Here is a 72089-nt window from a genome sequence, read left to right as displayed (position 1 = left end):
ACTTTTAAAATTCTATTAAAATTTTGTATCTCCCACAAAGTGTTCTCTTTTATTTAAGAAAAAAATTGAGATCATTTGGTGCATTAATTTCCAAAGTCACATTAATTCACTAACTATAAAAACAATATTTTTATAATCACGTTTTTCAAGCCCAAGGTTATCCTATTCAAAGTCTCATAATTCTATCACTTTCACGATATTTTTAATAAAATTTGAAAGACATTCTTTAAACATCATATTTTCCTAGAAATTGTAAAAAATTGATTTTTTTACTCTTTTTGAAAATAAATTGGGCCTTTAATTCATAAATGATTGGTGGGACGCATCGAAAGAAGCGAATTTTCGTGCGTTTCACGCAGATCGATACTCGATCTCGGTCCTTGACAATTAGAATTCGAACGGACAGCGCGCAGATTGAGACAAAAACTCTGATTTATCAGGGGGTGGGAGGGAAGGGGAGGGCTAATGCGGCATCGTGACCTTCCGACAAAGTAAGAGGAGAGCGGTCCAGCCCGGCGGCGATGCAGATGCGCCGGATCCGCGGCTACCATCCGAAGAAACAACTCCGATCACGTTCGGTTCATCGAACGAATGAATGAATTCACGGGCGCTTATTAAGGGGATCCTTAAGGTCTGTTTTACCGATCAAAACGCGAATATTAAGTTAAAGTGCATAATCTTTTTGTTTATTATAAATATCGATAAATCCTTTTCCATAATTAAAATATATATAATAACGTACTCGGGTAGATATGATTTCATAAAAAAAGTGAAAAAAAATTACAAAATTACAGTTTAGTTATCGGCTTCTGCCGTCAACATTTATTTAATACAAAAAATTTGTAATCTTCACGTGCCTAATCAGTAACAATCCGACTTGGCATTTCATCAAAGAGTATCAGTGAACTTAGAGAAATGAGTTTAGAAGCTTTATTAAAAAAGTTAATGCAATCTAAAATTTTTGTGCATATGTGTGTGTGCGAGATCGAGTAAAACAGAGCAGTAGATTAGTTGCGTGATGTCGCGATAGACAGAGCTGCAATCTTACATGACAAAGACAGATATATTCATACTATCTTCGTCTCTTTCATGTGTGTAGAGCAAAATACATGTTTGCAGAGTATGTATACACTAACATTACTCCAGTTTCTTTATCTTTCTTTTTCAATCATACACTTTGTCTCTTTCTAATCGCTCGCTCACTACGTATCATTTCAAGCTTCTCGCATATTTACTTATACGCGCACTTGAGTTTCTCTCTCTCTCTCTCTCTCTCTCTCTCTCTCTCTCTCTTTCTCTGCTTGTTCTTTACTGTATTCATTTTATACTCATTATTATATTCTTTTATTTGTTTGAATTTTATTCTTTTTCTTTTTGTTTTTCTACAAGATAATAAATTAATTATTCTTTATTTTATAGAGTATAAATGAAATATTGTGTATTTTTAAATAAAAAAGTATTATATGTATGTATGTGTGTTTTTGTGTATATTATATGTACAAAAGCAGACCTAATCGTACTATCTTCGTCTCTTTTATGTGTGTAGAGCAAAATTCATATATGTAGAGTGCGCATACATTAACATTATTGCAGTTTCTCTATCTTTCTTTTTCAATCATACTCTGTCTCTTTCTAATCGCTCGCTCACTATGTACGTATCGTTTTATGCTTCTCGCATATTCACTTATACGTTCACTTACGTTCTCTCTCTCTCTCTCTCTCTCTCTCTCTCTCTCTCTTCTTTTGTTCATTTATTATTCTTTCATTCCCATTATTATACTTTTATATTTGTTCAACATTTATTCTTCTATTTTATTCTTATTTTTCTACACGTAAATAAATAAATAAATTTATGTATTTTTATTTTATACAACATAAATGAGATATACAATACAAGTTATTTTCTTTTTTTATTTTATTACTACTTGTTCTAAAGATAACGAGTGCTTTACAGCGCCGTTTCTCCTTGGGCTAATTAGTAAATAAGTATAACACGGTAACCTCGGTCAAATCACAAAATCGTCCTATTACGATTTATATATATTTATATTTGTATATATTATTATATTTGTATATTATATAATTCGTATATATATATATATATATATATATATATATATATATATATATATGCGCTTTTGCATTTATATCTGATATGAAAATTAAAGAATTTTTTTTTTTACACAAATTTCTTAACACGTATATCGCGCGCATGCGCGCATGCATTGACTATGTATAATTACAGGAGACATTGGGGGTACGAACATTTGGAGTTGGATCGACGGTTCCAGTTAGAATTCGACGTAGCGACAAAGATCGAGATCGCTGTGTAAGGCTTAAACTTAAAGTGTGATTGCAATGATATATACAAGTCAGACTCTCGAATCACACGCAAGGTAAGTAAAGATCTAAATCGGACTTAGAGTAAACGATATGAGATGTTACAGCTCTCCAAGATGGCATGCAATTGTGAGATTAGCTGACTTTGGTCCACGTGAAATTTGCTCTCTCACTCTCACTCTCTCTCTCTCTCTCTCTCTCTCTCTCTCTCTCTCTGTCTCTCTCTTTATTTTATACTGATGGAAAATTTGACTTAAATTTAAGTCAAATTTTCCATAATATATAACGCCATAATTTATTTAATATTATGTCGTATGCATATAAATAGCTAATGATCTGATATTATTTGTATTATATTATTTATTTATTTGCATATTATTTTTATTAAAATCAGTTGTGTATAAATGCAAGTAAATCGTGATTATTTTACACATTTTTCCAGATATCATGGAAAATATGCGTCTTTAAACAAAAAGTACCGAAGCAAAAGTTGTAGAAAATTAAATTATCTTTTAAATGAGATTAGAATGATTGTAGTACGTCCCATAAGTTTTGAGATAACCAGTTTCAAATGTAGAAAAAAATATTTTTTTTTGCTGTCGACATAGCTTTTTAAAGATACTCTCCATTTAAAAAATATTCTACAGTGCTATATTAATTTAAAAAGAAGAATTACTTTATTTTTGAAAGAAAAAGATTTTTGTTTTTTATTTTTATTGATTTTTCTCCAAGAAATTTATTAAGTTTCATCTTCTTTTTATTTTATTTCTCAAAACCTATAGAACGTACTACAATCATTTTGATCTCATTTAAAAGATAATTTAATTCTCTACAGCTTTTGTTTTGGCACTTTTTATTAAAAAACGCACACTTTCCCTGATATTTATAAAAATATAAAATAATCGTAATTTCAGAAGTTTTTGAGCTATAACTTCTTAAGAAAGCATTTTTCCATCCATGTTTATAGGAAATTTTTGGTTCAGAATTAAATTTCCTATAAGATCTCAAAGTTTGGCTGGATCGTTCGGGGCCATCCTGTATAACGCTAAAGATATGTTATACTTAATAAAAATTAAAAGAGCATATACATTATTAGAAAATTTAAATTTAATTTAATTTGATACATATCGCATGGTCCAAACAGTTCACACAAATTTTTGTGTTAATTTACCATAATATGGATATGTTAAATGATGATACTAATACCTATGTTAATATTTTAACACAAAATGAATGCAAACTTCACGGTAATTTGAAATAAATGTTGTGTGAAATCAATATATTTTTAATGATAAAATTAATTTTAAAAAATGTTATTGACGTACTACAGCTACTCTCACTCCTATTGTAGGATAAAATCAGCATTCTTTTCTGTAAATTAATTAAATTAATTTAAATTCTGTCACTAATAATATTATGTATTGTGTAAAATTAAAAATATGTACAAGTTGTGTAATTCTTAACATTTTTTTTTCAATTATTTTAATAATTAATTTAATTTGAGCTCAATTAATCTTACAGCAATATGTTAAATTAGCACACGAATGTGTTAAATACTTAACAAAGCAAATTGGGATACTTTTTAATAAGAAAATAAAATTTTTAGATTATTCAGTATTTATTTTTTTAGAAGAAACAAACACGTATCTAGAAAAATGTATTCAAAAATAAATTTATTACACAATCCTTAATAGCTGTGATTCATTCCATTCTTGTCATATTCAAATTTATTTTCATATTCTCTTCATCTTCAAATTGTTCTTTACATTAATGACGGCATTATTTAAGATTCTAGCATCAAAAGGATAGGATTTGATGGAATAAATCTAAACGAGAGATGTCATCTTATCAAATTATTACATATATACGTATATTTTTTGCATCAAATATTACATATTGACATATATACAGTCATCATCGTGCTACAAAGGTTTGACTACGTAGCTATAAATATCGTATAGGAGTGACAAACAATTATAGGATTGTTCATCATTTTTACTCGATCAACCCGTTCGATGAGCCAATCATGTTATCGCATGATAAGGACCAAACAGTTTAATGGATTATTTACGAAAATCAATCAGCAATGCAATTATAATTCGGAAAATGCACACAATTTAAATTTCTCTGTCAAAAAAAGAAGATTTAATTAATTATTATTTACATAATGTTATATTTTTTCCTCCTATAAGGATATTACATTGGGTTTTCAAGACGTTAATTAAAATACGAATAATTGAGATGTTTATATTTAAGTTTCTTTGTGAAGATTTTTGAAACGAAATAAAGCCTTTTCACAAAATAAGAAATTCTTTTAGGCACATTGAAAGATGTATTTATTAAAAAAGATAACGCGTTTTTTTCTTCTTTCATTTTAACAATACTACAATTGTTCGTTCGGATTTTTGAAGCGCTTGACGCTTTTTCTCTACTCGCTTTTTAATACTTAATTATAAATATAAGAAGAATGTCTGGAATTGAAAACTTAGCTTGTGAAAATCAATGTGTAACGTTATGCATGCATGTATGTATATGTGTATGTATATGTGTAGAAAATTGTCTGTATCCCTTAAGGACTACTTGTTCTAAAGATAACGAGTGCTTTACAGCGCCGTTTCTCCTTGGGCTAATTAGTAAATAAGTATAACACGGTAACCTCGGTCAAATCACAAAATCGTCCTATTACGATTTATATATATTTATATTTGTATATATTATTATATTTGTATATTATATAATTCGTATATATATATATATATATATATATATATATATATATGCGCTTTTGCATTTATATCTGATATGAAAATTAAAAAATGTTTTTTTTTTTACACAAATTTCTTAACACGTATATCGCGCGCATGCGCGCATGCATTGACTATGTACAATTACAGGAGACATTGGGGGTACGAACATTTGGAGTTGGATCGACGGTTCCAGTTAGAATTCGACGTAGCGACAAAGATCGAGATCGCTGTGTAAGGCTTAAACTTAAAGTGTGATTGCAATGACATACAAGTCAGACTCTCGAATCACACGCAAGGTAAGTAAAGATCTAAATCGGACTTAGAATAAACGATATGAGATGTTACAGCTCTCCAAGATGGCATGCAATTGTGAGATTAGCTGACTTTGGTCCACGTGAAATTTGCTCTCTCACTCTCTCTCTCTCTCTCTCTCTGTCTCTGTCTCTCCCTTTATTTTACACTGATGGAAAATTTGACTTAAATTTAAGTCAAATTTTCCATAATATATAACGCCATAATTTATTTAATATTATGTCGTATGCATATAAATAGCTAATGATCTGATATTATTTGTATTATATTATTTATTTATTTGCATATTATTTTTATTAAAATCAGTTGTGTATAAATGCAAGTAAATCGTGATTATTTTACACATTTTTCCAGATATCATGGAAAATATGCGTCTTTAAACAAAAAGTACCGAAGCAAAAGTTGTAGAAAATTAAATTATCTTTTAAATGAGATTAGAATGATTGTAGTACGTCCCATAAGTTTTGAGATAACCAGTTTCAACTGTAGAAAAAAATATTTTTTTTTGCTGTCGACATAGCTTTTTAAAGATACTCTCCATTTAAAAAATATTCTACAGTGCTATATTAATTTAAAAAGAAGAATTACTTTATTTTTATGAAAGAAAAAGATTTTTGTTTTTTATTTTTATTGATTTTTCTCCAAGAAATTTATTAAATTTCATCTTCTTTTTATTTTATTTTTCAAAACCTGTAGAACGTACTACAATCATTTTGTCTACAATCATGTACATAAATTTAACATATATTTTATGTTATGTATTATGTTATATATCAAACAATCTGCACAAATTTTTGTGTTAATTTGACACACTATGAATATGTTAAATGCTGTAATGCTGTGTTAATATTTCAACACAAAATTAATGCGAACTTCTTAATTTGTAAAATAAATTTTGTGTAAAATCAACATGTTTTTAATGATAAAATTAACTTGGAAATATATTATTGATTGTCTCTCACTCCTATTTTATTAGAAAATAAAATCAACATCTATTTTAACAGATGAATCCTGTCACTAATAATACGGAACGATTGTTTTAATAAATTAGCATTTGAGTTCAATTAATATAACATCAATAAATTAATACAATGTGTTAAATATTTAGCACGAAGAAATTTTGACATATTTTTTAACAAAAAAAAAAAAAACAAATTTTCCAACATCTCGTCGAAATGTGTGATTCGCGATCGAAAGGTAACGTAAGGCTCGCGTACGCTGAGCAGAGAATTTTGGGAAAGACTCTGCGATTTCTTCCAATGGTTATTTTTTTTTTTTTACAAGAATTCATTTGCGAAATGTTAGAGTTGAATAATCTGGGCTTCGTCATTGAAGTACACATCCTGTATCTAAATGTCAATGCAATTCGCTCAAAAATTCAGCAGTGATATTTTGCAGAGATAAATGTATACATATTTTCGATAAATTTCTGCTGTAATTAATTATCGAAAGACGAGGGTGTTAATCGTGTTTCGAAAATTAAATCTCCATTAAAGTGACGACGACGTATTCGCGTGTCATCGTCAATTAGACGCTCTCGTATAATCTAATAAGAAATTGGGATTAAGAGCGAATCTCTCTGCGCGGGATGCTGCGAGGAAAATGATTTCCAGACCTCGAGATTCTGATCGATACGATCTTACATTTCTCTGCCTCTTCTCTCTCTCTCTCTCTCTCTCGGTCTCTCTCGAGTTAAACTCATCGATCTACCACCTTTCTCTCTCTTCCGCCTTCGCGCTCGATTGTCGAGACTCTCGCTCGGGCTCTCATGGCTTCTTTATTGCGTTTCACTTTCGCGATAAGCTTACCCGTTCGATCGGGGCGTGGCAGAAGTGTAACGCAAGAGAGGTCCGAGGCCATCCGGGGCTGCGATCGCGCGCGCGCGTGTGAATGAGAAGAACAGAGTCCGCCAGGACTTCATCCGCGAGATCTGCATCGTGCGAGCTTAGTCAGCGCGCAAGGCCGTGTTACGAAACGCCAATAATGAGAGTAAAATGAGGAATTCGACGATGAGGCAAAAGTTTTCGAAAGGGACAAGTATATGCACATAGTTGAAAAATTTGGATTCCTTTCTTTTATCTCGATACTTAAAGATACGCCGGTAAACATTTTTCTATGTTATATATTCGACGTATTTATATCGATTTATCATGCTGTTGTGTTGATTGAATTCAAATTATTAAAACAATTAAAAAATATATATTTAATACAATGTGCACATATTTTTAATTTTACACAATAGATGTGGTTCATATTATTAGCCATAGGATTTATCTATTAAAATTTGTAGAGAGGAATGTTGATTTTATTCTTTAATAAAAGTGAAAGTGACGACAGACCGTCAATAAATCTTTTTTTTTTTTTTTTAAATTAATTTTATGATTAAAAATATGTCGATTTTAATTTTTTTGTGCTATATACGTTAAATTTAAGTTGAATTTTTCAACTGTATAAAAAAATACGAGACGCAAAGCTAATTATTATTTTATCTTTAGAAAAATGTGAGAATATTAAATATGAAATATTTCTTTACGTGACTTTTTTGTTGTAAAAAATATATAAAAATATATAAAAAAAAAAATTATCGCAATAATTCTTTTTTTATATATTTTTATATATTTTTTACAAGAAAAAAGTCACATAAAGAAATATTTCATATTTAATATTCTCACATTTTTCTAAAATTATTGCGATAATTTTTTTTTTTTAAATTGTTCGACCTCTATTAACCAACGAGATGAAGGCAAGACAAGTCACTAGTGCTCTTATCAGCGTTACGTACAAGCATTATCGCTTAGAAATAGCAATAATTCATCGTTTAAATTTTTTTATTTTGCACAATGATTCAGATGACTATCCGAGATATTTATTAAGTTTTGCTTCGGGGCAGCGCACTGTTAAAATGTTGCGAGTTTACAAATTATTGCCAGCTCGCTGCGATAATGATATTATTCCTGAATCAACGGACTGTATGGACTCGTAATTAATTAAACTTGTTCAAGAGATAACACTTTCAGTCACGAAGGCAACTCCAGCTGTTTGTTTTCCACCTCGATTGACGCGATATCTATTATAGAAAGCGCGGTAAACTCGCGCCCGCAGCCGGACCGGAGCCGAGAGAAGCGATTAGCCCGTTTTTAAGGACTCGTCGCGGTCGAGATTTTCAAGAGAGAACTCCGGAAAAATGAGCGCGCTAGTAATTGTAATATCGCGTGTCGCGGGATTATTCTAGCGATAAAAATATAATCCTTGCAACTGTAAATATGACGTTACTACACTTCAATAATCGGGACGCACACGAAAGAACGATCACAACGCATAATTGCCACCGGAAATCATCACGAGCAGTGTTCCGCTTAAATAATTTTGAAATCATCTAAATGAAGATAAAATTGTATACATATATATATATATATATATATATATATATATATATATATAATATAAATAAAATGGTTCAGTTTCAAATTTATTTAAATAAAATTATATATGTATGTATATATATATATATATATATATATATATATATATATATTTACTTAAATTATATACTCATATATACATAATAAAATATACATAATAAAAAAAGCTTCTAACGAACACACATTTGCGAATTTAATAAAACTTGACATATCTTTAGTGCTGGCATGAAAGAAAATATTTTCAAGATATTTTCTACATTTAAAAAAATCTAATTTTAATGTATAAAATGTAAATTAAAAGAATAAAGGATAGAAAGTATTAATTATATAATAAGTTAAGAAGCGTCTTTTATTTGTCAGAAAGAATTTGCAAAGATAATGTAAAATATAAATAAATATTTATTTTTTAAATATAAATAAATATTTTTTTAATTGGAGAATAGATAATTGAATTTAATTGATATAAGTATAGACGCTTCGGTTTTAATTTTAATTAGTTATAGTATATATAAGTATATATTATAAATTAACATTAACAATTAACATAAAATGTTTTAATAATTTAAAGAAATATAATAATTAATAAAATTAATTTTATTTTACATCACTTTTTCATAAATTTAATAAAAAAAGAAGAAAAAGAGTGGAAAACAAAAAAAAAGGAAAAGAATGAAAGAAAAAACGAGGTAATAAAATAATTTTCGTTAACTATTATGTTTTCTTTAAATCATTGAAATGTTATTTGTCAATTGTTAATGAGCTGAGTTTTATTTTGTTAATATAAGCATGTGAAAAACATGTTTCTATATAACAAAATAATTACTATAATAAAATAAAAATATAATTTGACAATGTAAAAATTAAAAAAATTAAAATAATTAAAATAATTAACTATATCACTATTTGAAATATATAATTTTATAAATCATTAATAAAATTATCTAATACGTACATAACGACAAGTATTTTTTTCAAATTATGCATGATTTTTATAACAAAACATTAACATAAGATTATATTAATATAAAATTTACTTATTTGTTTTATTTGTAAAATTTTGAAAAATTATTGCTAAGTATTTACATTCTCGAATGTAAAGTGTTCTTTATCCAAATCTTCATTTAATGCCTCTGTTTTTTAATTGTGTTCTGATTTATATACATATGTCAATAGATATGTCTATTGAGTTATTTCTTTGTTAATCAAGTCTTCCATAAGTTCAGTAAACCCAATATTTTTTAGAAAACAAGCTTCATATTTGTGTTTGTGCTTCTTGTATTAAAATAAAAAAAAAATGTTTATAAAGTGAAAAAAATAACTACAGTTATTTAGACTAATTGTATATTACAAGCATATCAATTTAGGAATAAACATGTTTAGGTCTTTTCCGTATTATGCAAAGAAAAATATATGATAGAAGAAATATTGTTAATAGATTGAACAATGTAAAACCAAAAAGAGATAAAATTATAAATGCAAGCACACGAGAATTAATAAGAAACGATGACTCTAAGGCGTCGGAATACATTAATCCACCGCCACCTAAGTCACGAATTTTCTAATTTAACACTATAATTTAGCGGAATCATACGCCTGTATCAATTCTCTACAATAAAATCTTCGCGTACACGATGGCGGTCTATGTGTAATATAGAATTTTCCAGAATTAAATTAACAAATAAGTAAATATAAGGAACCCCAAAACAAGCCAATTTTGGCAATTCGTGTCTGCAAATGAGCCGTTTTGGCATTAGAGAAAAATCAAAGATTAACAAGGGAACTTCGCAAACCTGAAAATTCCGATTTTGATGAAACTTTACACACATGTAGAAAGTCAAGAAATGAATTTAGAAGTTTTCAGTTGCGGTTTAAAAATGATTTTAAGGGATGAAATCACCCTTTATCTGTAAAGCCTTCATCTGCCTTTTTGCTTCTCTCGATATATCTCGAAAATTATTCAAGATATCAAGAAAGTTTTTATACAAAAGTTTGATGGTAAAAGTATTTTTATTTAACCACATTAACACAATTTTGGAAAAATAATTTTTTTCAAAAAGTTTTATCCTTGTTAATCTTTGATCCTCTAGTGCCAAAACTGTTCATTTGCAGATACGGGTTTATTGACAAAATTGGCTTATTTTGGTGTCCTACAACCACTTGAAGTTTGTCGGTCTAATTCTGGGACACCCTGTATATAAAGTTCTAAAGAGCATGCAAAATATTTATACACATCTTGCCTACATATTACTCTCCCTACGATACTTTGGACATGCGAGAATATATCCTCAAACATATGAGATCCTAGCTCACGTGAGATCCCAGGATTTGCACTCGCGCCAGGACTCTCCCACATGCAAAGTTCTCGCGCACGCGAGATAGATAATCATTTCCTTACTCTCCTTAACTCTTCTTACGCGCCCTTGACCCTTACATTACGCTCTCGATATTACGAGTTCAGTTTTTCGGGTTAATCTTCAGGGGTCAATGGATTCCTTCAAGGGAATTTGCACCTGCGATGCCAGAATGGTACGCTTTGCTAGAAAGTGCCGATAAATTTGCGCCTGACTTAAGGAGCGGAAGACGATTGCATATCGCTTCGCGTTAAGGTACGGTCTTCAATAACGATAGTCCGCAGGAAATAGCGGCGGGAGGAAAGGGGAGGAGGTGCGGGAGGGAGAAGGATATATCATCATCATCCGCAAACGGGAATGCCCGTTCACCAGGCACTTCGCTCGTTTATACTCGCCTCTTCTTCTTGCCGATCATCGCCGACAGGAAGCACGCGGCTTTTCCACGCTGCAGATTTCGCGTTTGGATTAAGAGACACCTTTCTTCGCTTCGCAAGCGGGATTCGATGGGAACCACGGTGAGATTTCGCATCGTTCATCGGAGTGATATTACCTATTCGCTGTACTTTTTGCTCGGATATCATTTCCGGACACGTTGCTTCGAGAGCGTCCATCAAACGGAGCTGATCTCTGTATACTGTATATTTATTCCGCTGAATAAACGCGGGCAAAAAAAAAAAATAGAAGATGCAATCCACGAGAGCCAACTGCGACCGGATATTACGCGCTTGATATACAAAGTTCTCTCCCGTGACTTCCTTCCAGGATTAATATGCTATGAGAGAAACACGTGTATACAAATAAGGCGAAAACTAATATCGATAAATCTCGCATTTTTATTTTAACATGAAGCTTGTTAAGCCTCCGATTTGGATCCCGCGGACAATCTCGCGCGCGCGCACGCGCGCTCGCATCATTATTTAACAGTAATTAATTCTCTTTCCTCTCTGGGTGTGCCTCCGCGGGATAATTACATATCGTGAGAAATGTAATATCGCGACTTCTTGTCTTGATACATGACTTTATCTTGAGAGACAGAGAGAGAAGCAGCTCTCTTTCAACTTTCCAGGATAGTGACGTCTCGCGATTGATTTTTGTAAAAAATTTCAATCAGAAAATATATAGATAATCACTTCGCTCTTTGCATTTAACAAATTTTAACTATAATAAATAAATATATAATATAAGCGTTCATGTAGATGTTCTATCCTGATTTTTTAACTATATTTTAATGATAAAATTAACTTGGACGTATTATTGACAGTCACTCTCATTTCTATTATAAAATAAAATCAATATTTTTTCTGTATATTTTAACAAATAAATTCTGTCACTAATAATACGGACCATATCTGTGTGTAAAATTAAAAATATGTGCACGTTGTATTACTTTTTACTTTCTTCAATTGTTTTAACATTCAATTAAATTCAATTAACAGCAATATCTTAAGTTAACACAAGAATGTGTTAAATATTTAACACAAAAATGCTCGCCGGCATATTTTTTAACAAGGAAACACAGATTTTCCAACAATATATATGTAGATTCGCACGCACGAACGATAAAATCGTATTACGAAGTACTCGAAAATGGACTTGCAAAGCAATACAGAATCTCGTCGGGCGAGAGGAATGCATCGTGAAAGGTGGAAAAGTGTAGGGACGATCGAAAGGATTGCAAGCGGCCTTAATTGCAACGCCGGCGCTTTTTTTCCCGCGCTATCCTTTCTTCTTTGCAAATTAGTCATGCATTATGCCATCGTAATTTAACGGGCGTGGTTTAACGTGGATTAAGAACAATGTTGTTTTTTCTTTTTTTTTCTTCGGGATTCTCTTACCATTTGCGAATAATACTGACCGTAAGCTGACGTAATTTATATTTTTGCCCGGTATCAATGCAAGATTAATAAGATAATATCATGGCGATTTGTGTAAAACGGTAATTAATTCGTGTTATATGATTCTCGATAAATAAATAGAGAAAGAAGGAAAGAGAGAGAGAGAGAGAGAGAGAGAGAGAGAGAGAGAGGGAGGGAGAAATTGCGAGTGTAAACAAATTGTGCCTAAGACATGCCATTGTGAAACGATACTACAATTGGGCAACGGAAAATAAAATGCTTCTTACAATTAATATTGAGCTTGAGAAATATAGAGAAAAAAATATGAATATATAAAGTAAAAAGAATTCGAAAGAAATGTCAATTTCTAATAATTTTTAATATCACTTTAGTGTCATTTCTTGTTTCAATAATATGTAGAATTTTGTGTAACACACAAGCATTCACATCTAGATATTTCAAGACGTAAACGTAATAGATGTAATTTGTGAAATCAGAGCACAAAATTTTGATAAATCTATAAAAATATATTCATGCTTTTCCTTCTAATTGAAAGTTTATTAGCTATTTTCTCTATCTTTTTCATCTTTATAAGTTTCTCTTCAAAGGATTATCGACTTTATCTGTCTCTCTATGACTTTCTGGCTCTCTCAAGCACGCGTTTAAGTCTAAAATTACTTACAATACGATATTATTTAGCGTAACTTTAATTATTCATTTAACTAACTTTAATATTAAGATTCTTTTTTATCGATCCAGTTGGACTGCATTATTTAGGATCGAGGACTGTATGTCCTACAAATTAGGCACATGTTTCTTTAAGGCACCATATTCTAATTCTTCTCTTAGTTTCTTCTCCGAATTTACCTTTAAATCGTTTAGTTGTGTTATACGGCAAAAAAAGTGTATATTTATATATTTTTAAATTCGTAATTATTGAAAAGTGTTATAAAAAGACTGATGTCGTTTGTCATTTTGAGCAAAAGATTCATCGCCGACTTTTCAAATAAGATTTACCTTCATCTTGTTTGTCTTCAAATTCCATCTTCATATTTCTCGGCTCGCAAGAATTTTTGTAAAGATTCATTTCATTCATTATTGTAGTTTTGGATTAATCTAATAGGGTTACCGCGAGGACGTAGCAGTTCTTGATAGAAGCGAATCTCTCGCGATTGAAAGTGCAATCTCTCCAAAACTTTCGTTCTTGTTCCAGTGGCTCGAATTTAGCCTTATTTTTGAACTGCAACCGCGAATCGATGACAGACATCTTTTAACTGTGAACTAATCGCAGTTGACAATCGGATTGTCATAATCGCGCACCAGGACTCAGGTATTATTGCCGGGCGAAAGTGGCGGCGAGTTCGCGTCCCTCTGTTCCTCCTGGACGCTCCCCGGCCTGCTGGCCGTGCTGCTCGACCTCGAGCTGAGATTGTCCCGGTCGCTAAAGTACGACGAGTCGCCCCGTTTCTCCTCCAGCTGGAGTTGCTGCTTGTCGTTTCTGAAGTCGTCGGTGGCGTGGCCCAACAGACCGGGGAAGTACGGTATGGCCTGTCGTTGCGAGGTGATCTTCCCCATAAAACTGCGAATCTCCTCGAAGTAGGAATCGTCGGTTCTGGGAAGCTGACCGTGATACCTCGATCTGACTTCGTCCAGTATCGTAGGACCGTCCGCGTCGTGCTTCTTCAAGTGCCGATCCAGATTGGTCTGCTGACCGAAGCATCTCTCGCAAAGAGGACACTTGAAGGGTTTCTCCTTGTTGTGGATGTTCCTGACGTGACGCTGGAGATTACTCGAGATGCTGAAACTTCTCTCGCAATACTTGCATTTGTACGGCTGCTCGCCGGTGTGCGTTCTAAGGTGTCTCGTTAAATTCGCCGATCTCGGAAAGACCTTGCCGCAGAATTTGCACGAGTATCTGTCCTTGGGCTTGAGACCGGCTTGCATACTGATCGAGTAGGGTGACAGACTGGAGCTCTGTTGTTGCGGCTGTTGCTGCTGTTGCTGCTGGTGCTGCTGCTGTTGTTGTTGCTGCGTATGATTCTGCTGTTGATGCTGTTGCTGATGTTGACTGCCAGCCGGACTGATGGCTCTTGCCGCCAATTGCGAGGAGGAAGGGGAGGAGTTGGTGGACGACGAGAATCTGTTGGGCGGCAGAGGTACCATCGTAGGCAGCGCTCTGACCTGGATCTTTGGCAGATCGGGCACCGGCGAGCCGTGATGATGCGACCTGTACATCGCCTCCAGAACCAACGGGTGTACCGCGTGATGCTGAGGAAATAGCACCGTGTGATAAGGCAGACTGCCGCCCGGACTGTTCTGATTCAACACCTCGATCTCGTTCTGATTCTCGTCTCTGAGGTGTTCCTTCTTGTGATCGACGCGAAGATCGAGCGGCTCGCAGTCGACATCGTCCTGATGATGGGGCTGGGGTGGTCTGGCCGCGGGACTCATGTGCGGCTGTTGCTGATTCGTCGGGCTCGACAGGCCACGGCCGTGACCGTGACTTAGATCGTACGGCAGCTCCTCGACATCCGGCACGCGGACGCTCAGGGGATAAATGCTGGCTTGCTTCGGGCTTATGTGGCCCGGCATCTTTCTCGGACTCGAGTCCTTCTCCCGCATGGCTGGAGGATACTTCGGGTCGTGCAGCAACGTCGGGGACAAGGTAATGCTATCGAGGTAACCGCTCATCACACTGCCTCTGTCACTCGGTCTTGCTCCTGCTCTCCACTTGGAATGATCTAAAATGTAAAATATTGCACGTTACCGTTAATAAAGTTTCAGAGAAACTATATTTTTAATCTTAAACTTGTTTACAAGTAATGTAAACATCATATCTTTCTGATATTAATATATATACAGAATATCTCCTAATATGACACAAGCGGAAAAATAATAATTTTACATGAAAAAATAAATCGCAAATGTATAATAAAATTTGTTCATAGAAGGTCTTTTTTACAAAGAAAAGAACTGACATTAAATAATGTAAAAATAATGTAAAAAATGAGTAACATATCTTTTTAAATTTAAATGACTTAAGATTCTATAATCTAACAAATAGCGGATCTTTGATAACTAATTAATGTGCGTGTGTGTGTGTGTGTGCAAAATATACAAATTATAAAATTATAGTATTAATATATAATTTCTATGCCTGATTTAAAAGCATGATAATATTATACGCTAAAAATAAAATGAGTTGAACCAATTTAAATTTAAAGCAATACTCCTTGGTTGAGCGATGATAAAATTCAGATTTGACAAGGCAACGGTAGGAAAAAAGAAATGAAAAATATATTGAGCAAACGTAGACGGTGTCAAACAAATTTTAAGGTCACGCCCGATTACGACATCCGAAACGTCAGTCAAAAGTTATTGAATATACCAATCTGTGGCATCGTCAGATAGACACAACCGATTATTAGAGATACGTATCGCGCGTAACATCGAGCGGTTGACAAGCGAGCCACGCCGCTTGTGCTTCATAAATCAAAAACCTATCGTGCGTGCTCACCTGGCTTTCTTTCTTACCGCTCGCGATAGATCAGATCACGAGCGAGGCGAGAGAGAAGAATAGAGGAGCATTATAGGGCCGCTAGAAAACGACGCGATTTGAAAACATTAGTGAAAGGATCTCTCTTTCTCTTTCTCTCCGTTTTTTCTTTCTTTTTTTTTCCTTTTTTTTCTTTTCCTTTCTCTATCGACATCGACATCATCGTTACTTGATCGCGGCGCGAAAGAAGCGGTGAGAGATAGTGAAAAAGAGAGGGGAATGTAACGGGACTCGATAAATCAAGGCATCAATCGCGTTTGTGATAAATGTGTCTTCGGCCCGAGGCAATACGGCAAGGATTTTAGAAGCCGAAGAAATCGATCTCCCGGGCAAATCAAACTGCTCGCATTTTTACCACTTGACGTCAGACACGTCGGGGCTTGAGAAGAAAAAAAAAAATATATATATATATATATAGATGGAGTAGGAACACCTGCCAGATACGCAAGATATGTCTATCAGATTTTTGCGATCGCACATATTATGGATCATTGAATCGAATCTCGTTTTCTATCTGTCTGTCTTTCTCTCTCTCTCTCTCTCTCTCTCTCTCTCTCTCTCTCTCTCTTGCATTCTATCTCTTCGTTTAAATGCTTCTCCATTTCTTTCCGGCACGTGCTTCGAACTCTGTAGCGCCCGCTAATTGACAGAATTTTATTAATGGATCACCATCATACGCGCAATTAATTCTATCCGAGATTTTCTCGTCAGCGAATAAAGTTCTCCGCAAGATCTTCCGCGATATGTAACAAAATAATGATATATGTGTAACAATCCAATCAATATATTTGTAACACGGGGATAATTGGGTTATTGTGCAAGTTATTTTGGTATACACATATTACATCTGTCAAATGGATAACACGCTTTAAGAAAGAGAAAGTAAAATCTGGAGTAGAACAAAGAGAGAATTTAGAAAGACAAAAAAAGGATAAAATCTAACATCTAATTCTTTTTCCTTGATTTTACGAAGACACAATAAATATTTTTTCAATTCTGCTCGTTTCTGTCATATATTCAATTGCTGCAAAATGCAAATACAAGAGAAATGATTCGTAAGATTTAAAACATCTGGTTACATGTAGATTTTAAGAACATAAGTACTTTTTTAACTCCTGTTTCTTCTGTTATTCGCCCACCTACAAGTATTAACACGTTCCAGCTCGAAATATTTAATTTACAGAAAAGTAAAAAAAAAAAAAACAAAAAATTTTTCACCGATTATGCGCTTCGAAGATCGCTATTAAAACTCGACTGACAATGACGCAGCTGCGTTGAGATCACCGCACGATCTTGCGAGCGTTGATGTCTCCATCTGCGCATGGCGGGAAGGCAAGTATATTTTATCTTCAATCGCCACGTGCCATCGAGTTAAATGTAGAAACGCAAGAGGCTTCTATTGCAAATCGCAGACATATCTCGCCATGATTACATATTGTTCGATTTTTTGAAAAGGAAGAGAGAAATAAAAGGAGAGAGAGAGAGTGTGTGTGCATATTTATAATAAAAATATAAAACATAATATAAAGTCACAAATTATCCTATTCAAAAAATTCTATTAAAAAAAAAATGAAGAATAAACTTTAAAATGCTTTTTTAATTTTGTCTACGATGATTTTTCGTCGATATTCGGTTTAAAAATAGCCCAATTTTTAGGGTATGAAAAGTGTTCTCTATTTTTATTTGAGTAGTGTATATTAATTTTTCAATAAATATTGATATAAAAATTATCATAATGATTAGAGAAAAGAGAAGAGAGTAAGAAAAAATTACATGTTATATAAATTGTTTTCTAAATATACTTTAATATAAATTATCAAATAATAAAATTTTTAATATCAAAATTCTTTAATATAAATTATTTAAAATATTTAAATAATAGTATAATAAATATATATAAAATTAATATGGTGTGTTACCATAAATGCGATATAATTCTATTAAAATAAAAGCTACGATATACAATTTATAGTGTAAGAGACACATATTATTCTCGATTCATGCTCATATAAATATTGATATGCATACACATGCGATAAAAAAAAATCTCTTAAGAGATGACGCAGATGTAAGCGATTAACGCAACAATTTAATAGTTTCTATTATCGAACCATAAACACGTCTGGATCTTGTAGATCACGATCATCGCTATTGATCGCCGGCACCGTCTGTTTTATGCTCGATCCAGTTTACAAACCAGAAACTAATCCTCACTCCTCGCCGCGGTTTGTGTCCACTTCGGCGAAAGAGAAACTCCGCTACGTGCGTTGTCAGAGCGGGCAGGTAAAGGCGGAAAAAGAGCGGCGACGCGTAAAAGGAGCGGACGCTCGCGCAAAAAGAGCACGCTTCGTTCAACTAAATAATAGTGAAAAGCGATAATTGTGGACGTCTCGCGACGACGGCGAGGATGCCATTTAACATGCAACTTAACCAGCGAACGAAGTCGAAAGTGTGTATTACCTGTTCGGCGCGGATGACGTCGATTTTTTCGCGCTGCAGAAAATGCGCCGCATTTTCGCGCGTCCCGAAGAAAGTGATAGTAGTAGAGCGTGTGTCGTCCGGCATGAGATCCGGTCGATTAAGCTCGATTTACATGTACTTTCCCTCGTGCGTTCGCTCGTGTAATAATAACTTTACCGTACCGGAGAGAAACTTTCGCGAGCGGACGCATCCTCGGGCGACGCCCTGTCAAATTCGGGAAGACGGAAATTACGGTGATAGGCGAGGGAATACGCTGGATCTCTCTTTTTCACTTTTTCACAACTTTTCTTATCGTAACGAATGAGTTAATTTTTGACAGAATATCTGCTCAAATCTTGTAAAAAAGATTTCTCGACTTTCCAGCTATTTTTGTTTAAAGTGACGAGTAAAGGGAATATAATATCACTAACAATTATAATTTTATCACTAAAAATTGCAATAAAAAATATTATATTTTATATTCAATATTTTGTTAAGACGTTGAATATAAACAAAGATATATATATATATATATATATATATATATATATATATATATATATATATATTTATAATATATTTTAAACACATAATTTTTTCACAACTTAGCTTATTTACTGTTTATAATATAAGAGCAAAGTTATCAAGAAAAGAATTTGTCCAAAAATTTTCCAAATTTCAATAAAAAGGAATTATTAGATTTTTTTTCTAGATGCAAAAAGAAAAAAAAATCGCTGAGAATTCCAAGTTTTGCATGTTTTTTTCAAGGAACAGATCAATATCGCTTTCCAATATAGTATCGACTATAATCAATGTATCGAATCAGCATTGAAGGAGCTCGTTTTCCGTTTTCTAAGAAAATCTTCGTCTGTCGGAATCTAAATGCTCAATTTATCTTTGACAGAGAAATATATGACGAAATGTAAAATCGAAAATAATCGAGAAATAGAATGTTGTCGGTTAGATGATTGATTCTTATCTAACGCAAACGCTTCTCGATCACCTTTTAATTAGGTTTGTTTTGTAAAAATATACATATTCTCCCTCTTTCTCTCGAATGTAGTTTCACCGAGAGTGAGTAATGTCCACGGGAAACGGCGGCCGGTTACGAGGAGAAAAATAAGAAGAGAGAGAAAGAGAGAGAGAGAGAGAGTGAGAGAGAGAGAGAGAGTGAAAAAGGGAACGCGCGGTCGGCGGAAAGACTGACGTTTGTTACGTGAATCGAGCTCGGGGGAGACTGACGTTTCTCGAGATCTGCCGAGATGCTGCGATCACGATCCAGTTTTCGGTTTCTAGAAAGTCGGGATGAGTCCGGGCGTGGTTTGTCTCTCTCTCTCTCTCTCTCTCTCTCTCTCTCTCTCTCTCTCTCTTCCCGCTCCCGATCCGTCTCCCTGTTTCTTCTCTCGCTACATCGTCCTTGCTGGTATGATTTCTCTGCCGACATTCACCTACGTGTAGTGCGATAAGTGCTTCTTCAGGGCCGCATGTACCGCAAGGTATTATATGCGATGTAATCCTTTATCGGATATCATTTGTTTTATTAAATAGAGAGAAGAATTATGTATGTCTCAAATATAAATCTAAATTCATCTAAAATTAAATGAATTTATATTTATACATAAGTGTACACGTATTTTTTATTTTTTATTATATTATATATATATATTCTCTCACTAACTTTCTTATTTTTTAAGAAATTATTGAAGATATTAAAATAAATTTTTTTTTTTTTTGCAAATTTCATCGAATAAAGAACTCTTACATATTAATGGAGAAAATTTTTAGAGAAAAGCAAAAAGAAGAAAGGTAACTGTAAAACTTTTAATGAAATGATGGTTAAAGTCTTATGTAATCTTAAAGCTTTAATTAATTTGGATACTTTTTACTCGAAACATTGACGTATTTGAATATTATATAAACGCGTGTTTATTTTATTGTCATTAAGAAATTACTGTCAATTGTTTTAAATATTTATTAAAATACATAAATAAATTACGCTTTTAAAATACAATAATTTTCTGATTAAAACAAAATTATTACGAGCGCTCCTGTAAGTGCACATAAGAGCTTTTAACTGCTGTTTTATTTAAAATTTTCTAACATTGCCGCTCTTCTTTTATCCTCTTTACAATAGAATTAAAATTTTTTTTTGTCAGATCGTTTCTTTGAGAATTTCAAGCGCGATGATTATTTTCACTTTAATTAATCCCCGCGTGTAACAGGATAAACGTCGGTCATGTAACGCACATTTATCCACTTGTTATCCAAACGAGGCACATCCCTGGGTCGCTTGTCGTGCACGAGAAAGATTTTAATCGGCCGCTTTTTTTTCTCGCATATGACGTAATTCCTCTTTCTTCAGTCGCGCGAAGAAAGAGAGTAGAAGAGTCGAGCCAAAAGAAGGAAGCAGCAATTTTCTTCTCGCGTACATATATTGTATATACAATAATAGACATTTCTTATGGCTGGAATTATTCTCTTATAATAATCCAAAAATTACTCGAATATTGCGCGACCTAAATTTCACCATTGCAACTGGTCGCTAATATTTTCTTTCCTTTCGAAAACTTAATATTCATGTCCTCTCATCATGACGTTATTATAAGAATTACCAATAATAATAATGCTTGCGAAAAATTTAAAATAATTTTCTGATATATTTAAGCGTAAATATACAGGGTGTAATTTCTTCAATGGAACCCCCATTTTTTATTGCATATTCTTATAGCTTATCTCGAGAGCTTTTCAAAACACTATAATATATTTTTTCATTAAGAATTTTTTGAGTTATTTTGCATCTTAATCTGACATATTTTAATATAAAATATAAAATATCTCAATGTCAGATTAAGATACAAAATAATTCAAAAAATTCTTAATGAAAAAATACTTTATTATAGTGTTTTGGAAAGCTCTCGACATAAGCTATAAGAATATGCAATAAAAATAGAGGATTCCATTAAAAAAATTAAAGGTGTCCTTGACTTGACCTTAACGATGCCATCCAAGGTCAAACCAATGACACCATCTTATGTTCCCCTCAAAACCATACAATTTTTTTCAAGATGTTTTTCTCTAAAATGCTTAGTTTTTGAAAGAAAAGGGGTGATCCACGACACCCTGTATAGTGTGTTTTTTTTGAAGCAATAAAATTTTCTTTTTTTTTCCCTCCCGAGTGGAGGTAAATGTGCATCGTCGTCGTTTCAATCGGCCATTTTTTTCTCCGACAATTTCCTCCTCCCGTGTCTTTCATTTGCATTCCAAAAACGGCGTGTGAGAAATTGAAGAAAGGGAGAAAATAAAGGAGCATATCGATCTGCGCGTATCCCTTTTTTCGCTCTGCGGATCCACGTATGGGGATCTTGATCGTTCCCATCGATAAGCCAGCCAAGAGGTGCCGGCATTTAATTACGACGCGCGCTCGCGCCGCTTTAAGGTACCGCCCTGTCGGGGAGATAAAGTGCGTCGCACGTCGCTAAATTGATATATTGCGCGATGCAAAAATATTACTTTCGAGTCTGCGAGAGACAATTGAAAGAAAAAAAATTCGTTGATCGAACGTGTATACGAATATATGCGGACACGTAATTATTTTGACAGCTTTTATAAATGAATATAAATGACTTAGAGTGTAGACATTTCTTTTTAATTCAATAATCTGTTCTTTCTTTTATTAAATTCAGAAATATATGTGTGCGTGTGTGTGTATGTGTGTGTTCTTTTTTTGTTTTTATTTCTCTTGGCGTTTTGAATGTAGTAAGACATCTTCTGTATTTTTTTTCTTTAAAATTGTTTAAATCGATTATAATAATTGAGAAAATATATTTTTTGAATTTTTATAAAAACTTTTTCAATTTCTATGGAAAAATTAAAAAGAAATTCTTTTTTAAATATAAGTTTCTCTGGAGAATATATAATGCAATTTTAACCGCATGTTCTTCTCGTAAGAAATCACAGGAGAGTGCAAGTGCATCATCTCTTGCACTCGCTGCTGATACTTCTACCATTATATGATACTAGACATCTTTCTTGTCCAATTACCTTATTACTGCGCGGCTCTTTATAAACTTGTGAAATACAGCGTGTAATGGGAAAAACTGACCACTCTAAAGAAATATATATTCATTATCTTGAAAGTGAGTAGATAGTTTTGCCTGCTTCATCTCTCGCGTCTCATTATCATTATCTCATTATCATTATCGTGTTACTGCCAGCAACGAGCACAGAAGATTTATCTTAAATTTAATATATATTATATAGCTTGTTCCAAACAGTCCACATAAATTTTTGAGTTAATTTAATATAATATGGATAAGTTAAATGATAACTTTAATACTACGTTAATATTTTAAATAACACAAAATAAATGTAAACTTCACAGTAATTTAAAATAAATTTTGTATAAAATCAGAATTTTTAATGATAAAATTAATTTGGAAAAATGTTATTGACGGTCTGTAGTCACTCTCACTTCTACTGTAGAATAAAATCAACATTTTCTGTATATTTTAACATAAAATAAAAATCCTGTCACTAATAATACAAAACATATCTATTGTATGAAAATTAAAAATATCTAAATATTTTTACCCTTTTTTTTTAGTTGTTTTAATAATTTAACATTTGAGTTCAATTAACGCAACAGCAATATGTTAAGTTAACAGATAAACATGTTAAATATATTTAACAAAAAACTTTGAAATTTTATTTTTTAACAAGAAAGCACAAATTTTCCAGCTACATATCCTATTAGTCTTTTAAAGAGACGACGTAGCACGATCACGTAACGCCCGAGTCTTTTTCGTAGTCGCAGAAGAAAGAAAACTCATTACGCGAAGCGCTTGAGTTTATCGGGCTCATTAGTCGCTATGATTCATCGGAACGCGTACGCGATGGGCCGTTCGGTGAAAGGATGTAAACAATGGATACAAAGGATATTCGCACACACGCGGATCGAATCATTTTACCGGCGATTAAAGCCAGGAGCACATAGATCTGCGTAGCACCTTTCCAGCGGACAATCGTGTGAAAATTTCAATTTAAATTCTCGGGAAATTTGCAGCGGCCATATAAATTCAAATCAATAGAGAGAAAATCTCAACAGTTTATTGAAAGCTTTAGAAAAATAAAGATTCAATATTTGAAAATATCTACTGGATAAAAAGGGACGATTGCTTACATAGCGTCACTTTAGTGATTTATTTTTTATTTCTTTATAGAAACATGGAAAAAAATAAATGAGCATAAAATATAATATATTCATACAATACTTAATATTTTTCAGAATTACTTAAATAAATAAATATATACATATATTACAAAAGAATTATATTAAAAATATAGAAAATATATTATAAATATATTATAAAAAGATTATATTAAAAATATAAAAATATATTATAAATGTATTATAAATTAAAAAATTTATTAATAATATTATTAATTAATAATATTAATAGTATTATAAATGAAAAATTAATTTAAAAATATAAATTAAATAATAATTAAAAAATTATTACGCTTTTAAAGAGACGACGTATACTATAAAAAAATTGTTATATTAAAATAAATCTAAATATTCGAACCGGAACTTGAATTATTTTCATTTTCAACGCCGATTAACGCCTTTCAACAGGTGACAAACAATTCGCGAAGGAAATGCGCGCGGTGAAAGGTCCTGTGGCTTTCAAAAGGCGTCACGCATATCGAGAGAAGTTGCGGAACGTTTCAACTTTTAAATGTTGCTCTCAGTTCGGCCGACATCGTTCATTATTATTCATGGATCTCGCGGCGCTGCGAGGCGCGGCGCGCGAATTAATTCGCCGACGATTGTATTGTGTGTCGGAAAGTGTACGCGCGTATGCATCGCCGATTATTATTTATGATTTCGCGGGTCGGTATAAAAGGCCCGAATGCGTGTGTCCTCCGGGGGGATACACGTGCGCGGTAGTAGTCCACGTGCGCGGCGCCCACGCGCGCGTGTCTCTCGCCTCGTTTCTTTATGTCATTGCAGCCGGTAGCCTTGCCAATAACGCGTGCAATTCGCATTGTATAGTCGCGCCCGCTCGTAAATACAGTTCCTCACCAGAGTGTTCGCTTCCTGGAAAAGCCCGAGATTTTCATTTCCTTTTCGCTAGAAGAACTCGGAAAATTCTCTTGGAATTTTGTCGGAACTCGAGAAATTAAAAAAAAAAAAAATTTTTCTTTCGTTAAATAATTTTACTCTTGCGTGCGAAAATTTTTTTTACATCAAATAAATATATTTTGTTGATTGATTGATTGATTGAGTCTCGAGTCAAGATTTACACGCAATCAATTTTCCGCACGATATAATTACTCCCCTCCCGTAGATAAGGCGGCAGGATAGATGGATATTTGCACGATAACACGATTATATAAGGAGTATCGTATTATTATAGTTTGAACAGAATCGCGCTTGTTTGAAAACGTGCGTACAGATCAAAGCAAGTTGTGTATATACGTCTCTCTCTCTCTCTCTCTCTCTCTCTCTCTCTCTGTAGATCAATATTTATTATTTTTAGCACGTGTTTTCCTTGACAGGAGGAAATTGAGCTAATAAATAAAAAATCCAATATATATATAAGTGTATCTTTGTGTCAAACTGACAAACATATTAATTCACTAGTGATTTATAATTCACCAGCGATTGCGTGCACATCCTTAAGCGTACTCTTCTTTGCGCTTCAACAGAGAAGAGGCCGTTTAAGAGGCAGTCTTTAAGAGATCGGTCTTGTATTTCTTCTTTATTTTTTTATTCGCACTCTCTCTCTCTCTCTCTCTCTCTCTCTCTCTCTCGATGTCTCGATGCGACGAGAGATTTGTGAATGTTTCGCGCGCGTCGGAATGAATTATGCGCGTGTCGCGCACAAACGTGTACGCATGTCAGGGCATTCTTTTTCCTACGAAAGTAAATTAATGGCTCTTTAATCTACCGGCGATGTTGCGCGTAAACCGACAGATGAAAGACGGTGCGTGACGATCGCAGTCAATCTATGTAAATCGACGGCCTGGCTTCTTGCAAGTGGAAACCGGCAGGCCTAGGACGGACTTATTCGGAAGAGTAACTTGCCTTTTACGCGCGAAGGATCTCGCGCTATATTTATCGGACGCATTTTTCTGCTCTCTCTCCTCTCGATGAAAAATAAAAATTTAACTCCATGTAACTCGATTAATTATATTAAAGACAAGCTTCTTTAATTGAATAGTCAAACGGCGAAGGTAAGTGATAAGATGATATGGCGATTAAAAGAAGAAGAAAAAAAAAGAGACACTTCAAATTTCATGATTCGTCACGTTTCATAGAGACCTCGCCGAACGATCATTAATCTTGGAGATCTGTCGTCTCATTTACTCGGAAGCACGCATGCGAAGCACATCAACGGCCTTATCGGCTACTATATTTTTTCTCTTTTTCGTGCTGAAACTGATTAAGGCTCATCCGGCTATTTTTACGTAGTCGGTGGCCTTAATAAGTGTCATGAAAGGAAACAGAATATTATCATTGGCGAACGAAATCCTGCTTTCAAGAGAATAGCGTATCATCCTTCAATCACATTTGGATTATTTTTTCTTATTCCATAAAAGTATCAAAGATAGTAAAAAAATGAATTATTAAAGCCTATGCCAAAAAACTATGACTTCTGGAAGTTATTAAAATTAATTTTTTTCTAGAAAAATAATTCCATAAAAAATAATTCAATAATATATGAGATTTTTAATAAGAATGTATTTTAATAACATGTTCAAATATAATTATTTTAAATAGATTTTCATAAAAAAAGTTAGTAATATTTTGGATATATTAGTTTTCAAAAAATATATTTTTATTAAACTACGAAAAATAAATATATAAATATATAAAATAAAAATATAAAAATAATATCAAACTAAAAATATAGTTATATAAAAATTTAAATATATTTATACATATGTAAAATTATATATATTTATATAAAAGAAAACAATATATATATAATCTTATCTGCCTTAATTGCTCGTAAGAGATGACTTTCGAGACACAATAAAATCATTTATACAAGAGCGCATTACGAAGAGAATTTATCATCGTCTCGCAAAAAAGAAGTGTCGAGGCTATTACGTAATAAAACTCCGTCGCTGTTATATCGCGAGATTGTCCGTTTCGGGATTGAGCAACGATGAGCGATCTCTGTCCGAGCGAAACCGACTTCCATCTCGCGAATTTTTTACGCGTTTTTCCAGCCGACTAAGTCCACCAAGATATTAAGGAGGAGGAAATCGGCATTTCGGATTCGCCGACGATTTTAATGGCGCGATTGCGATCGCTACAATTCGTCGATTAAGGATTTCCTTCTCACAATATGTAACAACGTATCCGCGGAATTTCAGGCGCGCGCGCGCGCGCGCCTGAACTGACATATCTCGATATCCAATTTTCTACATATTACAATTTTCTCCACCAATTTATTATGATTTAGTTACGAGTTTTCCTCCATGATGGCAAAGCGAGCCGATGCGGAATCCCGCATCTATGCTCCTAATCGTAAAGCAAAAAACAATTTCGTCGAATTCCGCGTTACTCTCATATGTGAAGCCTGTTATATAAAAAGATGAATGATTACTGTTAGTTGAAAAATTTGTTTCTTTTTTTTTTTTGTTGCAAAAAGTATGCCGGTTAAAATTTTTATGTTGAATATTTAACACATTTATGTATTAATTTAACATATTGCTGTTGGGTCGATTGAACTCAAATGTGAAATTATTAAAACAACTGAGAAAAGCCGTAAAAGTAAAAAAAGAAAATTTATTTCAAATTACTTTACATCTATTTTGTGTTGAATTATTAACATTGGTGAAATTAATGTCACCACTTAATATACTCATATTATGTTAAATTAACAAAAAGAGAGAGCAAGAGGGAGAGAGAGAAAAAGAGAGAGAGAAGGATGTAAATTTCTGATAAACTATTTTTATATGTGTGATTATAGATTTTTAAAATTTATTTTTTCTTTCTTTAAAGACTACTTACAATGTGATATTGCATTCAATATTGAAAATAAAGAGAACGTTCACGCACAATTTGCGTTGAAAGCGGAAAAGTTAAGGTTTCGGCCGTAATTTTCAGCCGCATTTTCGAGGTATTAACAAGCTCCTGCGCCACACTTAATTTTTTTTTTGCTTTCGTATTGCCTCGATTTTATCGAGAGGCATTCGCCGGGCTAATTAATTGGAAAATTCATTTTTAACATTTTTTTTTTTTCATTTATTTCACATATTGATAATTAACGTTTTCTCCACATTTCTCGTGCAATTTTTTTTATACAAATAGCCAAATAGAAATTGAGGAAGGACGAGAGGAGTGGTAGGAGTGTCTTAAATTATTTTCTAGAAAAAAAAAAAAAAAAAATCACAAAAATACAATCGCGTTAATTGTGCCGGAGAAACTGAATCTCTAAATTTATAAGTTCTAATCGGTTCGTACATCCGGATAAATTCCAAGCGTTATAACACCGAGGAACGTACACATGCGCGCGATAGAACATCTGTGTCCGGTCTTGCTTATAATATAGTTTCACATTTGGCAAAAAGTTGCCTGTGATAAAAATCGGCTGTGAAAGTATATTGATACAACCTGCGGCCGCGGATAGCAGGTAGGTGCAACATCAAGATCCATCGCAAATACCCCACGAGCCTTTCTCGCGAATTCTACAGCATCTTTCCGCTCGCTTTTTCGAGCCGCAATAATTCGTCGGGGAACTGCGGATTAGGATGACGATGGAGCGAAAGGGGGAAGAGAGGGGGGGGGAAGGGGGGAGGACGAGGAGAGGAGGTGGAGGAACGACGAAAGGATTCTGGCGTAACAGTGATATCGAACAATTGGTTCCGCCATTAGACATCGATCATCATCAAGGCACAACAATTTTCTTAGTTCTGTTAACCGCGCTGAAAATGATTTCTAACCCGCTGGCGGATATCCGAGTTTGCGAAACTCCGATCGTTGGTATTAATGGACCGATGGGATTCTGAAAAGTATGAGCGGGATAAAAGTTTCCTGATGACATTCACAGTGGAAAATTTGTGTTCCCTTGTTAAAATATATTCGATAAATATATTAAAACTTTTATCTTTAAATATTCAATATTTATTTGTTAATTTAGGATTTAACATTTATTTAATTTAATATTTAACATTTGTGTGTTAATTTTTGAAGATATTGCTGTTGCGTTAATTGTACTCAAACGTTAAATTATTACGACTGGAAAAAAAAAATGCAAAAATGTACATCTATTTTTAATTTTACACAATAGATTATATTAAATATTATTAGTGATATTTATCTGTTAAAATTTACGGAAAAAATGTTGATTTTATTTTAATAAGCGCGAGAGTGACATTATCTGTTAAATTTAGCATAAATTTTTCAACTGTGTTGTGATTTATAGAAACCCGATTAAAAAATATATTTCTTGCAAGATACTTCTCATATAAATTTCTAATTAAAAAAAAAAAAGAAAAAGAAAAAGGTTAGAGAGTTGTCATTCAAATCTGAACAATTTTAATTGCTAATTTTGAATAATTCGACACACTTTATGTAATAATTATCTGTACAATTGTTATATTTCGAAAAGAAGGCTTTTCGACATTATTAAAAAATGACAATATTTATAACAAACATGTGTATAAATCACTAAAGTAATATACTATTTTGAGAAGGCGATATATTAATTCGAACGAATGTCAACTCGAATTTTGCTTCAAGCTTGAGCGATTATTCAAAATATAAATAACATTTCGTTAACAAGCGATTGTGATTTAAAAGGAGTGAAATCGACTGAGAAAACAAGAAGCGCGAGAGTGTAGAAAATAAACAGGGAAACGCCCGTGAGTGATGGCACATCAAGAGCGATGGACTGAACATATATAATTTAATTGGACGCTCTAGAAAGTGCCTTCCTAATTAATCGATTAGCCCATTATTAGTTTCCGTTAGCGAAACAGTGCAAATCGAGAAGTGCTGAGTATAAACATTTTTTTTTCCGTATGTATTGCTTTCCGTTATAATTAAAACAGACAAATATATAGTATCTATTAATATCCTATAAACTTTAACGATTTATATATATATATATATATATAAATTATTTCATTTAGAAAGAGGTCGATTTAAAATCGCACAAGTATGATTGAATTGCTGCGCTCTAATTAGAAAATTAATGATATTAAGAAATTAATAAAATGAATAAAAAAATAATTAATAAATATGATAGAATTATCAATATCATTTCTTATCGACAAAAAATGTTGAAGGGTCTACTTTAAAAAGTCAAAAAATTATTTTTCTTTTTACATTTTTTGAAAATATATCTAAAGAATATATTAAAATTTTATTGAAAAAATTTTATTGAAAAATTCGCAAAATTCACGGAGACTTATAAGACTTTAAATAGAATAGTCTGCGGGTTTTGAATTGGCGTGCAAAAATTTTAATGTGTTTTTTTGAAAACGCTGTTTCAAAAAATTCGATTGTGACGGATATTTTGGAAACCAAATAATCTCATATTTTTTTTTTAAAGAGGACATTTTTTGGGATATGTTAAATCTAAACAGAATTTAAAAAATTAATAGTTAATATTTTTCTAAGCTTGGAGAAATAAATTTCAACAAATTTCAAGTTTTTAATTTAAAAATTACACTAATTTGTTATTCTTCAATTTTCTTTAATAAAATTAGGTATTCAGTATTTTACAAATATCCCCTATGAAATAAAACTAAAATAAAACTAGATCAATTTTGTTCATTTCAGACAATTACACGAGAAACAATATGTCAACATTTTCGAACGCGCAGAGACTGGTGACGAAAAAGAGCAAAATATCTTTAAATTAAAAAATATTGATGCATTGTTTAAACATCAATAAAAATACATGTGAATGCAAAACAAAAAGAGTTTAGTTTCTATTATTTTTCAAATAAAAATATTATAATTTTTTTCATATTGCCAAAGTAGATTATAAAGTCCTTAAATAAGCGATTAAAATATTTTATCTCCAAGAATACACAAGCTTAACTCGTCTTTTGCACAAAATAAAGCAGAATCGTCCTCGAATTTATGCGTCATTAATTTATCATATCGGTCGGGGCATGCAACTTTTACGAGTACATATACATTTTACGAGGGATCTCTTCGTTCAGGCAAATCACACACGAACTCAGAGGAATTTTATACACACGAACTCTCTCCCATATCGCGCATAAATATATACAGCGATCGGCCACGAAATCAGGAATAGATTTTCATGAATTTTCCTTCGGTCGGTTATTGCCCAGCCGTTGTGGCCTGATTCCCTTTCTTTAATCCCCTCCCTCTTCTTTCACCCATCCTTGCTTGCCGCCCATCCTCTTCCGCGATTGTCCCGTTCCTTCTTTTCATCTCTCTCTCTTTCTCTCTCTTTCTTTTTTTGTCTCTCTTTCTCTTCGTAAAAACACGTCTTTCTCATCTCCTCTCTCCACGCTCGATCCGTTCGGTCGCGATATTTTCGCCCAACTTTTACGCGACATCTCCGACTCCGTTTCCTCATGAAATATTGAACGTACGTACGACGAAATCATCGTTTGTTAGTCAACGCTATCTCTTCCGTCTCTCTTTTGACCCATCTTCTCTCTCTCGCGCCGGGCCCGCGACTATCTCCCGGCATTGTCATCCTCATTCTGTGGCCCATTTCTTTCCGACGACCTCACGTTTTTTTTTTTTTTCCTCGCAGTGCTTTCGCGAATAAAATACGTACGTAAAATATATCGAGGTATTTTTTTATGATCGAGATTACATTGTCATTTTTTTCGAAGGAATAATGCGTGATAAAATGTGATCGCTTTTGATTTATGAGCGAAATTAATTTTGAAGCGCATCTTTAAATATCTTACGTGTTTCTTATATTCATGGAAAATAAATATAAAAATTAAATAAAAAAATAAATAGAAAAATGGATAAAATAAAATAGAAAAATGCACAATTATGAAATTATTAAAAAAATTGTGCAAAATATTATTACAAGAAATGCCGCTGGCAGGGAAGTAAATAATAACGACGTAATTATTTTTCTTAATTAATTGAGATTTTAAGTTAGTGTATAGAATATTAGAAAAAAAATTGAGATCTATGAAATTGTTTAAAAGTTCATAAATTCACGGAGCAAAAAAGTTCTTTGTGTTCTCGTACATAAATTTTGCCATCGCTCTCGATAAATTAGATGCAAATTATTGTCGAATACATTTGATTTGCATTTACATTCGATGCATGAGTCCACGATCGTTTCGTTCGAAAGGTCGAACACAGCGAAAGATGTTGAAGATCAAAATTTTATCGCAGAAATAAAAAGAAAAGAAAAATAATAATAAATATCATTTTTTTTGTATTACGTAAAATCTAAATACTTTCAAATATTTCCTCCCCCTCCCCTTCCCTCCCTCTTGCCTATTAACACACAAAATTAATTATTAATTTTCGTAGAACTTGCCAAAAGTCTCCGCGAAATAGCTTTTGTAAGATATTAAAACCTATTACGATACGCTTAAAGAGAAAGAGGTCTAATCAATGTCTAAATTACAGGTGCCCCGGCAACCTTGGGGCGAAATGATACTCGGAGATATCATTTACAAGGCCGTCGCCTAATGACACACGAAACGAAAATTGGTGAAAGGATGCGTGGGATAATCTGGATCTCTCTCTCTCTCTCTCTCTCTCTCTCTCTCTCTCTCTCTCTCTCTCTTTCTCCGCCGGGCCTTTGCAAAGATTTTTTGCAATTTTAATGAGCAGGTAGATCGTTAATAGACCGCATCGATCGTGAGAAACATTTCCGTTTTCAGTTTGACAAATCGCGTGCAATATCCACTATCCCTCTATGTATGTATTCTCTGTGATAAATTGGAATAGATCATAGTATGTTTAGACAGCAAATAGATATTTTCGCGATATAATTAGATCCTCTTTCGCTTTCAACGCGCTAAATTGCGCAAGTTTCGAAACAAATTTTTCTCTTACTTTCTCTCACTTCATTTTCAATCTAACATCAGTTGATCAGTTTTGGCACTTTGATTACCCTCTTTCGAAACTATTTAATTATAGCTTTCTCCAAAGTTTTTCCTTTAAACCTCTAGGTCGAAAATCGTTTGTTTTCTATTTATTTTAGATAAAAATAGAGAGAGAGAGAGAGAGAGAGAGAGAGAGAGAGGGAAAGAGAGAGAAAGGGGAGGAGGCCTCTGTACAAACTTTCATATAAATTAAATTTATTGGAATCTTTTCAAATTTCTAAATAGGAGCACAATTTTGACTCGAGAATGATTAAAAAAATGATTAATGAGAGTAAGCAACAGAAATCATAGCGCACACATGATACCTATACACACTAATATCTCCTTCAATTTGTCGGATGACTGACCGCCTTAAGATGCTGGTTTCGATTTCAATTCATGATTATGTCCGCGTGTAACAATGCCAAGACAGGAGGCGGCTTGTCTCACAATGACGAGCAAGAAGTAACAAGTGTGTGCAAAGCATCCAACGATGATGGAGAGCTGATTAAGCAAATCAGAAACGCATCAGATGCGCACGCGATAAATTCTCATCCTTACCTTGCATTGTCAGAGAGAAGAAATTTTCAGTAGCGTCAGTTCGTCTCAATTTTCATATTTTTCTACAAAAACTCATATAATTTTTTTTTATTTATTTTTTATTTATTTTTTATTTATTTCTTATTTATTTTTTATTTATTGTTTTGCATCCTTTTTTACAATGTATATTTTAATTAAATTAAATTTGAGGATTTGGAGAATTGTTTTGTAAATTCATATTTATTGCAATCTTGATTTCTTTTTATTTTTGCTAAATTTTTGCGCATTAAATTTTTATTTAAAAGATTTAATAATATTAAACATTTTTGATTTCAAAAATAATCAACATAATGTAGATAGCTAAAAAAGTCATAAGTTCGTTTTTTACATTAATTTGGGCACCTACATTTTTTTTTATTAAATTAAATATTGCTGAATATTTATCCAGATGTACATTTAAAATAATATTCGATTAAGTAACGTAAAGCGAGGAGGTGAATCGCGAGATGAAATAAGAGGATCAACGTTTGTGTACGGGATGTAAAGCACGTATATATGCACACACACACACACACACACACATGTGGAATAATGACACATGTAGGTTCTGCCCAGCCCTTTTTTACGTCTTCGTTCACCATCACCTTACGCGATGTTATCGTCGTTCTTACATCACGAATGTAGGTTGTAGCCTCAAATTTAAATTTCCATCGAGGCGCTACAATTATCTCTCCGCGCTAGCAAGGTCGCCGGATTGTCCATTCGCAGCCGATGCAGTTTCGCCAAGGCTGACATTGTCGCGTTCATTACAATTAAATAACGAACGATGCTTCTTGTAACGTGGTTACCATATAGTCCCGCGTAAAAATGGACGAAAAGTTCATTATATAAAATTACCCGTTACACTTTCACAAGGTAAGAATGAGATTGCCTGTGCCTGACTGGATTTTCGCATTTCTTGCTTTGAGTAATTAATAAATATATAATTTTCTTAAAAAAAGAAATGCCTCGTCCTTATATGACGGTTTTACTTTGATGCAGATTATAAATGAAGATGGGGATAAAAAGGTATATACAAGTTCGACAATATAAACATTAACTTGGTCATGAAAGTGTCATATTTGCTTCGATCTCTCGTTGGGTGGATATTTTCGTTAGGATATAATAAAATTTCCCGCGTTTTTGCGTAATATTTTTCCCTCCAAACCAGTCTATAAAACGTCACGTCTGTGCACATTTTGAGGACCTAATTAATAATAATGAAGTCCGGAGAGAGAGCAACAAACGTCTTTTATAACCGATAGTTTTGGCGTGATGCGACATTACTGATGGCGGATTATATCTACAATTTCATGCAATAAACCGGTTTGCGCGCATATTTTCTCCGCAAATCGAGGAACAGTATTAAGTTGCAACTACTTATCGTTATCGATTCATGAATGCCGTTATCAACGAGATACACGGATAACATATTCAAAGCGTCTTATCGTAATTGCTCATTACATACAGTTGGAAAATTTATTTCTTCTTGTTAAAAAATATGTTGGTTAAAATTTTTGTGTTAAATATTTAACACATTTATGTGTTAATTTAACAAATTGTTGTATTAGTTAAACTTAAATATTAAATTATTAAAATAACTGAAAAAGGATGTGTAAAATTAACCCAATACACATATACATATTTTTAATTTTACAGATACGTTCTGTATTACGTGACAGGATTTATCTTTAAAATTTGCAGAGAAAAATATTGATTTTATTCTGTAATAAAACTGAGAGTGACTACAGACCGTCAATAATATTTTTCCAAGCTAATTTTATTATTAAATATATACGTTGATTTTACACAAGATTTATTTGAAATATTAGCATACTATTAATGTCATTATTAACATATTCATATTACGTTAGATTAACACAAAAATTTCTATGGATCGTTTCATATATATTAAATTGAATCCAAATTTGGCAACAGTTCGCAAAGTCGCATCCGACACTCCGCGAAAATCGTAAATTCCGAGACTCTTTCGAGATCCACGCGGATCCGTATTACATTAATCGTCTATCTGACAGGAGACGGAGTCTCTTAAACGGCAATGAATTAAACACAATGGCATTGCGATACTCGTCGAATTTAATTTAAAGGCAGCGAGCCCATTGTACGCGCGAGAATGTATAAATAGACGCGAAACCCACGCACCGCAGCTTTATACGCTACCGAAGATCTTGTCGTGAGACGAATTTACATTTACGGCTACAGGTATCCCCGTGAAAAGACTATTGAAATTGTTTCAATTCCCTCTCCCCTCCCTCCCACCCTTCCGCCCTTCTTAAGCAGCGTCTTATGTAAACACCTTTTCCGGGTGCGGTACAATTTGTATCACGCAGAGCGAATCCGTTTGTATGGCCAAAAAAATTCCCCTCTTCCTTTAGTTTAATAAATTTAAAAATTTTTTTGCGGATTTCGTTGACGGCTGACCCTACATATATAAATATAATAAAATATTAAATTAAACTATTAATAATATATAAACTATTTATAATCTTTTAAGAGACTTTTTTAAATTTTTTATAAAATTTAAGAAAACTAAAAAATTAAAGAATTTAAAGAAATAAAAGAAAGAAGTTTTTTTCTAAAAATGTTACGTATAAATAATATAATAAAAAAAGCGAACCCTTAAAATTGGGAATCTATTATTTTCTTTAAGAGTTAAGTTTTTACGTGAAAAAAATATTTTGTGAAATTATAGTTTAAAAAAAAAAGTACTATAAAAACAAAATTAAAAAAAGGGGAATAAAAATAAGTTTGTTTTCTGGAATCAAGTGTAATTTGCATTATAAAATGAATCCGTTTATGTCACAAAAAAAAGTACGCTTATTTAAATAATTTGTTTACAAGCATATGAATGGTGTTAAAAAATAAAATAATAAATAAAACCGTTACAGTCTTTCGATATTTAAAATGTCTTTGTTTCATTTTTTATAATTGAAGAAACCTTAAAAGTACAACATATAAAGATATAATGAACGAAAATAAGACTAATATTTATATCTAAAATCTTTTTAAAAGAAAGTTTTCGTGAAAAATACATTTCGTAAAGATATAATTTTTAAAAGAGAGAGAGAGAGAGAGAGAGAGAGAGAGAGAGAGAGAGACATTCTCTCTGTGAACAAGATTTACAAAGAAGGTATAAAGAAGAAGTAAGTTAAGGGGAGACTAAGGACTGCGAACATTTCTCATTGACTTTCTATCTTTCGATTTATGGAATTGTAACAATGAGCAATTTAATCGCAGATCATGGAAGACGCCGGTTGGTAGGAGATCACTGCGACAGAGAGATACTTAATGACCGGTACTCCGGCGACCCTATTGTCGTTCGGTGCCCGTTTTATTGCCGTTTGCGCCAATCCAGAAAGGTGAGGACATTGTTCGAACGTCTGGGAATCTCTCATGATTGTCGCGCTCTCTATATTCTCGTAATAGCCGCCGTATTCAAATACCGATCTGCCAACGCAGCTTGTATACATTTGCCCGGTTTGTTGAGCAACGTAAAAAAAAAAGAAAAAAAGAGAGATAGGAGGTCCCGATGTCGTTCGTGTAATATCGCTTGACACTGCCACATACTATTCGGTTTTGCAAGAATTGAATTGAAGGAATAAATGTACCGGGTATGGTGTCATTATACTTTTTTTAAGTTACATATTTAGCTCTATATATGATTTGATTCGCTTATATAGTGGCGGTATAATATAGTGGCTTTTTTATATTTTTATTATTAAATTATATACTTTATTATATATTTTATATATTTTATTTTTATATTATTTATTTATTTTATTATATATATATATATATATATATATATATATATATATTTATATATAAATTAAAAATTTTTTAATTTTTTAAAGCTAAATCATTAAATTAAATTTGAAATTATATTACTAATATTTTTTGCCATCCATAATTATATATTTATTTCCGTATCGCAATAAAATCTTGAGTTCATAAATTATTTTTTAATTTTTTAAAAATGTTATCTGTAAACGAGCATACCGAGTTTAATATTAAAGGAACAGTAAATATTAAAGTTTAATATTAAAGGAACAGCGCTGCTGATTTTATTCGACAGAGCCAATTTCGAAATACTTGACCCAATCAAAATATCTCAAAATATAATTTATTATTCATAAGCTCTCTATCTTCAAGTAGTTTCACACATATCCTCTCACACACCCACATATCTATATGATGATATAAAACTGCTGATAACCCAAAGAAAATTTCTAACAATTAAGCAAACTACAGTTTAATATTGTCAATAAAAGAAAGCTCAAAAGAAACTCATGCCAATTCACCTTCTTAAATTTTCACTAGATTTATTGATATAGGAGTTCCCGGATCATCCACAATTACTTTCACGCGAGATTCGCGTCCGACGTAATTTGTTGATTTATCACATTTGGACGGTCGGTGGGTGCGTCGAGACCGTTTTCTAACAAATTGCCGATAGCGAGACAGAGATGGATCAGGCGAAAACAGCGAGAGGAAGAAATAATGGAACGAGAAAGTCTTTGGTCACATCAGTTTCACGGTGTTGTTGTTAACAACGGTGACAAAAATCATGGTGTCCCGACTTACCTGTTATCAATTAACTGTTAAACCATCGTCGATTTACGGTAGCGTGTCTATTGCGTACTCGATGAATAATGCATCGTTGATATCTCGTTTATTCGAACATTCTGTGATCCATATCTCTCTTTATTCTTATGGAGAGTGTAATTTCAATACAGATAAAATTATAGGAATTTGATCTTAATTTTAACTATCTAAATAATGAATAATAATTCTATTTTTCTGATTTTTCATGTAGATACAAATTTTTGCATGTCAATTAATTAATATAAAATGTTTTAAATCCATTCTCTTTATACGGTCCATAATTCGAAGGAAAATTCAAGGGAGAATTCTATTTACAATTTTTTTTTAATTTTACTCAATAGAATCCTTATTCTGAATTTTGTCGCAAATTATAAACTGGTTTAAATTTTGGATAAATTTAGTTTAAACTTGGCACGTTTATGAAAATAAAACTTAATGTATGAATTTTCGAATAATTCAGTGGCACACAGCATAGACATCTTTGTATTTATATCATCTTAATGCAACATGTAATATTTTCATTGTTTTAATACAAATATATTTATATCAAGATCCCCTGCTTGTCTCGTGCATCGGGCAGTCTCACGTGTTCTCGAATGGGCGCAGTCGAGGCGTACGCCTGGGGGCACGTAAATTTATGAACGAGGAAACAGCAGAAACGCGGCGGAGCTGCGAACGCTAGCTTTTGCAACGTCTGCTTTCCGGCAGAACGAATCGTGATGTAAGGGACGTAAGAGCGTGGGCGAACTTTGCTTTTGCTCGACAAGAATTGCAAGCGCAGCTTCGAAACTGGTTTCGAACAAGTTTAGATGTTGTCCGATGTCCGTTTTTCGCGCGAGATGTCAAGACGCGAACTGTCACTGATCCCCCGTGACAGTGCCCCGTGGCGATCAATTCAATTCTGCACTTGCGTAAGAACTTTTTCAAGCTGCGTTCTCATGAGAAAATTCGCGCGATCTATAATTTCGCGAATATTTTATTATAAAATTGAAAGGAAACCTATCAGTTCCTTTATTTCTCAACTTGAAAACGTCCCAAGTTACTAATACATTATGCCCCCGGATATCCGAAATAATATATTCACAGCATAAATAAATTTATCGACGCCAAGCGCTTGGAAATTTCTGATACCGTAAATTGCGCGTCATTAAGGATAATGCAGCAGATAATGTTTACATTCTACACACTAATCAGCTCTAGTTACCGTCGTATTACCATATTTTCTCCGCGCGAGGTGAGCATACACGTCAGATGTAACACGGACGAGCCGTTAAGCGCGAGGTAACTTCCGTAATCACACTCTCGACTATGCGTGCACGTTCGATTGTCTTTATTCAAATGAAAGTCTCTTTCTCCGTATTCGCTTACTCGATGTTCCCGTTCGCAGATTATCGTGCCCGCGACACCTCGGATCCGCATTTCAAATGGGAGCTCCGTAATTTTACCGGGAGCGCGAGACGCCTGCGCTAAAAGGAGTATGAATCGAAATTTCGTCGACGACGAGCCGCAGCATCAACGAGAAAATTGCCCGGCGACACTCAATTAAGGGAGAAATATTATAATTTCAATATGATATAGAGATTAGAATCTTGAAACAATCGCGTCAATTGTCGTGGTAATTTTCATCCTGCAATTTTACTTACAAAGAGAAAGCAGGAATATGTACGAGATATTATATTTTTAACTAGTACAATTTTAGCTGCGTAATATAATGGATCAGATAAACTACAATATATATTTATGTTTCGAATTTTATCCATCTTATGAATTTTATTTTATTCATGTAAACTCCATCAACAGTTTTTCCAACAATGTCTGAATCTGTTCCACAATATTTCTGTGTATTTTGTTTCATGTTTTCACTATTTTATCAGCTTTATTAGCGATTTGATGTTGAATTAAAGCTATTAGTCCCAAAATTAAATTTAGATATTCTCCCTTGGATTCGTTGATGAATATCGAAAGTGATTTTCATAAATATTCAGAAACTCTACTTGGGATGTGGCGAAGAAAACGGGAAAAAAGAGAAAGAGAGTAAATCGTAAGTTGCATTACCTCTTATATGTCATTTCACAATCATAGTGCCGAAGGTGATAGCACTTCCTTTGATTCGTGACACTTTTCCATTTTTGCCCTGCTCACAACGCGGGCCCAAGATAGAGATAAGAAGGAAAAAGAGAGAAAGAAAGAGAGAAAGAGTCAGACAACACTAGGGAAAAGAGGAATGAAACCAGACGGCGGGGGATGGTGACAGAAGACCACTCGTTTGGCAACAACACACTATCCTCACACTCGAGATCACTCTTCCCTTCCTTCTTCTTCCTCGATCTTTCCACGTGCACGAGTTCTCCAAGTCGGCTCCTCTATGAGGATAAGGGATATCGAAACGTCCGCACGAACATTCCGTCAACTTTCGGATCGATCCTCAGTGATACACCCAACCGGAAGATCCTCGTTTCTGCTACACTTGGCGCGACCACGTGTTCGGATAACGGTGTCTCGATCGTTCCCGTTCAGGCACATACACGAGCGACCTATTGTCCCTTTTTCGATACCACACACACTACACACCTTGTAGACAACTTGTCGTTTCGCGAGGGAGGTAACTCTGTTTTTATTCTTTCTGACTAGAAGTCCCTTAATCGCGCTAAACAATGATCGATGATCCAAACGTCACCCAAACAGTTCTCTCGCGCAGCGAGAATCCGAGGGATTCACGGCACCGAATCCCAATTCGAACCTGATGTATTAGTGTCGCGCGTCAACAGGACGTGGGACGTTCTAACCTGTCAACGTTTCTCTTTCTCTCTTTCTTCGGGAATGACTCGGAAGGAGCTAACCACCGTTGCTCACCACCGTCCGGCGATCGTTTGGCGCCCGTGCTCCGTTGTCCAGGTCCTCTCTCACGAGGCGTGTGATATCCTCTCCCCTCTCACTCGCTTTCCCGTCGTGGAATATCAGCAAGAGCAGCTCTCGCGGAGGAGATTCGTGAGACGCGACGAGAGCGGAGTGGTCCCCAAGGCACGGTGGTGAGTAAGCCGTGTGTAAAGCGGGGCGATGCCGCTTGGTACGCACACAGGTATACACGGACACGTGGATACATATACCGTCGCGGGTACCGTCGATTGGGCGGGGAGACTGAATCCGTAGGCTGGCGGGTAGGTTAGTAAGTAGGTAGGTAGGTAGGTAGGTAGGTAGGTAGGTGAGCCACAAACACAGAGGAAAAACACACCGTGAAGACGTATCCGTGTATCGAATCGTACGGTGTGGCCACGCGATGCATGTTGGTATGAGTGCTCGCTGCGACTTGTCTGTATGCGTGGTAACTGTCGTGCATGTATATGTGTGTTGATGAGCGTGATCTGCGGAGGATAGCGAAGGAGAGCTCCCCTGCGTGTTAACCGTGAGAGACGTCAGTAAAGTGAGGTAAGTGCTCTCCTCTCTTTCAGCCACAAAGTAGCACCACGCCGGGCACGCGACCTGCCTTCCCCTCTCCTTCTGCAACTCCCTCCCCTCACTCTTGCTCTCTTCTACACGCTCCTCTTCGTGCTCCTTTTCCTATTCCTCGTTGTCGAAGGACGTTTCTCCCTCTAACCAACGTTTCTTCCTCTCCGCTAGGTTCCTCCGGTACTCTTCTTGATTGTCCTTCCCACTCTCCGTGAGGGAGAGTAGGTGGATGGTGTTGGTGCACCACTCCCTCCCGATGGTCACCGACACACCGGAATCCTCCCAGTCAAGTCGACGCGCTCTCGCGGAAGCGAAAAAAGAGAGAGAGAGAGAGAGAGAGGAAGCGGTGGAGGGGGAAAAGGGACAGGAGATGAGGAGAGTATCGAACAGTCACTATCTCTTCTCTATCGTTACTCGCTGCGTAACCTACCAAGCAACTAATTCACCTTTGCAACTGTATCGAGACTCTGACCGCTCCACGAGTATATTCGTACCTGCCTCGCTTCCTCTTTCATCTCTTTCTTCTTCTTCTTTTTCTTTGTTTGCCTGTTTGGAATGTTCGGAATTTACAAGAGACTCAAACAAAAGAGAAAATACATACAAAAATAAGATTAAATAATGAATAATTCAGTTTTCCCTACAAAAAATTTCACATCCTTTTATTTAGGATTAAAGATTTTAGATCACCTAAATATATGAAGTTTCAAAAAATAATTTATATAAATTTACATTATAATAAAAATCGAATTAATGTCAATGACAACTTTTGTCATAATTTCATATATATATATATATATATATATATATATATATATATATATATATATATATATCCTACATTCATCAATCACATATTTCTTTGTTTGAATTTTATTCAAATGATATTGAGGGATCAAATCTAGAGAGAGACTTTAATTTGCAAAATATTTACTATTAATTCAATGAACAGCGAGCCGCTATTAAAGTTTCCTTGAGATAAAATCAGCATCAAATTCATTGAAGAGTCTTTGAAAAGATATTCGAGATTCTCTCTCTCTCTCTCTCTCGGTCTCGTGTAACAATTGACTTTCGAGTTACATATCTTTGGTTACGTGCTCAACTTGGTTATCCATCGACTTCCTCCCGTTCAATCCGATCCGTTTCGATTTCGATATTGACGCAATTGTACCAGGAGAGTGGGTCAATGTACTCATCACCGTCAAAGATCGAAACTGTTTCTCACTGGCGTTCATCATCGTGATATCCCTTCTGTTTCGCCTCCCGGCCGCGCTAATTCACCTCTGCAACTGTATTGTCCCATCCCCACCCATGCGATACTCTGCTCCGGTTTCTCTCCACGATGACGATCCGGTTGTCCTAGGACCGGACCAGCTCGTTGTTACCGTTTTGTGCTCTGCTGGCAGCTAGACGCCTTTCAACTCGTTCTCTCTCTCTCTCTCTCTCTCTCTCTCTCTCTCTCTTTGATCAATCTCATAATTATATCTTTAGCATATATAATGGATATCAAAAATGTATAAAGAAATAATGTGTAATTACTTTATCACTTGTCATAATTGAAATTGAATCTACAGAGTGGAACATTTAGAAATTGACACAATTAATATAATACGTAGAGAAAAATGCTAAAATAATAAAACAATTTTAGTATATATTATTTAAGTGAAAATTTTAATTTTACAAAATTGATCTTCTCTATCCTTGAATGAGATAGATGTCGATCACGCGATTTTCCGCGGATTACTCATCTTCGCGGCGGCGTGTTTGGCGGAAACTTTACCCAAGTCGCGAGTTTCTGGGTCAATCTCTCTAGTTAGCTTCTTAGCTTCAGATTACCCGGCGAGGCCTAAGCACGACGAGTAAATCGAGGAGGCGAGGCGTATACGCCCCGCGAGACCTTAGATCATCATCGGTACCTCCGTGGATCTCCCCGCCTTGTTACGTAATCGTAATCTCGGTGATCATTGGCGGTCCTGACACAGTTACCTGGTCAGGACAGTTACGGTCCGGGATTGAGAGAGGAATAAAGAAAACCGATGATAATGATAATAATAATAATAATAAAAAGACAGACGAAGAACGGGAGAAACGCGAGCTTCTCTCGCACGAGAAGAGAGGCCCTTCCCTGGTTTCACGGTTTGATGACTTTTTTTTGCGATGTCTTGTCGCGTCGGACAAAAAGACGCGCTCTCTGATCTCTTTCTCTCTCTTGCCGCGGCTCTTCTCCAATAAATGCGTGTCGTGTTGTATTTCGATTTGGAAATTCTGACTTTCAGGCTCCGGCACGCGGTCGCCGTCATATCATTGATGTTAAAAAAACCATCGCGAGCGGCCATACAATATCCGATGACGCTCCGGAACAACGGAATTGCCAACAAAGGATCTCTTTAAGAGATTCTGCGTAGTCATAAAATTACGTCGCATTTTCATATATATATATATATATATATCGAAAAATAAATAAATAATCATTTATCAGAATCTTTTGCGAATCATCGCACACGCATTGCCGAGATTCTCTTTAATCCTTTCTTCTTCTTTGTGTTCGAAATCGCGATCCGATATTGCCCAGCGAGAGATCATCGAGAGTGCCGGATGAACGGTGACAGTTGGCTCCAAGTGTCGGTGTCACTTCAGGGTCGTCAATCGTGATATTTGAGGCTTATGGAGGCGGGTTAGGAATTCGCGACCGACAGATTCTCTCTTCCCTTCCTCTTTCCCTTCCCCATGTGCGCTTCGCGCATTCTATTCTCATACGATAACGCGCGGGGTTGACACGCGTATGTATACACGTCGGGCACGTCCGTCGCGGAACCCGTCATTAGACGCCTACGCGAACGGAGCGTGCCTATATCGGCGGCGAGGACGGCATGACATGATGTCGCTGTGGTGTCATTGTGTCGACAAAGCGGGCCGCACGCGGAATCGCGTCGCCCTGGTAAGAACGTCGTTGACAATGGCGCGCGCGCGCGCGCACCGGAAGCCTCGCGTTCACCGTCGCGTCGCCCGGTGAAAGTCAAATCATCCTAAACGCTCCTCTCTCGGAGATTAGAGCCGAGGATAGTCCCGGGGATCAGCCTAGGCAGAGATCGCTTTAATTTAGCGTCTCTTGTTACAACTGACACTCGGAGAATATTCCCGAGTCGCGATTTTGCGACTCCCACTTTCAATTATCTCTCTCATATTTGTAGGTCCTATAAGATTTCGCGCTTATCAGACTTGATTTATGTATGGGATATCATTGAGCTTTTCTACTTTGTGTTTCAAAATAAGCACTAAAGGAGAATAATTTTTCACTTAGAGATTTTTAGATTCCTTTTAAGAAGAATTTTGAAAAATTCTTCTGAAAATTACAAATTAAATAGTTTCAAAGTAAAGTGATCTGATTGCTTTAAATATTAAATATTTAAGTAGATATTATATTGAAAATTAAGATCAAAAAGTAGAAAAATTTTGTTTCGAGTTATATTAATTAATAAAAATTAAAAATTTTTAATTGATTGTATACAAGGTGTTCCAAAATTATTATTGAATATTTCAATAGCAAATTTTATGATTAATTTAAACAATCAACAAGTTTTTTATAGCATAAATGTTAGAATATCAGCAATTTTTGAGTTATTAGCGATTGAAAAAAAAAAAATTTGCAAATTAAACGGAATTAAAAGGTTAAACAAATAAATTATATTTTTGAAATAATTTAAGGTAGAATTTATTTGAATAGAGTTTTAATTAAAAGCTTGATTATACATCAAGATATATGATTGAAAAAATTAGAAATATTGCAAAAAATGATGATCTCCATTTTTCATTAAAACTCAACTTTTAAAAAATCAAACTCTAAATCTTTTAAAAAAATATTTAATAATTTCAGGACACTATGTATAATATAATAAAAATGGAGAGAAACAATTACATGCAATAAAAATTAAATGAAAAGTCATTAAAGAATTATGATTTTCCGATTAAAAACAAAAATTACTGAAAAATCATTGAGAGACAGATGACACACTCATTTAATATTTCTTAAGTTTTATTTTACTTCTTATTAAAGACAAAAGTAAATATCATATATAGCTGTCATGTAATAAAAATTCTAAAAATTCTAAAAATATAAAAACGTATAGATGATTCTCTTGTACAATATGGATTTGTAGCTCTATTGCATAGCAGCAAGTCTTGAAATCTCGATGTGCTAATAGAGATATTGTAACACCTCGACTTCCATCGACTATAGGTTACCCGGACGGTTGCAAACTCGTATTTATTGTCGATCTCCGGATCCTCGTTCATTGCAATTTTCGCGGCGTCCTATGAGCGCAACGTTGACCGACTTGCTTTAAATCTTGCCATAACGATGCGTCCGAGATAAGCCGTGTATAAAGATCTCGCTTGACCCGAAGATTACCGATAGAGCCTTCCACTTGCACAATTTTCGAGACCTAAATTCTACCAATACTTCGAGAATAATTACGTAAGGGTGTATGAAGGTGATATGAAGATAAAGTGGAGCTTATTAATGCTTGCAACAATATATGCATGCAAATCTCAAGCTGAGAATGATATCTCAGTATTAATCATGGAAACAATTATATCCTGTTTATATTTTTAATCGTATTTATATTTTTTACAACTTTATATTTTATTATTATATTATTATATTATATTATTATTTTATTTTTTTTTATTTTATTTTATATTTTATTTTTTAATTTTACATATTATTTATGAATTTTTATTAATTTTTAATTTTTTTTTTATTATTTGCGAATGACGCAATATTGTGTATGATTACTTCCGTAACTGCTACGCTGGTGGAACATTTTTTGTTGCGAAATCAAGTTTGCAATAAGAGTGTGCAAATTAGCGTCTCTAAACCGGCGAGACTGGCAGCGCAGGATTCGTTCGAGAGCAACATTTATTATTATATACAGCGAGAGACGCGGAAGAGGTAACGCGTTTTTCCTGTTCTCTCGTTGGATTGGTCATCGCACACCGTCGCGTTTTTCAGTGGGAGGAGCGGCGAATGCGTACATCAGGCGCTTTTACGCGGCCGCGCGTAGCGAAAACGCATGCCTACGTAACTGTCAGAACGACGCGAGCATCCATCGGGCGGCTTCGTTACACATAGCGTTACGCGGCACGCAATCACATTTCTTTGTGTACTCTCCTGGCGGCCGGATGATAAATCACGAGGCATATCCGATTAGATAAGGATCTCGAGACGGACCGTAATGATCCGCGAAATGCCTGCCGTTACGTGTTTTGCCTTCACTATTATCGCGAAAGAACACACTACGCCTTCTTTGCGAGAGCAAGTTTATTGGGCGTTGACATCACGTGTGTTTATGAATATTACTAATTATGAACGCTGATATATTTATGCTGAACGATATTGCGCATAAAATAAGTCGCAAAATTGGAAAATGAGAATGAAAAATATATATTAAATGTAGAGGAAAAAGCTTTTACTCCATATAATAATTATTATTTGTACGTTTACATTATTGAAAAATTTCTGTTTAATTTGTAGAATTTTTAAGAAATATGCCAGTTAAAATTTTTGTGTTAAATATTTAATATTCTTGTGTTAATTTATATATTGCTGTTGTGTTAATTGAACTCAAATGTTAAATTATTAAAGCAATTGAAAAGTATCAAAATAACACAGTGTGCACATATTTTTAATTTCACACAATCGATATGTTCCGTATTCTTAGTGGCAGGATTTATCAGTTCAAATTTATAGGAAAAAATGTTGATTTTATTTTACGAATAAAAATAAAAATTACTAAAATTACTGTCAAAAACATTTTTCCAAGTTAATTTTATCATTAAAAATATGTTGATTTTACACAAAAAATTTTTTTTAAATTGCTATGAAGCTTGCATCCATTTTATGTTGAAATATTAATATAGCATTAGTGTCACCACTTAATACTTAATATAGTATTAGTGTCACCACTTAATACTTAACATAGTATTGATGTCATTACTTAACTCTTAACATAGTATTAGTGTCACCATTTAACACTTAATACAGCATTAGTATCAGCACTTAACACTTAACATAGTACTAGCGTCAGCACTTAGCACTTAACATAGTATCAGTGTAATCACTTAACATATCCATATTATGTTAAATTAATACAAAAATTTGTGTGGATTGTTCGGGACATGCAATATACATACATTTAATTTAAGTTAAATGTTCTTTATACAAGACGCCATCGCGTTTCTTCATCGAACAATCGATTATGCTAGACTAATTGATATAATAAGGTTAGGATTATTTTAATTATCATTATCCGCGAGACTGTCTCTTGAAAATAATTTACTACGAGTCGCGTGTGTTTCCAAGCTCCCTGCTGTCGACCGTGATGAGAAATCGGTTGAGGTTCTCCGCGCGAGGTCACGACGACCATTTAATAATCTCGCGAGACACGCATCAACACCCAATGATGTTAATACGGTTCCCTTGGATCTGTCCAACGAGCACAGTGAGATTCCGACCGGTGAATCATTAAAGAACGCTCACCGCATTTCGCTGACGGACGTTTGTCACCAGGTGTGCAAAGATACTTTTGGACTTGGTACAAACCTCGACTTTGAACATTGCACTGTCGTCTGCTAATTGCTAACTTTTTCTTCGATGCACAAAAGGTATTTATCACAAGAAACGCGCAAAGAAAGAGAAAGACGACATTCTGCCAATTCACATACAAAACTTATTATGTGAACCTTCACGTCAGTGTAATGGAGCAAATCTTTTGAAGAAGATCTTCTCTTATTTTTATATAAGATGACATTACAATATGTTATCTGTAATTATATTTTAATATAATTATTTTTTTTACTTGTATGTATTTAATATAATTATTTTTTATGTTACTTTAATATAATTATTTTTTTACTGAGATAAAAATAAATTATCATAATCATATATTTTTTTTTTATATAGATTGATCTTTGTGCATCTCGTGGTTCATATATAGAAATTTCGATATTTAATTAAATAATAAAACTGCTGCCTGTCACTAAAACAACCGTCCAGTAATTGCAAACTATGACACATATCATTCAGATCACTCGGCATCTCCGATGGTCAGCCCGGAGGGGTCCTTGAAAATCTCCAGAATGACGCAATTGAAACCAGCTGGTTGCTTTCGATATAGTCAGCTACTTCATGCACACCTAATCTACCGATCTCGCTCAGTAATTATCTTTTTTTTTTTTCATTCTCTCGTCTCCTGCCTCTCATGGCCATAATTGCGTTGATGGCGAGCTCATTTTTCGCTCTCTCTCTCTCTCTCTCTCTCTCTCTCTCTCTCTCTCTTTCTTTCTTGATGTTTAAATAGTAAACGACATTATGTTTGATCTTTAAATTTAGCACGTCGTGAGCGTATTGATTGATCGATATTAACAACGCACGAAATAATCTATTCTTTCTGATATAACGAGAATAATTATGAAAGAATCGTGTTTGTGTGTAAAAAAAAAATAATTATAGCTTTTAAAATAAATGACGGTCAATAATCTTTTTATGTTAATGAGCTGTTCAAATATGTATTATTACTTGGAACGATACCTATAATATTTATTTTTTGCACGTGTTCTGTTGTGATAATTCAATAAATTATTAATGAGAACGAATAACATAATATATCCGTTTGATTATGAAATCCGAAAACAATGCTACAATCGAGTTACAGCTACTGTCATCTACTTTTCATTCTAATCCAAACGGGATAATGGCTGGATTTCTCTCCTCCTCGACAATATCCTCTTTGTTCGGCGTGTCTCGATACTCCATGACGATTACGAATCGATCGTAATTATTGCGATATCTGGCTTGCAGGCAATTCAGTATTTAGGATGACGTCAGCTCGGTTCTAATGCCGATTTCGATCGAGCAATCTGTATCAAACGCGCCGTACGCCTTTCCATCACTAACTGTCTCTCCCTTAACAAATAATATCTAGAAAGTTACAAATATTTTACCAATAATAAAAAGAAAAAGTTGTACTATTTTTTTTATGACAGAAATACAAATTACTAATTTGATATGAAGCTAATAAATATTGCAAATAGTGTGTAGTGAAATAAAATGCAAGCTCCCCTTCACGTTCGAAAACTCGTATAATCACATGACGAAGGCTATTTAGATATTAATTGCTTATACGACATTTCACGTATGCAAATGCACGAATAATTGCTCCCCATAATTATCTGCCAAATCGCGCATTGTTCTTCTCTTTGACAGAATCGCGCACACCACCCAACTGGCAGATCGTGGGCTTGTGTGTGTTATTATCTATCGAGATGCGCGTGGCCGTTTAACTACGTTTCAGCAGGTTGCATTCCCAAGCAAACCAGCATAATCATCTGACTATTCTTATGTACTTTAGCATATTTCAACACGTCTATCGATGTCGATATTATTAGAGATGAAAATATATTAGAGATTAAAATATAAAATAAATAACTAATATGAAATTATATTATCACCTTTCTTGAATATTTTAGATTTATTCACAGATTTATTTTACAGATTTAACAAAATTGCTGCTTGCAAATTTATCTTTTATCGCCATCTTAAGCAATTATATGTTTATTAATAATATATCAATAATTAAATTTTTTTTGACAGTTCAACAAAAAATAATTGTTTTTTTTAGTACAATAAAAAAGAAAATAATTATTTATCCTAGCCTTTTTGACATTGAGTACCGGATTTCCGGTTTCAAATTGCTTCATTATGTCACGATTTTCAAAAATGTGATTAAAACTTAAAAAAAGATTATTTTAATATTTTTTTATCATGCTGCAGCATGATAACAGAATAAAGAAGAAATCGTGTAACATTTTCTTCTATTATGAGGATGCACGACGAGCCATGATAATTAGCCTTGCCCGATTTGCAATTTAATCAAATTGAAATTACGACTGCAAATAGCTTCATTAGGGCAAGTTGAAACGACATTCTCATTAAATATGTATGTCTATCGTGAATAAATGATCGTCATCATATCCGTAATTATTATACTAATGTGTATCATATAGAGTATAGAGTTTAAGGATTAAAAATCATGCATTTTCTCGCACAATTGATTATAATATTAAAATTAATGATATTAGGAACAAATGTTGAGAATCGATTTTAAAATTTCGTTAAGGTAAGCAGGTAAAACTATTAGAAATAATCTTTTCACGAAACTCTTGTCATAATCGTGACATTATATAATTATCGATTATTAATTATCGACATTGTAGCATACGCGTAAACAGTAATCTTACCTTTATCTGGGGCTACCGAGCCGATGATTATCTGATTTCGAAATACTTGATTAGTCAATTTACAAAGCGCGCGCTTGTAGGAGCGAGAAGAACGAGAGTGTGTTTGCGCGACCAATCTAGCCGGGAGGTTGCAAGGGGTTAATGCGGCGAGCGGAGAGATCCCCATTTACGAGGATAGAGGCGGTAATTCGCGGCGTTTTGTTCCCGGTGATTATGCGCTTATACGCCCGCCGGAGCGCATCCGTGCTTACCTCCGTGTGTATCCCGCACGTAAGTACATACGTACGAATGCGCGTGCGATCACCGTGCATTACACGGACCCGCGTCATGCTGTGTGCTGCTCCATTCCATTCGCGATATTCCACATTCTTCCCACACGTGTGTAGTAAGGTAACACACCGCGCCGGTGCGCCCGAGATGCCTGACGCTGATAGCGCGGGTCTCTCGCCGTCACTACCGCGCCATTTATGGGATTGGGCCGGGAGGGGACCGAGAGAGCATCGGGGAACCGTTTACGGGGCACACCCCGATCGGGAGAATCCTCGCTGATTCTTCGTGCCTGGGAAATAAGTCCTGGTCGGAACATCAGAAGCGGAATGATCGATAATCTTAAAATGTTTTATTGAACCCTTGTCTACAGGAAGAGAGATCAATATCTTCTGGGAGGTGATGAGATGGATCATTTTAAGCAAAAATGTTCATATAAATGAGTATCCTATTTCGAACGGTTTCCGGTATAGAACTGTTTGAAAATTACTGATAAAGAAGAAATACTACGTACTGTTTCTAATTTATTATTTAAGTGACACATTTTTACAATTTATAATAAATTCTCAAAAATTTGACTGTCAACATCAATGCATTTATCAGCTCAGAATGTCGGAATAGGATACTCGTTCATGCCAACATTTTTGCTTAAAATACCATTACTTCCCAAAATATTGACCTTTCCTTTTGGGACACCTTATATATGTAATTCTAAGATAAATCAAAAAGTAAGGTTTTATTACGACTCTTACATTTATGCACTTAAATTAAATTGTGTTAAAATAGAAGCTAATGATTCCTTTTCAATATAACATCTTTCCTCGAGAAGATTGATGCACTTGTCCCATTTTAGCTTGAGTTTAAAGATTCCCTCTCTTAAAAAATCCAACTCATGATGTTTAAACCATTCTGTAGTATTGCATCATCTGAAAATCGTCTTTCTCTAAGACATTTCTTCAGCGGCCCAAACAAATGAATATCGGAAGAAGTCCGATGCTCCATAATGTTCAAATCAAATGATTACAAATGTTCCTGAGTTTGATGAACAGAGTGAGACATTATCGTGAGTAAAATTCACAAGAAAGAGAAGCTTCTTTGGCCTTCTCTCCTTCTTTGAATTATCTTCTCGATGATGCATACATTACAGAATGCTGTACAAGAATAACTTAAACATCTTAAGCCAGATTTTTACCGAGAAGAAATCTTTAAACTCGTGCCAAGTGCATCAATCTTCTTGAAAACTATATTGAAAAGTGATCATTAGCTTCTACTTTAACACAATAAGTCCAATTTAGGTATATAAATAGTAAACAAAACTCGTAATAAAACAGGGCATTTTACTTTTTGATCCATTCTACTATATTGGAATGATAATATTGAGTCTCTCGAAGGGGCACGAAATTGTTCGTGGGCCACAATTTGATATTGTGTGTAGGAAAAATCTCGACGAGTTTTCTCACAAATTTCAGTAAGCGAAGTACATAGTATGTAACACACATTACATAGAGAGAACAATTGCAAAAGACGGTCGGCTCTGGGAATGGCACAGAGGGAAGAGGCTTGTGCAATGTCAAGGCAGAACTCGAGTCTACAAATAAGGCTGGCAGGAATTTGGGAAGGACGGGGAGATCACGTCTGCAAGTGCATAGAGGTTAAGGAGGTACGAGTGTATTTCGAGAATTCGCGGTCGTCCAAGAGTCAACAGAATTGCAACAGCTGGAGATTGAAAACGGGGAAGGCGCAAATATATACGCTGTTGGAAAGTTTAACTTAAAATTTAATGTTATATCCCATGTCCCAAATGATCCCAAACAGTCTACACAAGCTTATGTATTAATTTAACATAATATGGATATGTTAAATGATGACAATAAAATATTAATAATTCAATGAAATGAATGTAAATTTCATAGTAATTTGAAATAAATTTTGTGCAAAATAAACATATTTTTAATTATAAAACTAATTTGGAAAAATGTTATTGGCGGTTTGTAGTTATACGAAGAACATATCTATTATGTAAAATTAAAAATATGTGCACTTTGTATTATTTTTACACTTTTGATTCCTCATAGAGGAAGCTTTGTTTTCGTGACAATTTTTTTTTTTTGAGTTTTCAATGCGTAGAACGTTCCAAAACATCGAAAAATAATATTTAAAAAAAATATGTGTATGTCCATATATATGTATATACAATATGTATGTGTATTTTAACTTCCGCAATTTTTTAGACATCCATAAATTTTTTAAAATGGATAAAGTATCATTAAAGGATGGTTAGTATTGAATTTGGTGAGGATCGATGAAAGGACTTTTTATAAAATTTTGAATTTTTGAGGAAATGTCTATACAAGCTTTTATAAATTTTGAGTTATCTTCCTCTGTGAAGAAGAAAATTAAGAAACTCGCTTGCTTTAAGAAACTTAAGCTTTATGAGTGAAACAAAATGATGAGGAAGATGAGCAATGTGCAAGTTTCTAATTTGCACAATTTCCATCTTTCCATAATTTGAGTCCAATCAACACAACAGTAATATAAATTACCGTCTAACTGTGTTAAATATTTAGCAGAAAAATTTTAACCGCTATATTTTTTTCAGAAGAAAACACAAATTTTCCAACAGTGTACTTCTTACTCACGTGCGTTTCTCAGTGAACAGTAACTGCAGCACCAAACAAGCGGGAGGATGGGATCGTGATGGGATTGTGGGTGGTGGGAGATACACGTACGAGATACATTTAATGTTCTCATAGTGTTCCCTGGTACATCTCATCTCCTTTCCTCTCCTCTCTTTCCTCTTCTCTCGTTATGAGGGCGCAGAAAAAGAGTTTATCGTCGTTTTACAATGCACGACGAACCGCGATAATTAACCTCGCCCGATTTGCAACTGAATCAAATTGAATCTACGACTGTAAATAGCTTCATTAGGGCCAACCGAGATGACGTTCCCATCAAATATATACGTTTGTTGCATCGTGAACAAATGATCGTCATTATGCCATGTAATTATTATATTAATGCATATAAAAATGATGCATTTTCTCGTATACTTGATTGTAATATTAAAATTAAATAAAAAGATATTACATTTTAGAGACAAATGTTGAGAAGCGATTTTGAAGTGCCGTTAAAGTAGACAGTAAGATTTATATTAGAAAATAATCCTTTTGGAATTCTTATCATAACGTGACGTTGTATAATTAGCGGTTATTAATCGTGAAAATTGTAGCATACGCGTAAACAGTAATTTTACCTCAAGTCGCGCGCAAATTATACGGGGTAGGATAATTTCTGAAGTATTAAGAGCGAGACTTTTATGTATATGAAAATTATTTTATATTATACGTTACGTCCGCGCGAATTTTATTAGCAAGATAACGTGGCAATTGATATCCGATAGGAAAATCGAATAGAGAGAGACACTTGTCGCGAAGCGTGAAAAAATCAGTCGTGAGTGATTTCACGCTCGTAGAGATGCGCGCAACGAAATTCAAAGACTAAGGTAAATGTGCGAGAGAACCCAGGTGTGCCAGTGCGAAAGTGGTGACCCATTATCGCACCTGCGAGAAGGGAAGTCACTGGCGGGAACTTAAGGTTCGGCTCACCTAAGAATGTTTCGAAAGGCCTTAATAGGAATAAACTGGATGCGTCCGTAAATAAGATTTCCGCGGATACTCGCGACCATTATTTTCACTCTGAAATAATTCATAATATATGATCGATAAAAAGATAAATTTTTAAATTTATTTATTTAAATTTACTTAAAGTTTATTTAATAATTTATTTATTTAAATTTATTTAAAATTTATTTAATAATAAATTTATTTAAATTTATTTGTTTAAATTTATTTAAAAACTAGAGTCATAATCTGCGTCGAAAAATTGTAAAAAATATTCTTTTTAATGTTTTATTTTTTTTTATTGAACTGTATAATATTGGAGAAACGCAATTTTCGAAATTTTCTTGATTATTATCAGATATAGTATCTATTTTTTTTTTTATTGAAAGAATTGTGTGGTTAAATGTCTCATTAAATGATTTCAATTTAAGAATGATGTCAAGACGTCGAACATTTATAAAATGCAATTATTATATAATGTGAGAATTGAGTCCAAATGTAACTAGATAGTTTGATAGTAATAATTGACATAATTGACATAGTTTAAAGCAAGAAATTCCATAGATTTAACAAAATGGCTGTTTGAAAATTTTATTTTTTGCTAATGTTAATCGATTATATGTTTATCAATAATTTATTAATAATAAAAAATTTTTCAACACGTTTTTTTAACAAAAAATAATTGTTTTTTGTGTGAAATAAAAAATAATTATTTTTTCTAGCTTTTTTTATGAATAGTCCGGTTTTCAAATTACTTTATTACGTCACAATCTTGGAAGAAGCATTATTAAAGCTGCGGAAGAGAGCTATTTTAATATTTTTTTATCATGTTATAAGTATGTGATGTATTGAAGAAGTTTTATTGCAAACAAAAAGTTACATATATGTTGTTATAGAACTTTTAGCTTTCAAAAATGGAATTTATTGTGCTGATTATGATAAATAAAATGTTTATGATTATGAAACAAGTCTATTACAAAAGAAAATGCGAATTATCATTGAGGACTTATTAAATAATTTTTAAATGTTTACTTAAACTTGAAGATTTTTTAAGTTACTGAATACAAATTTAAAATTATTAAAATTAACAAATTAAAAATGTGTACATAAATTTTTGCAAAAATGTAAACATCTTTGAATTTTGACATTTCCTATAATTTCGTCATTTTAATTTTGATATAAGAAATTTATGTATACATTTTGAATTTGTTAATTTTAATAATTTTAAATTTATATTCAGTGACTTAAAAAATCTTCAAGTTTAAGTAAACAATTAAAAATTATTTAATAAGTTCTCAATGATTTAATTCGCATTTTCTTAAAATACATACATTAATTTCCCTAAATTATAACTATATGTCTTGCAACAAGTTGAAAATTATAATCGTATTCATCGAAAAAATCAATTCATGGAAAATATTTATTCTCTTTCTAATGTTTTATTATTTTTTTAACTGTGTAATATCTCGGAAAATGCAATTTCCCAAATTTTCTCGTTTATTATCAAATAATAGTATAATCTTTCTCATTAAGATCAGCTGTATAGTTAAAAGTCTCATGAACTGACGAAAGACCGTCAGCGTTCGTTAAAGCTTTTTTACCGCGCATTGATCAATTTTGACGAAATTCTATAGGCTGAGATTTTCGATGTCAATATTGCCTCATATCTCATCCCGTCACTTCATCAATGAAGCGCATCTATCGTTGTATCGACATTACCCACGTATATAATCACAATCCCCGTCGACTTATTCACTTTCACTCGCTTCATTCACTCCCCGGCGTTCCGATCGGACGTCTTCGACGAAAGCCGGTGGCAATTCTCCGTCTATCGCCAATCATTTTTCCGCTTCGGAGAATCGATCCAATGATACGCCGTAATGCATTTCCCTTTCTTCGAAAAAAAAAAGAAAATTAAGAATAGAGAAAAGGCGGAAAATTAGTGGACATCCTAACAATATTTTTATTTTATAACTTCCGGTTTTTAAATGATAAAATGGTATTGATACATTAAAATATTTATTATATATTATGTATAATTAATTATTTTTAAATTATATATTTATCATAATAAATTTTGATTAAATTTTTTTATAGAAAACTAGATCTCATCGGGAAACTTTGAGCGCTCTAAGAAATATGTGAATCTTAGATCGTTAGATTCTTTAGATCACAGGACGAAAGCTTGCAAAGCGCTACAAAAAAAAGAAAACAGAAAGGTGGGGGTAGCTGGTGGGGCGGAGAGGGGAGGGGAGGGGAGAATACAGTCGAGCGCTCTACTTTTACTCCGCTCTTCGTCAATCTCATAGTCACACGATCTCAATCTAATCACACGCGTGCGTAGCGTGCGTGTGCAATCCAAATACAGTCTCTTTCAATGAGGGAGGGGGGGGGGCATGTGCGCTCCCCCGGCGGTGCGCATCCCTCTTTCTTCTTCTCTTCTTGAGCTCTTCGATTTTACTTTCTAAGAGATCCTTTCTCCCTCTTATCCTTCCCCTTTTCTTTCTTTCCTTTCCTACCTCCCTCTCCCCCTCCCTTCTCCTTTTTTTTTTCTCTTCGTCGCTCTTCCTGGATAATCGCGAGAGCGATTTTGTATACATGCTCCCGGGAACGAAGACAGCAAAAATTCCTTTCCCCCTCCTCTGCCGCCGCCCCTTTCCTCTCTCGTTATTCCCGGTATCCTTTCACGAAATTCGTTCTGCTCCCTCCCTCCTTCTCCTCCTCCCTCCCTCCCCCCTCCTCTCTCTCTTCCGTTTAAATTTTTTCGCGGTGGAAGAGTCAGATGCCGGACGATCAATTGATGATAGGCAAGATGGGTTCCAGATTTCTTTTTTTTGCGCCCGCATCCACGTCTTATTATATACGAGTTTTTACTCCTCTTCGCGTTCGTAACACGAATGTGGAATTAATTTTAATTTCTTTCTTTTTTTTTGGATATATGTGTGCGTATACAAATACATATATATATACTCTATATCTTTCGAAATTATATTATTTTAAACGGAATGAACGATGTACGAGAGAGAGAGAGAGAGAGAGAGAGAGAGAGAGAGAGAGAGAGAGAGAGAGAGAGGGAGAGAGAGAGAGAGAGAGAGGGAGGAAGGGAGAGAGAGAGAGAGATCCTTATACTTGTCTTCCAAGACAAGTTCGGTTTCACCGTGACGATGCGAGAACTTTTCCTGCCGGTGCCGTTTTATGAATACGCCGTTGATCGTCTACACGTATATACACAACACGCGTGTGGGAAGCCGCGGTGCAAGACGCGGAGCGAGACCACGCCAGGGTGGGGTCCCCTCGGCATCGACAGATCTCTTGGCGTTTTCAGTTTCACTTTCTAAGTCGTCGTTTTCCCCTCTCGCCCCTTCCCCCTCCCCTCCTCCTCCCCTCCTCCCGCCCTCAACCCCGTTCGTTCCACTGATCCCACCTGAGGCCACCTTGCGGCAGCGATCTCTCAGAGCTCTCCGGAGTTAAGAGTCCGGTCAACCCCACGCCCATTCTATTCGCTCCGATGCAGCCGCTCGCGGATGCAAGGAATCTCGAGAGAACCTCGGCGAGAGGCTCGATCGGCGCGATTGTTCCCGTTAACGCGTCGTATCGGGAAAATCACCGTGAATTGTTTCGCCGAACTGATATATATATATATATATATATATATATATATATATATATATATATATATATATATGCCGTCTATGCCGTCGGGAAGTGCCTCTCTATAACGCGCTTCCTCTTTACCTAGACTTTATTCCATCGGGTATTATTTCCCTTGGAATTCCAACGGTAATCATGCGAGAATAGAAATCGCTTTTATAATTGATCCATATCTTATTTAGCTAAGAGAAAGAGAGAGAGGAGGGCGGGGGTTACGTCAAATTATTTATCTGAAGGAAATTTTATCTTCTATCACTCGGAAGTAATTTATTTTTTATCTACCGATTATATCAAATGTTATAAAAGTCTAATAATAAATTACAAGCGGCACAATAATCATAAAATATTCAATTATAATGTATTTTAATTGATAATTATGTAATTATACAAAAAAATGGAATTTTATTCTGAAATTTATGTTGCGAATTGTCTGAAACGAGAAATGTGTATACTGTGGAATATTCTGTCAATAATATGACTTGATTCACAACAGCTGTACCAGTTTTCGAGCGTTTTCACACGCGACAGCGCATACGTGGGTGCGAGATGTGAAATCGTAACCAGAAGCGTTCGAGGGAGGGCCCTTGTGCTCGGAGTAATTTTCTGCATGCGAGGTCGGTCGTTTTCACGAAGAGATTTATTCCCCGAATTCGTCGGCGAAATTAATTGAATCGGCCACGAGAGCGGCACGCGACGATAACAATTGGAACTGAATTAATTTTAAGAATTAAGATTTATTTGAAGAATTATAAATATTTAATTTAAATTACTTATTTTTTAACATAATTTTTAATTGGCCAATAATTTTAAAACTAAATACCGTTTTGAGAATATATTAAAGAAATTGAAAAATATAATTAAAATTGGAACTGGTCTTTTTAAGAATTATATATATTTAAATTATTTATTTTTAATATATTTTTTAATATACAATTTTTTAAATATATTAAAGAAATTTAAAAATATTATTAAAATTCTTGAAAATCTGAAAAAGAATATTTTTCTTAAAATTATTAAAACTAAAATAATTAAAATTGGAATTAATTTTATCAAATAATATTTGTGAAATTGATGCAATATGAAAGGCAGGTTTCTATTTGACAGCGAATACTGACTTTTTCGCTGGCATTTGGGAGTAATTTTGAACAGAAAATTATTTTTCGACATATTCGCAAAATTTTAAAATTATAAATAAAAAACATTAAAAGCTATAATAAAAAAAAATATATATAATTTAAAAAGAAAATTAAATATTTTTAAACAAAATATATTTTAAGCAAATAAATTTTTCAAGCGAATAAAAGCAGAATTTAAATCTAATATCTAGTTAATCACATTATCTTTTCTTTTAAACTTTATTACAATTATTTTTATTAGCCATCATGAGAAAAAAAAAAATAAAACAGATATACGTTCAACTATGTATATTAATGAATTAATGCATCAATTTGTTTTTTTTTTTTTTCTTCAGCCTTTGCATTTCAAAAAGATTTTATTAATTTTTATATAAAACCGTAAAAGAAAAGAAAACTTTGACGTGCGGAATTAACGGCGATGCGAGAAAGTCGTCGTCGCGTATTTGGCAATAGTGATAAATTCAAGTTCGGCAGCAAAAGCGGCGGTGTTAATGGTTGCTATCATTATTATCGGCGCTTCCTCGACGACAAAAATGCAAGGTCCGAAGCGCGGATACGCCGTGGCTTGTAATTATAATTAATCGTACGTACTTTCATCTTGTTCGTGCGAGAGAGCGCGATGGTGGAAGCGCGAAAAATCTTAACGAGCTGCCGAGCCAATGTATTTTAGTTAACTGTTTGCTCGAGAAATTTAATTATCAGTCGACAACACGTGTGAAATAATGTACCAGGAGCACGAATTACATACCGTCATGCGTATTTTAACGGAAACAAAACGACTCGCCAATCAATGTGAACGATTAAAAGCCGAATAATTGCGTATAAGGCATAGAAATTAATAAAATAATTGTTTAATAATGATATTTGCGTATTTGAGTGATGCAAATTTCTTTTAGAAAAAATAAAAAGTATTCTAAAAAATTTTTAATTTAAATATATTGCAAGAAAAGGATTGCGATAATTATCTATACGCGAGAAAAAGATATTAAACCCATAACAAATATTTTTAATTTAGAAAATCTATTTATTTAAATACTTGCAAAGGAGTTTGTTATTTCAATGAAGCAGCAAATATATTTGAATTAGTAATATATAAAATAAAAATATATTACGCTTCTATTTGAGAATAAATAAATTAGTAAATTAATAAATTTTTTATTTTTATTGAACTAAAATTATTTCCTTGAAAAAAAATTTTTCAATTTTTGGCTACTTGTTTCATAAATACATTTTTCTTATTTTAATCAATAATTTTTTATCTTCAAATGTTAACATTTTTTTTTTATATTAAAGTTTTAAATAATTTAAATTTCAAACGTTATAATTTTTATTGCATGAAAATAATTTATTTAATATAATAGTTTTTTCGAAACAAAGTATATATTTATTTAGGTAGAAAAATCAAAATTAACAGAATGTATTTATTCGATTTAAAAAAATTTTATTGTTCGTGTATATAATTGCATTTCATAAATGCAAATATTACGTCAGGAATTGAAATCGCAATTCGAAACAATCAATCGTTCATACACGGACACAGAATTGTGTCAAATTTTGTTGAGGTTCTCTGGATTTAACAGAAACAATATTATTATGTTAGGTTTATTCTGAATCGAATGTTTCTAATGCAAAAAGATTGCACGCTTGAGGTGCAATATTTACAAGATGGCGGATTTATATGTAAATCGCCGTTATATATCATCTGGTTTTCACGCTTCCGTGAAATGGTCGGTTACGAAAGGAGCGTCGTTAGGAGGACGTATTTTTCTCTCTCTCTCTCTCTCTTCTCTTTATTCTTCGTTTCATTTGACTCGTTTATTATACAACTGAAGAAATTATTAATTAAATCGTGAAACCGGAAAAAAGAGGAAGCGAACGATTTAAAAAATGTACTCATAAAACGCAACACTATCCGTATCGAATATATAATTAAAATTGTCAAAAATCTAAAAAAAAAAACAAATATTTAAAAAAAATTAAAATATAACTAATTTTATAAAATAATATTTAAAAAATATTTTATGATGTTTAAAAATATCAGTATCTTTATATATTATTATAAATAATATCTAAAAATCAATCAACTATATTATTATAAAATAATAAATAATAATATAAATTATAATATAATAATAAAATGTTATTATAAAAAATTGATTATATTGACTCAATAAGAGATAAATTTCTACTTGACAGGAGACTGCTTATTCCTTTTTGCTGGAATATATCGGGAAAATTTTAAATAAAAACTTTTTTTTTTTTTTTTGACACATTTGCTGGATTATAATTACAAGCAAGAGACGTCACAAGGAAAAGCTACTTTATGATGAAAATATAATTTTTTTCATTTCTTTCAGATACGACGTACGATAACGGTAAAGCGGATTTGCGGCTTTCACACTTTTAGATCTGTTTCGCTTTTGCCTCTGCGTACAGTACGTAATGCGGCGGTGAATTTAAAAGGACTCGTACGCGTCGCGTGTTCGCGATCGACGTCATATTTAATTGCCAATAAACTGTCCGCTCGCCGCGCACTCGCCCATCGAGTTCGCATCTTGTTTTCCAACATAAAATCTCGGCATTCCGTGCAATTTTAATCGAATCCTTTTACAGAACTGCCATTTCCCGCACGAGAGAGAAAGAGAGAAGGAGCACGTCTTCGAGCTCCTCGCACTTTTCAAACTCTCACGCGCATTTAATACAATAAAAATAAAATTTCTTTTTAATCAAATAAATACATTTTGTTGATTTTGATTGAATTTTTTCTTAAATAAATATGCACTTTGTTTCCAAAAGTGTTTTATTATATTAAAAATAAATTATTAGTTGCGTAAAAAATTATCATAATAAAAATTATAATTTTTGGAATAAATTTTTTAAAATTTTAATATAAAAATATATTTATATTTGAACTATATTTATATCATATAAATAATTATTGATTAAAATAAAAAAGATTTAAATAATTTTTTTAAATAAAACAAATTTGTACATTTTTTTCAGTATATCCAAATATATACTGATTAAATTTTTATGAAGATGAATATGTGTATATATTTTACACGATTGAATTTGTCTTGTACTATCGATAGCCTGACTGGAAGGCACGATCGACACGGGGGATTGGAGGTCACATCTTCCACGGTTGCGAAAACCACGAGGAGCTCCACAATCCATCTGCCGAATTCCCGGCGAAGCGTGAGAACTCCTCTCTCCTTTCCTCGCGTTCCTCTCGACGTTTTTATCGGTTCACCTTCGATCCGCCTGCATCCTTCTGACAAATAGTTTCTCCAAACTCGGCCTCATTAGAGACTTTTTTTTCCACTTCCGCTGTGATCTCTTAAGAGAGATTTGCTTTGAAGAGTTTTTTTTGTGGAAGAAAAAAAATTTAAGTATTGAGAAAGACATTGATAATGTATGATTATAAATATAATATATATAATTTTATTATAATAAGTTGGTATAAAAATTTAATTATTATAATAGTTTAATTATAATCTATATAATTATAATTAAAAGTCTTCATTAAATAAATATGCCGGAGATTCTAAATAGATTTAGATTAGGTTAATACAAAGTAATAAAATAGTATAAATTAATAATTAGAATAAAATAATAATTCTATATTTGATAAATTAATTTAATATTAGTAATTATTATTAGTAATTAATATTAGTAACAACAAACTATAATAATAAATTAATTTTAATATTAAATTAATTTAATATAATAAATTAATTTAATATTATAGTTTGTTAAATTGAATTTGATATTGAAATATCGAATGCTTTCTATTGTTTTTGTAATTTTGAAAAAAAAAATAATAAAACTTCTTCAATAATGATTTAAAAAATATTACACATCAATTTGAAAATTCTAATGAAAATATTATTGTCTGCTATACCTTTATAACGTAAACCTTATCAAATTTTTAGTTAAGGTTCTTGTTAATTTATAAATTTTAATTGAATAATTAACAAGAAAATGTTAAATATAAAACTTATTACAGTGAAAAAATTTAATGATAATTTTATGATAAGATATTAACGTCTGAAGAAAATATAGACAATTTTTACGGAAAAATAAAATTGAAAGGAGTAAAAAAAATTAAATATACAAAAAATGATGATGAAATACGCAAACGATTACATAAATTAATATTACATTGAAAATAATCTTTGTTTTTATCTCAGATTCAGTTAGCAAGAAGCAGTAGCAATATCCGTGGTTAACTGTAGAAGTGGCGACCTTGAAATAGCGGGTTGTCATATCTAGACAGGTTGAAGATGCAGGAAGAAACCGAGGCAAGAAGCGGTTGGTTAAGATTGATTGGAGCGTACAAGGTAAGTCGACCCTAAAGCATGCATTACAACACGTCACGAATGATCTTAAGGAAATTTTAAATTTATATTCACAGATGGCAGACAGATAATGAAAGAATATATAAAAGCAGAAATTGTTTATGATACGTTGCTGCACTTCTTATTATTATTTTCATGTTTGCACTGTATTCGGTAAATTCAAAGAGTAAACTTACCATCTTTTAAAAATAAAAAGAAATATCAGATATGATATTAGATGATATAATAATACACTAAAAATAAAATCTGTTTTAATCAAATAAATACATTTTATTAATTTTAATTTTTTTTTATATTAAATAAATATATACTTTGTTTTAAAAAACATTTTGTTATATGAAATAAATTATTAGTTGCATGTAATAAAAATTATAATTTAAAAATACATTATTTAAAAATTTGATTAAAGAAATATTTATATTTGATTATAAAAATTATTCACTAAATAAAAAAACCTGTATTAAAAATTAAAAATGTTTCTTTTAAAAGAAGTAAAAAATTTAGTATAATAAAAATAAAAAAAAATATTTTTTTCTATTAGCAAATAAAAACATGTTTTCTTTTTATTTTACTAACTAAAATATATTTTTGTAACTAATTCCTCTTTTTAAATATTTAAAAATAAGCTTTTTTAATAAAATTTTTTTTTTATTTTTAGTACATTTTATTTCTGTATATAACTCATAATTTTAATTTTCCGATCTCTTTCTGAATTTCTAGTTTGTTTTATATTTTACATTTCAAGTTCTATTAAACTTAAATTATTGCTCATTTTTTTTTACATCATCATATATAAATTTTCGCAAACTTTAGATATCAGACTTTACGCATAGCTGCGCGCGACGAGGTTTCACTCGATCGTGGAGGTTCTCGCCTTGAGATAAACAGGTGATCACATTCAGTGAGGCTGAAGATGCGGAAGCGGCGCGGGCAAGAAGCCCGTTATGGTTGATTAGGGCGTTTAAGGTCGGACGACCTTTACGGCCGATCGGTGACAAGACATCGTCGGTGGACAGGAGAGTCCGTCTTGTCGCGCACAATTGGTCGCGTCGTGCTAACACCTGGGGACGGATGATGCATAGGGCCTAACCGGGCATTTCCTGCATTGATATATCATTTACATCCCCCCTTGTATTCCCGCTCATTATCTGCCTACGTGTACCCTGACGGCTTGTTGGCGCGACCGGTGTTGTTGCACCTGAACAATATTGTAGAAGCACTTTGCTATACAACCAGGGACAAATTGACTGAAAAATTTCGCGAGAATCTTCTTAGGTGATAATTTTGTAAATATTTTTCTTGGCAAAAAAAAAAGTTGACGGTTCTTAAAAATACCTATATTTATTTTATATTACAATTGTAAATAAATAAAATACATAAAATTCAATTATCAAAATGCATTAAATTATCAATCAAATCTACATTAAATATACAACATATTTTTCTAATAGAAGAATAAATAATTTATAAATTTTATATGTATATATATATATATATATATATATATATACATATACATATAGAATTTATAAATTATTTATTATATATATATATATATATATATATATTTATTTATTTATATGAATTTAATATATATATATATATATATATATATATTTATTTATTTATTTATATGAATTTATATATATATATATATATATATATGTTTTAAATAAATATATATATATATATATATATATATATATATATATATATTTATTTATTTATATGAATTTAATATATATATATATATATATATATATATATATTAAATTCATATAAATAAATAAATATATATATATATATATTTATTTAAAACATATATATATATATATATATATATATATATATGTATGTATGTATTTAAAAACAAAATTTATTCAATCCTTTATAAGTCATTGACAAGAATTTTTCCAGTGAGTCTTATGGTTAATGCGCTCCTGAATGTGATTTCCACAAATGGAAGTTCTCGTCATTACTTTAAATGTGTATTCTTTAGACAGCAAGAAAGTCCATATCTTTACGCAGACTCGTTTTCTCGAAAGATATGTTGTAATATAATACCATGAATGAAGCGCACCAAAGTACTTCCGTTTCGCGGAAACCAGCGTCATTTGACTAAGCGATAAAATCGTTCGGGTTTGTTGTATGTATGTGAATTAAGATTAATTATATAAAGTACATTGAAGATTCGGAATCTTTTTCGGAATCTTTCCGTTATCGGGTTTTTATTAAAAATTTTTATTATAAATTAAATTTTGATTTTTATTATAGATCCAATAGAGTTCTCTTTCTCTTTTGTATTGGAATCTATAAATTATTTAAAAACTAAAGCTGCCTTTAAAAATCTATAATACGCGAATAGAAAATAGAAATCTTTTTTACAATTTACAATTTTATGCATCGCGTATCGTTATGCATGCGAATTTAATATATATTTTTTATACGTAAATTTGAATTTTTCAACTATATTATTATTTTTTGTATTTTTTTTTTTTCATTTTTTGTATATGTATAACACATAAAGCTCCACTTGAAACAACTTTTCCATAGTAATAATTCACAATAAAATTTATTAATAATTTTAAGTGTCATGTAATTAAAAAAAAATATAAAAAGATGAGATACACACACACATATATATTTAAAACATATACATGTACAAAATACAAAACATATATAAAACATATATATATATATATATATATATATATATATATATATATATATAAATGTATACTAAAATATGCGATATGTGAAAAATTATGTATAGTTTTCTATCTTAAATTTCGCAAAATATAGATTATCTAAAATGGCCTTACAATTATAATTATAATATATAAAATATTATAATATATAAATATTTATAATTATAATATATAATTATATAATATATAATACATATTTATAATTATAATCTATAAAAACCTTGCCTTGAATTGTGTTACAAATTAGAACAAGAGGTTTAGGATTTTTATTTATTAATAAATATTAACTCACGCTGTCAATCTTAAGAATATTTAATACTTTGTCTTTCGAAGAATTAACAATATATTGATGATAAAAAATAATTTTTCACCAATTTAAATATTCTTCAAATTTCATGCAATTTTACACTAATAATTATATTGATCATGTCTAATAATAAAATTTGCCCGATGAATAAGCATTGTGTTTTAGTGTAATACACGTTACAGTGCTTGTTTACGCAATCTGTTGCTCTCTTTTGTTATTAAATATCTCGGTGGAATGAGGAAGCAGAGAGAAAGAGAAATTTTCGAGCGAATCTCGTCAGGGGCCAGAAAAATGTGTCGCCGTTTTGTCGAGCAGAATCTCAGGACCTTTGCGTACACAGGGCGATTCTGCGTCGAGTTAACAAGCGTGACTAAAGAGTAGGTTCCACGCATAGCTGGCTTGACCCTTGTAAGGAGGCACGACAAAATTGAAGGCCCGCGTCCACTCGGTTTGCAAGTAACAGAAAGTATAAACTGATACGAATAAATGCCACGAGGAAATCCTTTGTATCATCAGTTGCGTATATTCCGCTTCGAGATATTTTCCCATAGCAATTTGTCACATCTATAATTGCTTCCACACGAAAAAATTATTAAAATTTCAATTTTTGTTCTGACACATGGACATCGTGACTACATATACAAGTAATAAAATTATATATTCGTTTAAAATTAATTTTTAAACTTCAAAAATCTTTCTCTTTCGAGAAACAAATGCGTCAAGGGAATATGAGGTGGAGATTTATTTTTCGCAACATCAGTGACGCTCGAATGATTATTAGACTTTATCTAGTTTGGCATTCGAAGACTTCTACGGCGATCGTGAAATTGCGGGACATTAATCAGGTGGAACGCGTCAACGATGGGCGAGCAAATAACACGGTTAATATAAGCGCAATTAGATGGGAATGCCTGGAAAGTCGGCGGAGATGCGTTTTAGAAAATCGAAGAAGATTGGGTGCATGCTCCCTCATGCTTCATCGCTAGTCGCGAGATAATTGATTGCGAATAGGGACGAGTAGCAGCTTTCGAGGATCATTTCTCGGGGGATAATCATTTTCTTCTAGCGTCTTTTGAAGAAAAGATACGTGTTGAAAAATTTGTTTTTTTTTTTTTTTGTTAAAAAGTATTAAAATTTATGTTAACACATTTTTGCGTTAATTTAACAAATTGCTGTTATGTAATTAAATTTAAATGTTAATTTATTAAAACAACCGAGGAAAAATAACACACAATCTATATAAATTTTCTGTTCAACTCATTAATAATTAATTATTACTTACTCCGATTCTTCACTGATATTGACGAGAGTTCTCTCTAACTCTAAAATATAAAGGAAAGGGAATTTAAAGAAGGACAAATTTATTGTTTATCCGTTTAATTCAAGGGGTCAGCCACTTTGTTAGACACAATCGGACGTGGCTGCGGCTTTCTCTCATTCCTCATAAAATTCGAAACGCGCATCTCCATAAGTATTCTCATTTCGAAGCAATTCGCCGGCGTGCTCGAATGCCACGGCGCATACTTACTGACCTGGAAAATGATTCAGGAGATAACGAAGAAAATCCTAGGAATTTCTAAATCTGTATTTTGTATTATCTCGCATCCCTTGATTTCTTGATAAAGCTACGATTTACAGATATCTCTTTTTTTTTTAACGTCACATTTATTATATTATTATTTATTATTATATTATTATATTAATTTAGTTTATTATTATTATATTTATTATTATATTATTTATTATATTATTATTTATTATTATTGTATTATTTATTATATTATTATTTATTATTATTATATTATTTTTTTTTTCCTAGTTATTATTTAAAATTAATCTGTGAATTTTATAATAATCTTGAAATTTCATATTATTCTTGAATCATGATACGGAAAGAGTGTCATTGCGAAAATGTGAAACGTAAAAGTGAGGAAAGAAAATCATGAATATTACTTGTTAACGAAAAGATTAAATGCACTTTAACATAACTCTAGATTTTAAGGACATATTATATAAGAAAAGAGCAAGAAAATCGGCATAACAAATTGTTCGCGGATTCTTTCGCAAGGCCATCTGATTCGACGCAATTTTCTGTCGCTTTTTGTTTATATTTCGCGCAAAATTCTCGAGTATTTTTCTTTCAATGTAAAATTGATTTTTCAAAACCATTTATAATATCTCACACATACAGCTGTTGTTATTATTTATTTAAAATGCATTAATAAATAATTAATAAATACATATATATATATATATATATATATATATATATATATATATATATAATATTATTTTATAATAAATATATTTTATATTATATATATATGTATAATATTATTTATGTAATATATTATTTTTTAATTTATATTAATACATTTTGAATATGAATGATTATGACGAGATGACTCGTATACGCAACAGAGAAAGTAATAGTTAATACATGAAATATGAATTTATATTCAGAGCACATTCCTTTCGTAATGATAATCGATTGAAGTGGATAAAATTATTTCAAGAGCAGAGTATAATTATTGGAAAAGTGGAACGAAGAATACGCGGAGAGATGCGAGGGAGATGAATCCCTCGAGATAGCGCACGCCGATATATCTGGCAGCCTTCGAGCGTGCATTTAAATTCACCTTAATTACCGGCTTCCCCTCGTTATAAAGTTGTACGGTTATTTATCGTACGCCCCACATATTTTTGCCAACTCGGGGATTTCATCAAACAGTCCGGTCCGGCCGGCGCAATCCGGCGTGGCTTTCACTCGTTCCTCGCAAAAATCCTCTCGTACACAGCACCGCCTGTGCTCGAGTTCCCTCAGCCACGTTGTTTCGAATCGCGAAGGAAAACCATAGAATTTATTCTGAACGGCGTATATTAATATTTAATGATAACTTTTTAGCAAAATTTATTTCAAGAGAGAAAAAGAAAATCGCAAATTTTAATATTTATTTTTAGCCAATTATCTCTTTTTATATTTTTTTAATATTTATTTTAAATTAATTATTCTTTTAAATATTTATTTTAATAAAAAATAAATTTCAATATTTATTTTTACACAGCAACGGTTTACAATATTTAAATGTCAAAATTGAATACAATTAAACAAGAAATGAAAATTTAAAAAAAAAACAAAATTAAACAATTAAACAAAAATAAAAAAATTAAACAACAAAATTGAAAAAGAATTATATTATATAAGTAAAATTTTCGATGCACAATTTCGTGAAGATAATAACCGGCCAATCTTTGATTTCCGAGTTGCTAGCGAGAAGGAAAGGCGAATCTGTCAGCTGGAGGGATAATGGATTCGTACGCGGGTGACGTGTCGTTGCCACTGAAAGGCGGTGACTCTCGTTAAAACGTTTCTGGAGCACGCGATTCCCGGTGGCGATTGTTGCCCAACGTGCTATCGTGAACCGTGACTTTAGGACCCTTCTCTCTCTCTCTCCCTCCCTCTTTCATTCTCCGTTCCTCTTTCTCTGCGTCACCTTTCCCTTCCTTTCCCATCTCCCTGCTCCTTTTCTATTCTCACTCTTGCGTCGTAGTCGCGCCGGGATAGCGGTAAAATCGATCGAATCTATTTATAATCGTAAATTTTTCCACAAAAAAAATAGATGATCGTTGCCCAAAAATAAAAATTATACATAATTATGGGCGATTCGTGCGCGTGATTTCTTTTCTAAAACAGGGTTAGCATGTAGTATATATGATCGACGATGTTGTATACAAATTAACGAACCGAACATTTATGAAAAAAAAAAATAAATAAATAAACATACACATAGAGTGAAAATTGCTCTGCGAAGGATGAAGTCGTGAGAACGAGCCTGATATTTTGTCCGTCTAGATTCAACGCATTCCTCTGGGCGATTCTGATCAATTGGCCGTTATTAGCGGTAGTTGTTAATACTCGATAATCGCGGACTCAGATAAGCATCGTTAATCGCGAATTATTAATTATCCACGATTGCTAATCTCGTTGCTCCTTTAGGGCATCTCTCCCGCCAACGATATGATATAATCTCGTTCGTGGAAGCGCAAAAAAAAAAGAGAGAAAAACAAATATGCATCTGAGAATATCCGAGTTTGTAAGCGGCCTGTTAACGGTGTGGTCCGTCGTTGATAACGGGATAACAGCTGATTGAGACACGGCGACAAATATCGGTGCGGAAGATCGAGCCAGTTATCGGCTTATCAAATGCCGGGAATAGCGAAGCGCGGAGTTTATGATCGCGATCGCCAACCTACCTTGCTCGAACATCAGTAATTCATTAAGTTGCCGCATAAAGGCAACCGCGAGACTGATAAGCCGCTGCACGATTTGCCTTTGATTATTTTCACGAGATCACGTCGCGAAAAATTTCCCAACATTTTCCCGCATATATTCCGAAGGCCTTAATTTATCCCACGTAGTATATCGTATGAGAATAATTAAGGGAATCCTCTAATTTTTATTCTGAATATTTTTTGGGGGGATTTTTGATTTAGAAAATGGAATGAGTGTGGAATTTTACATTCTTTTTTTGACAGGTTGGATTAAATAAAATTGGAAATATTTTATAATAAAATGAAATATTAAAACAAAAATACTTTTATAAAATTCGATATGACAAATCTCAATTAAAAAAATAAATAAATAAATCAGTTTCTTTGTTTATCTATACACTATGGACTTTTGTTTTAAATTTCTGCTTGGAATTTTTTTTTAATTTTTTTTAAATTTCACGGAATGGATATAAAGTCTGCAAAGTATATTATTCATAAAATTAAAATATTCATATCTGTTCTTATCATCTTACAATATAATACTATTTTTATAGAAAATTGAAAATATTTAATTGACTTCTTCTCTTGATCAGATTAATTCAGAACTTCAAAAATTAAATTACAATTATTTATTAGATATTATTTTACTATTATTATTATATTATATTATACTATTATTTATTAGACTATTGTCAATTTTTATCTGAATGAAGTGTCTCAAATATTCTGCT

General features: G+C 33.0%; 1 protein-coding gene across 2 annotated transcripts; it reads right to left on the bottom strand.

Moving 5' to 3' along the window:
- Positions 1-13157: 13157 nt before the first annotated feature.
- Positions 13158-41154, bottom strand: LOC126855591 (zinc finger protein 691-like). Of its 2 annotated transcripts, none has more exons than XM_050603397.1 (2): positions 40351-41154; positions 13158-15748 (listed from the first exon to the last, which is right to left on the bottom strand). In XM_050603397.1, the coding sequence occupies exon 2, from the start codon at positions 15696-15698 to the stop codon at positions 14334-14336; it is 1365 nt and encodes a 454-aa protein (XP_050459354.1). In that variant the 5' UTR covers positions 15699-15748; positions 40351-41154; the 3' UTR covers positions 13158-14333. The 2 variants fall into 2 exon arrangements, with proteins under 2 accessions (XP_050459354.1, XP_050459355.1); XM_050603398.1 differs by having other exon boundaries at positions 40586-41154.
- Positions 41155-72089: the final 30935 nt, after the last annotated feature.

Source organism: Cataglyphis hispanica, chromosome 16 (assembly GCF_021464435.1).
Source record: "Cataglyphis hispanica isolate Lineage 1 chromosome 16, ULB_Chis1_1.0, whole genome shotgun sequence".
Classification (NCBI taxonomy): domain Eukaryota; kingdom Metazoa; phylum Arthropoda; class Insecta; order Hymenoptera; family Formicidae; genus Cataglyphis; species Cataglyphis hispanica.
The sequence above is the reverse complement of the archived record's forward strand: the minus strand, read 5'-3'. Positions and strand labels throughout refer to the sequence as shown.

What these genes read in the sequence shown, in the direction of transcription:
- LOC126855591 (XM_050603397.1), bottom strand. Translation starts at nt 15,698, where the DNA reads ATGAGCGGTTACCTCGATAGCATTACCTTGTCCCCGACGTTGCTGCAC.